The sequence below is a fragment of the Pezoporus flaviventris genome, unplaced genomic scaffold, assembly GCF_033815535.1.
Source record: "Pezoporus flaviventris isolate CSIRO_AGI_PZ_B2104156 unplaced genomic scaffold, CSIRO_AGI_Pfla_v1 ptg000083l, whole genome shotgun sequence".
Classification (NCBI taxonomy): domain Eukaryota; kingdom Metazoa; phylum Chordata; class Aves; order Psittaciformes; family Psittacidae; genus Pezoporus; species Pezoporus flaviventris.
In genome coordinates this window covers 10596789-10668877 of record NW_026892631.1, presented here as the reverse complement: position 1 = coordinate 10668877, position 72089 = coordinate 10596789, and the positions used below count along the sequence as shown (strand labels likewise).

Below are 72089 nucleotides of genomic sequence, written 5' to 3'. Positions count from 1 at the left end.
CCAGTCTAAGTTAGGACCTGATGAAAATTTGGGCAAATCATAATTTAGATTTTACCTAGTGATGTGAACAGATTTGACACCGCAGCCAAAAAGGAGAGATGGAGGCCTATCAAAAATGCAGTAACAATTAGTGGTAGTGGGATGAGATTTGGACTTCCAGGAGGATAGAAAGAATGTGAAAGAGACCAGATAGAGAAAACTTTGTGGGACCTCTTGGAAAATAAAAATAATGAAAATATGAAATTATCCTGGGTTCAGCAGTAGCAGTCATTTTTTCTCCTTCTTAGTAGCTGGTGCAGTGCTCTGATTTTGACTTTCAGCCTGCAAGCAGTGCTGATAACACCGATGTTTTTAGTTGCTGCTCAGTAATGTTTACTCTGACCAAGGACTTTGTGAGTCTCATGCTCTGCCAGGGAGGAGGGGAAGCTGGGAGGAAGCAGAGACAGGACACCTGACCCAAACTGACCAAAGAGGTATTCCATACCACAGCACGTCATGCCCACTATATAAACTGGGGGCAGTTACCCAAAAGGGCTAATTCACTGCTTGGTCGGGCTGGGTATCGGTCGGCAGGTGGTGAGCGGTTGTGTTCTCTTCCCTTGTTATTTCCCTTATCATCATTATTATTATTATTGGTGGTAGCAGCAGTGGTTTGTGTTACACCTTGGTTACTGGACTGTTCTTATCTCAAACCGTGGTAGTTAAGTTCTTTCAGTTCTCCTTCCCATCCTTCTAGGAGCAGGGGGGAGGAAGGGGGGGAATGAGCGAGGGGGCTGCGTGGCAGCTGGGCTTAAACCACAACAGAAATGAAAAGCAATAGGAAACCTTGGAAACCAAAGAGTGAGGCAGCAGAAAGTTGTGGATCTTGGATGGGAGAAGTCATTACTTCTGAGGGAAGGGGCAACAGTGATTCCAAGAGAGGTGGAAGGGAAGGAAATTAAACACATTCAGAGATGAGCCAGGGGACCCGAAGGGGTAGAATTGCAGCATTAAGACACTGTTCTGCCCCCTTTGAGGATAATGGGGTTAAGTTTGTCCTCATTAATCTGCGTGAAAGGTTTTCCACTAGTGGAAGCTCTGTGGGAACCTTGTGGTCTGAGAGCAAAAAGAGTCAAAGTTGTACAGAGGGAAGGAGGCTATTGGTAGCAGAAAGCAGCGACGCACCTAGCTAATCTCTCTTATAGACTAAGCCTATGCAGGGCCAAATTCTGCCCTCAACTTGCCTAGTAAAGCCAGAGAATTTACCAGTTTCCCTGATAAAATTCCCACAGGCTTGCATGGGCAACGTAACCATGTCACTGAGAACACAGTTTGGCTCCAGTTCCAGAAGCAAAGTGCTCAACGCAGAGAAATTAATTTAGCTGAGTTGCACACGGCTTCCAAAATGGGTATGAAAGAGAGTAAAAATTATAACAATTACTTGAAATATCTGGCTATGGATAGGAATGTGCTGATTTGTAAGAATATTTTCAGAATGTTTTTGCTAGCGTATGTGTGAATCCTGCCATTTATGTGAATTAATTTTTTTTATTCTTTCACAGAGTATTTCTGTTTAAAATGACATTTTTGTAAAACTGTTTTGTTACATTTCTAACCCACTGTCCACATCATTCACGTCAGTCTCAAAGAAGTCTGAACTGACGCTGTTGTGAGGTTAAACAGTGTGAGAACTTGAGGGAAGTAGAAAATGTTAAGCTTGGAAACATTAAACCACAAAAAAATGTTATTTTTAATAATGTAGTTATTAAAGTATTTGCAATGCAAATATTTAAACAACTTTGGTTGCTCTGATATTAACGTTAATAAATATTCTTCATTTTACAGTATAAGGCCGGATAGAATGAGACATTCATTTCTTGAAATAAGCATCTTTTTCTTCAGTGTAATTCAATGAAGTATATTCTACAAAACATTCACACACTACTTCACCTTTCAGCATTGCTGGAGAAGAGAATGGCTCTTTAACATCAAGTATAAGTCACACTGATCAGAAGATAAGTGTCTTGCATCAAATACGACTCTGCTATAATGAAAGCTTCCCAAGTTTACTAAGGTAGCTAAAGTCATTCCTGCAATAAGATGCTGGGATGAAGCCCAGAGCTCAATTCTGTCTGTGAAGGATGCTTCCCTAACTTCCTTCCTTTTGTTGTTTTAAAATTGTTTTGAATATAAAAGCTCAACCCTAAAAGGTGCAAAGTGTTTTCTAGACACGTGCAGAGCATCCTCAGCCCTCTGTGGGCTGAGCTGCTCGCAAGCTCAGTCTGGGTTCAGAAACTTGGTGCTGTGCGGTAACTGGCTATTTAAATGACAAAATCCTGTTGTGTGAAAAGCACACTGAGATATTCTTTAACCATAAGAATGCTTTAAAACGTCCTTTGCATGTCTGTAAACTAAAAGTGTGCTTCTCTTTGTAAAACTTAAAAGAAAATAACTCTATTACCGCTTGGATTTTAGTAATTGTTGTATGACTTTTAACACAATTAATGAAGAAAATTCCAGGCTGGTAGAAGAAAATATTGTGATTTTTTTTTTTAAGTGAAAAGGAAGTAAAATATTGCATAAAGATCTGTATCTGCTAATCAGATTGCTGTCTGCTTAAGGTCTAATTTAGTGTTGTTTTCACTGCAGTGTTTACTGGAACAGCATTGAGAAATCCACTCAATGTCTTTGATTAAGAGCAGCCAAGCAGACACCAGCAGCAAACTTTCTTCTTATTTCAGTGTGTATACATCAAGGCTTTTTTCATCTTAATAAAATCATGAGTGTATTGTGTTTTGGACTTGCTGATCTTAGAGGTCTTTTCCAACCTGCTTGATTCTATGATTTAAATGAAAATATAAAGGTTCACCAAACAGGGTGAAATTCCAGAGTCCAGGATTTTTGCCCTCTCTTTTCCCCTCTTTTCAACCAGGGATTGCGATCATACTTTCCATTTTCTGCGGTCATAGATTAAGGAATGATCTTGGCTCACCTAGGCCTATATGCCAGCTATTTCCTTCCCTGCTGACTGTGTCAACTGGTGTGTTTGTGCAGTCCTGCTGTGACTTGCTCACATGCTGCATAAACAAGCTTTTTTCTCCTTTTCTTTCTTCACTCTCATTTCCCGGCTCGCCTTGTCTTTGAATGGTCCCTTTAACTCTGCTAGAGCTCTATAATGGGTCTATACATACCAGTGTAAACCTGGGTATTGGATTATAATGTTGTGTCTTGCACTGATGATATTACCCTTCCCCACCCATATTCATAAGAAGTTCAGCAGGTAAGCAAACGGTTCATGACATTGGATCTTGTTCACGAGCATCTTCTCTCTGAGACTCTGTACTAGTTTGGTTATAAATTAGGAGAAATTAGCTCCTAAACACAAGAACAAACCAAACCCCAAAACTGTAGGAGTGGAAAACTCCTTGGACCATTGCCGTTTCTGAAAGGAAGAACATGGGTCAGTGTTCATGCTTCAGGATAGATTGGATAGATACTGTATGTTAGGAGGAAGTATGCTTATAAAGGCTTTTCCATAGTTTTAAGCTAAGCATAAAAAATAAAGTTAATCTACCCTACAGCAGCATAAATTCAGCTGCTTGAAGAAACTCTAAACCGGTGACACTGGTCATGCAATTTGCCTTGTCATGTTCTGCCTTTCTAAAAGATTAGAAAATGCCAAAGAAGGAGAGATTGTCAGGTTATTTCAAGTAAAGTCATTATCTTAGCATTTTTTCCCCTTTGCTCCCATGGCTCCTTCCTGTCTCTGAGTTAATAATGTTTTTAAATGCAAGAAACTGATTGTGACAGATGGCTCCCATGTACAGTTGCGTGCTTGCGTGCATGGATGTGTGTGCATAAATACACTTGAGGTCCTTCAGAGCATATAAGGAAATACGATTTTTGCATTGAGTGAAAGAAATACAAAACCAAGCCAGTGTCACTTCAGCATGAATTTTACAGCTATATCGTATCACCAGTGAATGTGATTAACAGGGAAGGTGTCAGTACAGGAAACTGAGGGCTATAAATTTTCTGTGCAGCAAAGAGGCAGTACAGGGACCAGAAAGCACAACTGTCCTGCTCTGAAGTCAAGGGAAGTTTAGCATTGACATGCAGACTGAAACCCTGTGTTCTGCAGCAGTAGCTCTTGTAAATATTTGCACATGTTAATTTGTTATTTATGTATGCATAATTAATATGCAATGCACCTTTATTGATTACAGTTTTGGGTGACAAAAATCTGTTCCCAAGATTCATATTACACTTTAAATCCATCTGTGTAAAGCAGGTGCCTGAGCTTAAGTCCAGAGAGGTCCCAGAAGACGTCTTTGATCTTACATCATCACAAGGTATAGAGATTTCAGTTTTCAGATTATTTACTCTGTTTTCTTTATTGAGTACTGTTCCTCATATTGCTCACTACATTAAGTCTTTGGCTGAGTTTGCAACTTCTTTTAAGACATGTTTATGTTTTGTTCATGTGATTTTCTTTGAATATCTTTATTCAATTCAATTCAAAAATTGCTCTAGCAGTTTTGGTAATGACATTATGAAAGACAGGTACAGAAACAGTCGCGGCAAGTTCTGTCAACGGGTCAGAATTGTCCCGGGTTCAGCAGCAGCAGTCATTTTTTCTCCTTCTTAGTAGCTGGTGCAGTGCTCTGATTTTGACTTTCAGCCTGCAAGCAGTGCTGATAACACCGATGTTTTTAGTTGCTGCTCAGTAATGTTTACTCTGACCAAGGACTTTGTGAGTCTCATGCTCCTCCAGGGAGGAGGGAAAGCCTGGGAGGAAGCAGAGACAGGACACCTGACCCAAACTAACCAAAGTGGTATTCCATACCACAGCACATCATGCCCACTATATAAACTGGGGGCAGTTACCCAAAAGGGCTAATTCACTGCTCGGTCAGGCTGGGTATCGGTTGGCGGGTGGTGAGCGGTTGTGTTCTCTTCCCTTGTTATTTCCTTTATCATTATTATTATTGGTGGTAGCAGCAGTGATTTGTGTTATACCTCAGTTACTGGACTGTTCTTATCTCAACCCATGGGAGTTACATGGGAGTGCGGCTGCGTGGTTCTGAGTTATGGCTGCGCTTAAACCACGACCACCATGCTCCTCAGTCCAGACCTACCAAACACATATGTTGGTAATCTCAGTCCAGAGCAGAAACCAGCACACCTATAGTGTATGACAGAATTCTTGTCACTGATGGGGAGTTATTTCTTCTCCTATTTACTGTTGTTGCATCAAAATATTTTTGCAGCATTCGGTAGGAATATTTTCTATGTGAGATGAGCAGATGCAATTATATTGATATAAAACTGTAAAAAAAAACCCTGTTCTTCATAAAATGAAAACAATTTAAAAATACACAAACCCAAATCAAACAAAGGCAAAAAGAGGGGGGGCAGAGGGGGAACAGTTAATAGGTTTTGGGTTTTTTTTCCAAACTACTTTCTTCACAAGTCTTGGAGAATCATTTTCTGCACGGGATTTTCATCTTTATAATAACTGTCCTACTTCATTCTGACAGAAACATCCTCTAACGTGAACCAGGTTCCTTCAGGAAGGAAAGGAATGTTTTGGGAAAAAAATGCTTCCTGGGAAAAGCTAATCAGTATAAAAGGGAAATGGTCAGCAGCATCTGTGTAAATTTGGGGGGAAAACTGAAGTAATCCAAGTGTGTGAGGTATTTTTCAGCAGCAGGAAAGCATGTTATTTTCCTCAGCCATGTATACTGTACTTCTTGCCTCTCCCGTGGGGAAGCTGCTTTGCCTTTTTTTACCTTGCAAGATTTAAGAAGGAAAAGAAAAAAATGGGAGAGAGTAAGTTATAAATTGAAAATGCATGTATATGACAACCTTCTTTGTCTCTCCTCTTCATTTAACTTTACTCAACCAGCAAAGTAAATAAGTCTGTACTGCAGATTCCCATCTTCTCTCGGAGTATGTGTAATCCTATAACTTTGTTTTCCCTTTTCCCCAGGACCTGTGAGATAGTTAGCTGCAGTGGGTATGGCAACTGCAGATTTCCTGTGAGCGCAGGCATCTCTGTCATCATGGCAGGGTCTCGCACTGAAGATGCAGCCATAGGAAGTCTCTCTTTGATCCTCACCTCCAGGGAGGAGGAGAGGATGGTGAGGCCTGATGGCAGCTGTGATTCCACCCAAGGGGAGGGAGCACCTTCACTGCACTGCGGCCTCCTTCACCTCATGTGAAATGCCTGTTGTACAGAACAGTGAGAAGCCAGGGGGTTGAGAAAGATAAAACAGGAGGCTCTGAGAGTCTCAACAGCACTGATGTTGGTTTGGCCATGACCGCTGGAAAACCCAGAGGTAAAGAACCCCACTATGGTGAAGTGATTCCCTTCTGGCTCTGACTTGATGTGCAATCCTGAGGAAGTCACTTTACCTCCAGATCTTGACTGCTTCTCCCCACTGCTCTCCTCTTCCACTGGCTCTTCTTTTATTGCATACCCCATAGGAGCAGGGCTGTCATTCCCACATACGGAAAACACATTGTAAAGGTGGTTGTGTTCTGCTGGTGCAAGCTTGCCCCTGAACCTGGAAACAAATCTGTGCTTAAAAACAGTGCTTCAAAAGATGCATTTTAGAAATCTGAAGGGTGTAGCCAGTGGTTTCTCTGAATGCTTCTGAGTTAGTGTCCAAAAGGGCTCGGTATTTAACTCTGCTGCTCTAATGTGGTTTATTTTTTATCTTCTAATCCTACTTTTTCATACAGGAACTGAAAATTACCCAAAGACATATTTTTCAAGAAACACCATAATCATGCAATTCTGGTTTCTGTCACACCCTTGAAGAAGGGACATTTTCTGATCTTACTCCCACCTGGCAGGCAGGAAGGGTTTATTCTGGCTTTGTAAACTGAAGCAGGCAGACCAGGAGAGAGATGGAAACTGCAACTGTTTGTTATATACAGTTGTTTTGGTATCCTGCCAGTGATGCTAGAGTACCAACAGATGTTGCACAGGTGATTAGAGCCTACGCAGGTAAACAGAAGGAAACTATGCAGGTTATGATATGGCTGGAGTTTCTAGCCTTAGATTAAATTGCTGGAACCCTAGATAAGATCCACCCACCTGGAAATACCTTGCATTTGCTGTTTTCTTGGGCTGAAAATAGTTTCCTGAGGGAGGTACTTGTAATGTTGGTAGAGGAAGACAGATTTTTATTATTTTTTTTAATAGTTCAAAGAAAATTTTTCAGGAAGAGCAGCAGTTACTGGTAGAAATACACTATTGCTGGCTTCCAGATTTGGAAAGCCAGACATATTCTACATCACTTCTGAGATGCAGTATGTTGTCTTTGACTATTGAAAAGCCTAGGTAGGGGCAATGACTGGCTTTGGAGGGCAGAGTTAAGCCTAGCATGATGGGACAAGCTAGGCTGTAAGGCTGGACTGCTTCCCCGGGCTTGTTTCCCTGATATGTTTCCTGCCTGGTTCTCTGCTGTGGGCCAGGCATGCTACATACCACAGTTGATCAGGCCACTTGACCAAGGCGGATGTGTTCACGTTTTCTTTTAGCTATTTATTTATGTTTATTAAGAATCAGTAAGTGGCAAACTCTTATCCCAGGTCAGAAGGTGCCGTAGCTAATGCTGCAGAGTGAGCATAAGGCAGGGGTCTTTGCTAGGGGAGCACAGAGTATGACAAAAGTTCCCGCTCATCCTGCTGCCTCTGCAGCTGTGCATCTGCTCCACAGTGCAAGCCTCAAATTCAGGAGATTTTCAGGGCTTCCATTAATTCCAGTGGGAAATGGCACAAATGTTATGTAGAAAATTGCATGGAAGGGAACTGCTGATTTTTACACGTTGACTTCAATGGGGTCTTTCATACTGCTGGAAGACCAGAATGTGATCCCATGGTTTACTTTCTTTCGGATGTAACTGAAGAGGAAAAGTGGGAGACTGAACGTTACTTTTTAGGAATCTGGCCCTTTGCCTTTGATTTTATTCCAGAGAGGAAGTAGCAATGTTTGCAGCTCCCATGTTACCGGTATGTGTATCATTCTAGACAACAACCTCTTTGTTTAAAGATGCCTTTAGAAGTAAGATTGAGTCTATTGAGTGCACTGATGTTTAGCCTTGGTTTTTTACCCATATACCTGCAGGTCTTTCATGGCTGTAATCTTCTGTTGATGCATATGTTTCTGGTCTACAGGCAGTCTTTCGCAGCATCGTTAACTGCAGTATGCTCTTTAACAGAGAGCCATGGGAAACACCTGCCTTTTACATTTGCCAAGGTTTTTTTATATGTAGTCTTCATTGCATTGTGCTTATCTTTTACATATACATACATGCATATATACATAATATACATATATACATAAATATATATTTTATATGTACGTAATATGTATATACATACATATATGCATACGTACGTACATAAATACATGCATATATATACACACACAAATATTTCTATCCCTTTTCTTGCAGCTGTCACGAAATAACAGTGCAACAGTGAATACTTTTAATTCATCAATTTCATATAAATTCATTGTTTTCAATGGCAGGTTTTTTTATAAATCATCACAAATTTTAACAAAGAAGAGATTAATGAATAAGTGCCTCCATTTCTCTGTGGCACATGTGTGTTCAGCTCTATTTTTAGGTATAATTTTAAGGAAATTGTAATTACTTTTTTTTTTTTTTTAACTAAAGGGCCAGAGATATTTCTCCCATGATGCAGAGTCTATCTCTACGTTTGTAAGAGTAAGAGAAAAGATTAGACAATGGCAAATGAATGGGTATTTCTGAAGAAGATAATTACTTTTGTCTTGGAACGGAGCTTTTTGTCTTGGAATACAGAGCTGCTATATTATGTCTAAGCAGTCTAGCTTATAGTTGTCATGACAGAATTGGAGATAAGGATGGGAAAACACAAAATTGGCCATGTTAAAGCCCAGGCAGGGGTAAATTTTGGTAAGTATCTCATAGACCAAGAGAAGATGGTTTTGTGAATTGATTTTTAAAGGGAGTACTCTGCCTGGAAGTGGAAAATAGATTATCTTGGAACGTATTCTTTTGCCACTGGCAAATAAGCTACCAGTTTTCTAGTCCTAGTGTGAGACATAGGAAAGCTGTACATCAGTGGGGGAAGAGCTGTAAAAGCACGAGCTCTCTCGTCTATCAAAGCAGCCGATGCCCAGCAGCTCTGCTGATGGATAACTGGGGTGTGAGTAAGAGGTACTGCTATGGGAGACCGTGCACATAGGGTGTCAAAAGATCAAAAGCCACACTGCAACTGGGAAGGAAGAGAAATACAGTATTTAGTTCTCTACGACGTCACTCCTTGCAGTTGGAAGGGAGAAGTCATCCCAAAGAGAGGGGGCAGTGAACACAACGGTGGGGAGTATCGCATGCCACAGAAAATTGCCAGAGTTTGTAGTAACAATAACAAAAAGGGGCTTCCTGTGTTTTATTATGGATTATGGCTTTCCAGCCAACACTGACGTTCTGCTAGGACAGGCTGGCAGCCCCCAGAGGGTCGCTCCTCCCGATCACTGTTTGCCTTTGCCTGTAACACGTTTCCCATCGAACTGTTCCAAGATGTTTAAATACAGCCCCACATCAGCCATTTACAAGGAGCTGTTGCTGAACAAATATGCTCTGAGAACAAGCATAAACCTGTAAAGTTCCTCTCCCTCTTGTGAAAGCATTTCAAATGCCTCTAAAGTAAGGGGAAGTAATAGCATAATCTGAGGCCTCAGAGGCGGGGTTATTTAGCTTTCCAAACACATCTCTTGCTGCTAAACCCTAGACAAATCAAGAGGTGGCATGGAAATAGCGTCTCTGAGTTAAAGCTGAGCAGCAGCATGGAAAAGCTAGCGTTAAGGGTAAAATATTAATAAAACAGGAGCTTGTCAACCAGTACACTGAGAGCCAGTACATTGTGTTTACGAGACTGTTAAAAGCCAGCCTTGAAGGTCCTGCAGAAGCACCCCCTTGGGTGAGGAGAGACAGCTCGCTGAAGAAGCTATGAGCTGTCAACAGGAATAGTTAATGGAAGGGCTTGCGAGGGCGAAGCTTCCCTCGCAGATCAGGTGGTGACATTTCAGAGCCATTTCATCAGGGGAGGGGAGTGAGATGTACAAGGCAATGATCTTAGAGTGTTGTGATAGCATTCCCTAAAGGGAGAAAATACAATAAATTAGATCAGTGATCTCCCTGAGCGGAGCTGCCAGTTGTTAGCATCTCTGAAGGGAGCGCACAAGCCAAGATGACATCACCGAAGGAAAAGGAGGAACTCATTTGTCTAGATGTACAGATGTATTATTTTTATCATGCCCACACTGTGGGACCCTGTTGCAGGAGGTCACAGCTTGACAAACGCTGGTTAAACAGCCTCTTTCTGAAGATAAGCTGTCGCAGAACAGAGCAGATAGGCGGGACTGAAAGTGCTATTTCCCTTGAGGAAATATATGTGAACGTGTCAGAGCCCTGTTGACCTCTGCTGCTGCTTCCCCAGAAGAGGGATTGGCAAGAAGAACCCTTGAAGTTTTCAAAGGTATCGTTAGGCCTTGAAAACATGTTGTAGTCTTGGCTAGGACTGGTGTCCCTCGTTACCCTGCACATGCAATGTCTTACAAATGTAATCTGAACTCCTGCTTTTTAATGGAGCGTATGCTACTAACCACTCAAAAATCAGCTTGCTTTTTTTTTCCCCCCCTTTATAATGAGACTGGGCTTTTTATTTGTATGGGGATGGAGTTTTGCCAGAAAGGCTTATGTCAAGTGGTTTCATTCAGCAACATGAAAACTCGTGTGCTTGTCTCTGCAGGTACAGAGAAGTGGAAATCAGGCAGTTGCAAAGAATGTAACTAATGACTCCAGTTCTGTATGTGATTTTTTTCTTTTTCTGGGGAGCAAACTGGTGCGTAAGTCTTTGAAAATGTGACTCACAAGGAGGCAAAGTTTTCCTAGCCCACATGTTTAAGTCTGTCTTAAAATGTAAGTATCGCTTTGAGGGACCCCCACGCGTTACTGTGTAAAATTTGATGTGCAGTAATCAGTAATTAATTGGGAAATTGGTGCTAGTAATTTTAGTAAACTGTGCCTGACTTCAGGCCGTCTTGATTAGAAAGTCAGAAAACAGTTTGCATTTAGCTTGCAGTCTTAGTAGCCTTAGGATCCAGCAAGCTATAGACCCGGCACAGTGACTGGACATTCATGTTGTGCTGACGTCAGGGTCTCGCCTGTAAAGCAATGTCCCTTAAGTTTCCTTACATCCACCACCTGCAAGTGTGACTTTGCCATGTCAAGTGACTCTTTAGGCTCTGGCAAGAGAAGATGATGCCCAGTTGAGCCTTTACAAAGGAGGTTTGCCTTGGCACAGGCACAGGTTGGGTCTGTGTCATCCTGCATCTTCTGCTGTGTGAGCAAAGTGTGCCGCTATTCACGACACCACTATTCCAAGCCACAGGAAAAACGTCTTGGTCATCCCATCCACCTGTGATGACAAGGAGGTAATGGTAAGGACTGATACCTCCCACGTGGTTTAAACATCTGGGTTTTCATGCTGCAGCTTGCAGTAGAGGTGCTCTGAAGTGTGTAATAGTGTAAGATGTAGCTTGGGGTCATTGCTAAAGGAGAGGGGTGGCATAGTTTTGGAAACCTTCTTCGTGACTTGGGTTATCTCACATCTGCCTTTTCCCTCAACAAGTTAATGTTTTGTTCCAGGAAGGCAGCAAGGTATGGCAGGGCTTTTCTTCGCTGCAACGCATTCAGTACTGTGCTGAGTTTCATCATGCCTAATAATTGAGCTGGTGCAGCCTTTCAGCAGGGTAGTGGTGGTCAGAAACAAAGAATTAGTTTAATATCTTATGACAGAACTAATGTTAAGGCTTTTCCCGCTGGCAACTGGGAGCCTTCACTTGGCCTTGCCACTGCCAGCAGTTTTTCCAGCTCATGGGTGACATCCTCCCTTCTCCATGAGCAAAAATGCAGAATATCTCCCTTCCTTACATAAGGAAATGAAAGGATTATTTCTTAGTGATACTATGGAACCAGCAAAGATCATCAACCAAGAGAGATGAGGACTGCTGTATTTTAGTTAAAGGTCTTTTTGAGGAGATGTTTCTAAAGGAGATTGATAGCGACAGGGGAGCTGTAAGAGAAGGGCTGTCCATTAAAGAAGATCTAGCACCAGCCCAAGTAGAAGCCCTTTTTTTCCAAAACTAGCTGCTTTTTAGTTTTGATTAATGACTTGGCACCAGAAATCAGGCATTCAACAGCACTGGGTCCATATAGAAATGAACTCACTGGGAATCACTGATGCAAAGGTTTAGAGTAATGACCAGACAAGCCAACTCCTTTAGCTTTTGGATCTTCTACGTGAGTGCAAAGAGTCAGCACAGTTGCTTATCTGATAGCCTCTGGGTCTGAGGCTTTTGTGCTAGGAACAGTACAGCAGCATAAGATCAAATCTAGACGTAAGCAGAAGTGTATTGCTTCCATTTGTGATCACGTATTTCAATGGGAAGCCTATTCTGCGCTCAGTAGGAGATGTTCAGGAAAATATTTGACACCAAGAGAAAGCAAATGAGATTAGCAGTGTTCTTCCTATTTTATAAGAAAACTACCCATCAGGTTATGAGTCCAGTTCAGTGCAGAAGCTCACCTACCTCATCTTATTCTTTGCAGATTACCTTTTTGCTAATTTTCCTGAAGAACTGATAGTCAGAAACCTTAGATCTGAATGCCAAAGAGGAAAGAAACAGTTTAGGATGTCCTAAAAGATGTTTCAGGTTTGCATTATGTGAAGAGCTTAGTGAGTCCTGAGTGCTGCGCTTTCCCTCTCCTGGCTCGGTCACTGTCAAGGTTGCATCCCTGTTCACAGCCATTTTGCCCTTTCCCCACATTTTGCTCTCATCTGCTCTCAAGCATTCCCGTACCTCAGCACCTGCGTGAGAGGTGTGTTAAAATCGTGTAGTGGCTGTCCAGGCCTTGTTGTGATTAAAGCTGCTGTAAGCTGTTCTCCAGAGGGCTGGGCTCTGGTGTAAAAGCTCCTCCAGGCAGATTGGGAACAGCTCAGGAGCTCACTTCCCCCTTCTCATCGAGTTTTGGATGGAAAAGCGAGTCTGAAAGCTGCTAATACTTATATTTTTGTATTCAGCTGTGCTATCTGAGGGCAGTATCAGTTATCAGCACTGAGACAGACACAAAAAGAGGGGGGGGGGGAGAAACCTGGGGAAACTTTGTGCTCACAGTAAAACATGGATATTCAAACTCATTCCTTAAGCGTGGGAGGAAAGGAGTTAGGGATTAGATGTGTGTGGGTGTGTTAATGCAGGTATTTCTCCACCAGCTTCAGCTAAGATCTCTCAAGGCTCATAAATCTGACTAGCAGGGCTGTTGTTTCTGTTGTTGCTGAATGGTATGAATCACTAGGTAGCTTTTTTCCTTTTCTTTTTTCAACTTTTGTTTTATTATTTGCAAACTCTCTTATCTCGGGTAAAAAGAAACTGCCAGAATAAAGAAACCCAAACAGCCAGGCTTATTTAGCTTCATTTCATACAGCTTAGCAAAATCCACATTGTTCTTCATGGGTGTTTTTCTTCCGGAGCTAGCAAGTTTTCTCCTTCATTATTGACAGTGTTCTTCTGGAGAATATTATTTCTGCCAGGTCATTTTATAAATTACAGTGAGATTTCAAGGCCCAGGAAAAGGCTGGTCCTTGCTGATTCTACACATCCCACAGCCAACTTTTCTCTCCACTGAATGGGCTATATAGCCCCTCCTGGCTGGGTCTGCTGATGAATTGAAACATCCAGTAACTACTACAGATTGTGAACTGATGAAGTTAAACAGCAGCAAAGAGGAGGATCTGCAGCTCCTTTTGTTTTTCAGTAGATAAATCTGTATTTCCCTCAAGAGCCTTTTTAAAGACCTTCAAAATAAAGCTCAGGAGGCTGAAGTGCCATCAATTAATCACAAACTGAATTCCTAGCGCAAGGCACACCGCCGCTTTCAGGACTGGTATGTTAAATCCCAGGCCTCTTTCACAGAAGCACCTGTCTGCTGGGTTTTGGGGTTTAATTCTGTCATCTTTTTCCTTTCCTTCCTGTGTTCTTCTGATGATGATTCGCCCATCATTTGGGTTATCTTTGTGGCATTATTATTCACTGAAAGGGATACCTGAAAGGAAGGTGAGGTTTACTGAGAAGAAAGAACTGATTTTTTTTTTCACAGTTTTAAGGATACATGTTAAAAACAGAATCTCCTTTTAAGTTAAAGCTGTGGCAGACTTAGTTACCTGGTTTGGGAAATTGCTTTTATGTGGAAGTTTTTTATATGCAGAAAACTATTTGCGTTTATTAAACAGAAGCACCCATTCAGTTCACAGCTCTTCCAAGACTGAGACATTGAGGGGCTTTTTCCTGGCTTTTTCTTTGATACTTTCCTAGAAGGCTTGCTCTTATTTAAAGCAAACATCAGACAGTTTTGTTATAGCTACATTTCCCTATGCTTCATGCTTTTGGTAGGTGTCTTTTAACAAGCAAATGACATAATCTCTCTTGTCTGCACCAATAACTGTTTTCTCCAGGACAGCTTCTCACTGTTTTGTGAATGTGCAAAACCACTCAGATTTAAAAAGATACCAAACAAAACAACTGTCAACACTGTATGTTTGGACTCAAATTAAACAACAACTGAAATGGAATATGATGTATTTTTAATCTCTTATATGTAAAAGGTAAGACGTGCACTATGAATTAACTCGCTATACAATCAGACACATGACACTAGGACAGGAAGGTCATAGCTTCAGGCAGAGAGACACAGGACAGCGGGAGATTTCCACAGCTCATTTAAAATAAGTTCATAGTTTTCTGGCATCTCTAGAATTTGGGGTCTTGTTGCTAAGGAAAAAAGAGAAACTTAAGGACAAGGGAGGTTTAAAATCTGTTGTAGCTTTCTGAGCTTCTTTCAGTAATTCCAGCTTTCCCACGTGAGCTTTAGGTTTATTAATGGTTTGCCTATCCAATAGTTATCTTTCACTCCATTGAAGAATTAATGTTCACATCGATGTGCAGCTTTATTCATTGTTGATTTATTTAAACACTTTGGGCATTACTTCAATGTTAGTATTACCTTCCTGTTCAATCTATGTATTTGGAGTACAATGCACAGCAACGTAATAGTACAATATAATAGCACAATAGTAAACATCTCACATCAGCCCTTTACATTTGAAGTTTTCCAGTGGTTCTTGTTCAGCCATGGTTTGATGTGGCATGGTTAATGCAAATCACCAGCCAGTGTTTGAGCTGTTGTGCAGTGTGGCCTTGACGCACACTTAGTTGCAATAACCATTTAATAAGGCAAAGAATGCCTACCTACCTGCAGGGTCTGTGTTGTCCCTCTTTTCCTCAATGGTAAGGAATTTTCAGAGAGAATTTAGGAATACCAGCTCTGGCAGCCAAGTCCCTTAAAGGAGGCAGAGGACCCTTTTAATTTGAGGACCCTCTCGATTATACATCGTATCAGTATGTGTGCCATAGAATCAGCAATGGTCCAGTGTTTAAAAAGAGCAATAATGATGCTTGGCATGGAGGTACCTGCTGGGGTGTGGGAGGAGGAGAGGAGAGTGAGAGCAGTCTCACAAAGTTACTGCTCCTGGAGGTTTCCATACCACATGTGTAGGAGCTGCCTTACATAAAAGCAAAGAAAGAAACACTGCTTTGTGGGCATCCTGCATGCAAATACATCTGGGTGCACATCTGTGCTGGGATACAGGCATAGATACAGATCGTTAACATCTATTTTCTGAAGGTGATCCAAAGTATCAATCACTCGAATTACTGCAGTAAAACCTGTCTTTTAATGAAACAAAAGTGAGACATGAAAATAAAAGGCAACCTACTTTTAAATGTTTATAGAAGATAAAGGTTTAACCACAAGTCTTTCATCAAATGGAAGACAGTAGGAAAAAAAAGTATAGAAAATGCCCTTTGGCTGCTCTTTACTGTGTGGTGAAACCTCACAGTATCTCACCTCATATACTATATGGGCCCTAAAGGCAGCTGGAAATGTTTAGAAATATGTCTATTTTGGTACATGGCTGCCTCTCTATCTGTTATATCCAGCAGTGTTTCAAGGAAGGGAGATATTTGCTTAAATGAAAAGCCCAGACCAAAGTGTGAGATGGTAAATGGTGCTCGAGGGTATACAGCAGTCTAAACGGTGCCCTCTGTTAAAAGAATCAGCCACCTGACTGCTCATTAGTTAGCAGTAAATAACGAGGAATAGCTTGAGGCAGGAGCTCAGAAGTGCAGATGTCCCAGAATATTCACCCAGCTTGTGGTGTCATGAGATCTGTAGTGTCGTGAGGTAAAATACACTTAATCCCTCTTCTGAGTGAAGTAAAGCATTTTACAGTCTTTGTGGAGTCTAGTAATTTCGTATAATCTTTTCAGTGAGGGTATCAGAGAAGAAGAAGCAAGGTCTGTGAGATCAGGCAGTGACTGCATACTTTCCCCCTTCTCCATTGCATCGCATGCCCAAAAGGCATTTAGCAATTAGTGGACACCCCTGGAAATTCCCCCGCTGGGATGCTGCCCCCTCCTCCCTTTCACAAGGTTGTAGGTGATGCATTCCGAATGAGACTGATAACAAATCTGAATTTCTCAGGCGGCTCCTATTCTTTTAATAGGAAGACCAGTATCTCAAACCAGAATCTCCCTGAAAAGGGGGAGTATGGGTGAAGAAGGTAGGCAGTGGCAAGACGTAGGCAAAGCCTGGCTCCTGTTTAACAGTGATGATTTCAATGCAAAGAACTGTGGAAATATATGTGGCTTGTAGAAGTATATATGGCTTGAGTAGAACTTCGTTTTAAAATCCATGGACAGTTTTAAAAAAGGCTGCATCTTGTATCTTTTTCTGTTAAGGCATTTTGATACCTTATGATACTCCTTCTCTTAGAGAGTTCTATAGCAAGGCTGGGTTTCTTTGCTAAATTTTAGGTCGCTTTAGATACTGGGTGCTTTCTAAGATCAGAAGGTATTTGTTGTAGAGTTCTTATAAGCATTTAAGTGACAAAGAAGCTTCAGCCCCATTAAATTTTCGCAAAACCTGGGCTCCTAAGGGCCTGCATTTCCCTTTCCTGAGCATTCCTCCTCCCTTTTTCTGTTTTTGCCACAGTTTGGGTACAGCTCCCCAGCTGTCTGTGGCTGTGTGAAGCAACACTCTTGAGAGGAAGATCAGAATAAAGATGAAAGTCAAGGTCTGTTCTCCGTGCCTAGCCTGATGCAACACCCCATGCACTGGTGAGTAGGAGTGGGTCTTGTCTGGGTCTGTTCTGGCTTCTCTCCACCTCCTTGACCTTTGGGCAGTGCATCAGAGCCTAAGCTCCAGTTGGTCTCACCCCCTCTTGTATCAGGTGTCCTCTTATGTCACCCTCTCCCTACAGCTCACAGCAGTACCTGCCTTGATGTTTCTTTGATGTGCCCAGCTTAGCCTCATACCAGACAGCCCCTGTGAAGGTGTCTGCGCAGGAAGGTACTCCAGGCAGACTCCAATGCCACGGCTGTTACATGCTTTTCAGTCATTGGCAGCTATAATCATTGCCTGGGGGGGTACTGGTTGAGGTCCCTGCCCCATTCACAGTAGGTTTCTTACCTCCTCCTTGCAGCAATCTGCCTCTACTTGTGGCCTATTTACCATGCTTTGTGTGTTCGTTATCTGAACTAAGATGCTGACCTGAACCCTGCTTATCCCTGCCTTCTTACCTTCCAGCGCTGTGTCAAATCCTTTTTGCTGAGAACATAAAACATTTTTTCTGTGGTCTGAAAAATCAAACAAACACTGCCTGGGAGCTACCTAAAACCCGTAACCAAGGGGTTTAAATTAGGAAGTGTTCAGTAGAGGAAGAGCTTAAAAACGTAGGCCTAGGCTGCAAGACCAGGTTCTTTCTTTTGTTCCTGTAGACTTCTCATGGATCTCAACATATATGCCAAAGGCAGGGGGGACATTTGCAAACAGATGGGAAGCTGGGCAGTAGTGTGAAAGCATGTGGAGAAGAGGATGGATGCCACTGCTGAGGGTACTCTGCCAGGGAGGGATAAATCTGGCTGTGTCCTCCCTGTCTATGCTGGTCTGTAGCCATCCTCGTTCTTGGCATCTTTTCCCCTGCTGATGCCAGGGTCCTGCATGTGCTCAGAAGCTTTTGTCTGCCCTGGGGGTCCAAACTCAAAGGTAGAGGGGTTCTCCACCAGATGACCTCTGAATGGCAACAGCCTGGGAAAGGCTGCTGTGCAGCTGCTCTGGGGATATTAAACTGTGAGAGAACTGATCTAGCACTTTTTATGCCCATTAAACTTTCATATTCTCTGTCTCTTTCTCTGTCATGCATTTACAGGTATAGAGATTTAAAAAGAAAGTGCAAGTGGAAAGAGAAGTGGGAAATCCAGCCTCAATAAACTCTCCATAAAATCCACAAATTAAGAGCAAGTACATCATGAAAGCATATTAGTCAGAGAGCTATAAATTCCGGCAAATTGATTGTCATATATAATCAAAACCATACTATAATATATAATAAGTTGGAATAAATACCGCAAACCAACCTCAGGCTGTAAATGTTTAAGATTAGCCCTTCATACCACATATACCTGAGGTATAAATAAAGAAAGCAGGAGTGTTTAAAGAAAATAGAAAAAGAAAAGGGAAAAAAGGTGAGTGTCCTAAAAATGGGGGTTGAAATGAAAATGTGATCCTTTGAGGTTACACTTAGAAAAGGACTGCAAATCACTGGATGGCTTGAAAGGTTTTCAGAGCATAGATGTGTTTTCATGCACCGCTTAACAGTGACTGGTCTCCTGTTCTTGAGCTGAACCCATAAAGAAGCTTCTAATGATGGTCCTCAAAGAGTGTGTGTGGAGGTGACAAATGCCATGGGTGGCTGTGACACAAGGTGTGCCTTGAGCAGTGAGCACAGCAGTGCCTTGACTTGGTCAGGAATGGTTGGAGACCATCAGCTGGGACTGCAGGAGTCCAGCTGGCTGCAGTACCGCTTCGGCCATGTCCCAGACCTGCCCATGCTCCCTGGGTGCTCCTTTACACCCACAGTAAGCTGCAGTGCCTGGGACACCTCAGTTAAGGACGGCCTCATTCACAATGATGGGATATCTCCAGGAGCTACCTCATGGTTTGCGATGCTCACCAGGACCTGCTAAATGCTGATGAGTTGATGGGTTTCAGATCATTTGTTAAATTATTGTGTAGGCTTTTTTGAAGCTAAATATTTCTTCTAACCTTCATAGTTAGCATACGGTCCTAGTAGCCCAAAGCTAGCAAGGGCCTGTATTTAATGTGCAATTCTTTCTATGTGCAATCTGAAATTACCTGACAAGGATTCCCAGTGCCCAGCCTAGAAGCTAGTTTCTTCTTTATTTAGTATATATTCAGTACTAGTTGCCCAAGGTGCCCTCCTGTCTGTGTTATTAACATGATATAGGCGTCTGGTTTCCCATATCATATGTGTGAAATTTCTTTTCTCAGGACCTGAGCAATCTGAGTCTAACCCTTCAGTGGGAAAGATGTTTAAACATCGTGGCACTGGGCCTTCCCCTAGCTTAAAAGCATAACCTACAGTGCTGCCTCCCAGCCAGAGGAGCATCTGCATTAAGGACACTTCTGGATTAACCAGTGATTAATTATGTCAAATGGGAGGGGCAACGAGTGAAATCATACGGAGAAACCGATGGGAATGGCTGGCAGCAGGACAAGGCAACCCGCAGGATGGCTGGGCTGAAGATGCCAGCCCTGGTCCCATGTGGAGGTCTCCCAGCCTGTCTGCCTGAATCCATGCCAGGGCCAATGCTGACTGGGAAGCAGAAATCTGTTGGGGCTACGGTCCGGCTGGTGCAATGCAAATGAAATCAGGAGGCTGGTAAAAGGGAATGCGACCTCACCTGAGCTGCGGGCACCAACTGCATCACCTTCCCAAACGCTTACCTGAAGCGTTAGGCAGTTTTCATTCACATGGAGCCCGAATTGCACGGTGTTTCCTTCTGTCAGTAACTACTGCCAAAGCCCTTCAGGTGAAGATAGACTTGAGAAGCGTCCCGAAGCTGCCCGAAACCTGATACTTCCTTCCTGGCGGGATTCGAGTCCCGCTGTCAATAGCGTGTCAGTGCCGAACGGAAGCAGCGATGTTTACAGAATTAACAAATGGACTTCAAGTTAAACACTGGGCGTTTGTGAGGCAGCTTTTTGTTCCCCAAGCAGTGACCAGTCTGCCCAGATTACTCGCAGGTGAACGTTCTGCTATGCTTTCTGGACTGACTTATTCTAACGTCGTGTCATTTTTAATTGCTTTTCTTGAGAAAGCATGCTTGCCACTCCATCCTGTTAGCCTCCTTCGGGTGCTCTCCATGTTAACCTCTTCCCAAGGCCGCATTCACCATTCCTAAGTCACACACATTCCTTTACTGACTTCAGTTCCTGCAGTTGGGAATGCGAAGTTGTATTCTGCATGTGGCATGTGCTCTGCAGTATTAAACTCCAAGCTTGCATAGAGTACAAGACTAAATTGTACAGACTTTTTCATACTGGGCCCTGATCCTGTGAAGAAGTACATTCTGCACGTATTTCAAGCAGTCTTTCTCTCTTCCTGCAGACAGGAAGCTGTTCAACAGGTGCCTAAAGCCTCACAGAACTGGGACTTGCAACGTGTAAATCCTGCAGCAAGAAGGTGAAGCTTCTATTGCAAGACGCCCTTGGGACGGTGCAAAGCAGAAGGCATCTCCCTATCTGCCAGCGTGGTGTGTGCCTGCCCCGCTTTGTTAGACCCCCATGCTCCCTCCAGCCACTGCAAAATTGGATGCTCCCAGTGCTCACACCCAGGTACGTCTCAGGGGATCCCTGAGTGGGTACAAAGCCTTGGCAGGAGTGGGCCCCCTCTGCTCGTCATCACTGCTAACCATTTGGGATGAAGCATGCTGAAAATGATGTTGCTGGCAAACCCAGCTATAGCTGGTGGACTGGATGTACATCCCTTGTTTCAACAACTAGCAAATATGAAGTTGGAGGAGAGGGCAGGAAAGGATCCAGAACTGAAATGAATGTTATTGCTTTTCAGTAAGCTAACAGGACTCCTTGCAACAGGATCAAAATAGATGTTTATCTGCTCTTATGAAAAAAAAAAAGAGAGGAAAAAAAGAAAAGGGGGTGCTGCTGCCAAGGCTTATGATGAAGAATCTATATTATTGCATTATTTTGGTTAAACACTGTTTGTCACGTTTTTCCTTTTAGTCTGCACCATTAAATGTAAAAAGCAGATCTATCAGCATCTAATGTTTCTTCAAAACGCCATGTAGTGTCTAGAAAACTGAGCTATCAGACATGCTTGTCATGTACACATATTTTGTTATTAGATGTGTTCGGGCATGAATTTTGGCAGGGTTTATTCACAACTATCCTGAACTTTTCTTGACACCTTTTATGGCACGTAATACATCTGCAACTCAGGGCTTGGTAAGCCCTTAACTCTTTAATTATGAGCCTAGAAACTCCCTTCCTAATTATTGTCCTATAAGCATCATGATCTAATTCTCATGCCAAAGCCCAGAAATTCACGCTGCAGGTGCTTCGCTTTGTTTGGCTGCCTTTTGCTTTTTATGGTGTCAGGAGAGTAGTGTACGCTCTGCATTCTTGTGTCAGTGTAATCCTGGAGCAGTTTGCATTTGCTTGCTAGCTGACCTGACTGATACCTTGCATTTGTCACTTTCTCCTGCATCTTTTCCTCCACCTAAGGACAGTGCTCAGCTCTCACACAGTGCATGCCATTCAGACCAAGTTTAACCAGAGGACTGATTTCCTCCTGTAAAGTGTTAGGGTTTAGTACTGGGATTCATACAGTGCAAAGAGATGCCAGAAACCTTTTTAAAGTGAGTTGGGTTCATATAAGTGCTATAGAAAACAAAAGAGTAAGACTTACATAGCTGACGTGTCTAACGCTATGTAAATCCCATTTTACCCTACAGGGAAACTGAACTGGAAGCTGGCTCAGTGTCTTGCTAAAGGCCACAGAGGTTATCGGTACCGGAGAGTGAACAGACCCACCAATCCCAAGTCTGTAGCCTCTGTGTGATCACTTTGAAAGCTTCATTTCCTTTTATTGGACTGATTTTAATGAGAATAATGAAACAGGGAATTCTTCTCTCTTTCTTAGGGCCTGAGGGAGGAAGTCAGGAAAAAGCTTGTCTGATGATTTAATTACTTTAATAAAAGAGGAATTACCTACCAAGATATTTCTGTGAAATTTCTATAGAGATGCATATGTTTTATTAAATATTAAGTTAGAAAGCAAAGATGCAGCAACCTACAAAAACCTAACAGACAATTCTGTCTTTCCAAAGTATGCGCAAGTCCTACCTACTCATGCCATGCTTATTTATGAAATCATTCACATAGAATTTTATGTAAACCTAAATATCTTTAAGCAAGGATATTTTGCTTTCTTAGGCTCTAGGCAAAAGTTATGCACTTCAGTGCTAAATATATTTCTGTTCCTTTTCATATTCATTCAGCACATATATGAAGTTGATCATCTTACCAAAAAAAAAAAAGGTTTCTGTTCTTCCTTAAATCTGGAGTTGCTAGCATAGCCCCAACAGGGTCTTTCTGTAGCCTTTCAGAACACGTACAAATGGTGCAAGGTGTTAAGAGATGCAGGCCGCGAGGCCAAGAAGTTTAATGATGGATTTATTATTGAAAAGGGTATGCCGTTTTCTGAAATACCAGTTGAACTTCAGGCTCCTCTTAAAGTTGTTGTTTAAAGAACAGAGTTCAGTATTGAAATAGTCTGTGCTATCTCCAGAGAGGAACTCGAAGGACCCTTCATGGGTGACAAATTACATAAGACTTCCAAATCAAGTTGTAAACTTTCTCTCCTGGTAAATAACAATCATCAAAACCATGTAGCTGTTCCCCAGGTTTATACACTGAAAGTGAGAGGCCTTAAACTCCATCAAAATTCCAGACCGAAACAAACCCAAACTTTCGGATTAGTTCATACTTGGATTTGAATTTAATAATTTGGACTGATTTCTAAAGCCATACTGGTTTTGCAATAGAAGCTTTGCTTATGGCTGTATTTCTCCAGGCTGACAATTCCTGATAAAGCATTCGGAGGTTCAAGATCAGCACCACCTGGAAACTTGTTTAAAAGAAGCAAAGTATTTCCCTACCTCTTCCCATGCAGCTGAGTAATTACTTCAAGCCTGATGTCTTTGTGTTAAATGGCATTGCTTCAAACTCTGTGCATGTCAAGCAGCAGAAAGCTCGGGGAGTTTGAAAGGTTATCGCTGTTTCTCTTTGAATTCCTGTGTACTGAAACCCTTCCGAGATGGCTGCCTACTGCAAATCATTGTTTGACAGCTTCACTCAACTTCAAGACTTGTCAACTCAGGGAGCAATCTGACAGCTCTCAGGCAATAAAGTAAACAAGGGATTTGGAGCGTCAGAGAAGGAATGCTTAAAATCATTCCTAATATTTCTCCTATTCATAACATGTCACCAAGCCAGTGAAGTTATGAAGGCAGCAAGTCTCAGCTTCTTACACATCCCAGGTGGCATTTGCAGGGTGAGGAAAAGCTTGGGGGAACCCTGGCAACCGGCTTCCACCAGGTATCATCTAGATTTGTTCCACTGATGGTATTCCTGGTAACAATGAAAACTCAAGGCATTCTTCTTCAGATGGATGTTTTCTCAGACATTCTCAGACCGTATGTACCAGCCTGAATTAAAAGGTGATTCAATACTGGTGGAAGCAAAGCCTCGTTTAACAGCAGCTCTTTAAAACCAAAGATGACCACGTTGTAAGTTTTCTGTGTAGTAATATAGTTAAGGGATACTTCTTTCATAGCAGCCACGAAACCTGCAGACACTTTGGTTGTACAAACGCTCGGATGCAGAATCTTGTCTGTAATGGTGCTGGAAGCTGCTGGGGGTTGATCACTCCATGGATTTGACCACTTACGTTTACAGACTTACAACTTGCACATGAAGTAGCAGGTAACTTTTCTGAAGCAATCACTTTTATAGGGTCTTGCCTTTGTGGAAATTACCTGAGACACCTTAAACAGCCTGCTTTTTTGCAGGATGCTGAGCCCAAATTCTGATAACATGGCTATGTTGATGCATCACCAATGGAATGCTCAACATTATTAGCAGCTTTTAAGAATGTAACCTGGTTCTTTGGCTATTTTCCTGTGTATGTTTCTGTATTCCTATTGGGGAATAATTTGATACAAAACAAAGTATGGAAAATCTGACCTAATTTTCACACTAGTGTGACTGTTCCCTGCACATCTATTTTGAGAACTCCTGCTGGTAACACACCTAGAGCTGACCCCTTTGTTAACTGTGTGGCATGTGCGTGACAATAAATTACCCGTTGTCATTATTGAAAATGACTAATGGCCTCTTAGCCTTTTAGGACATTATTTAAAAGTCATTTTTCTAAAAGAAGAACTATATTCCCTCTTGAGGTAATGCTTTTCTTTTCTTTCCACCCCTTTAAATAACTGCATTAACTGTTGCTGCTCTGTGCTATTATATGTGGTTTTCCAGTTACAGTAGCTGCTGTGCAGCAGGCTTGCAATCACAGCTAAATTGTGTTCTGATTCTTTTCCTAATAAGGACACCTAACTGAACACCCAGCTCAGGTAAATCTCTGTAGCTGTGTTTCCAATGGATCTAAGCTGCTATCGACTAGCGATAACGTTTAGGGGTAATGTTAAAGATCTTCATTTACTGCAGTATTACAACTCCATTAATTCACATTTTAAACTGAGCCCTGAACAAATGCACTTCAGCAGCCACTTGTGCTTGCTAAAAGATTAAAGGCTCTGAATCATGTGAAGAAAGGAAATCTTTATAGGTTGCTAGCTAATGGTTGTTTTCTTTACTGTTAGAGTCAGTGAATTGAATTGTAATGGACTGGGTTGACTCCACATAAGGAAATTACAAAGAACAGGATCATTTTTTTGCAGGTGAAAATGTCACTCATTCTGGAAGTCAGCTTTACGCTTCAAAAAGGCTGGACTGCAAAATCAGATTTGAAACTCTGATGGGTCTTTTTAGCATGATATTGTTTGCTTGTTAATCTGTCCTGTACGTTGCATTAGCAGCTCAAATAGCTGTAAATGTAGTTAGTTTGAGATCAGACATGGAGGTGCAGGTAGTACTTCACATTATGCTGCGACAATGTGGGATACGTGGGATCTCCAGCTCGCAATGCACATGAATCAAGGTCAAGGGCACACACAGTGCTACCAATGTGCAAGTAAAAATTGATCAGAGGAGTAAAACTGTGTTCTTTTGCAGTGTTCCTAAGGCTTATTTAGCCTAAGCTGTATTCATGGATTTATGTCTTGCTGCTACTGTCATGACAAACTCAGGCACATCATAGCAGCTCAGACTAAGTGGCAGAAGGGCAGAGAATGTTTCCATGGCTAAAACTGCCCTGTCTGCGTAAAGCTAGACAGAGAGTGATGGGAGTTAATCACTGAAACATGAACAGACAGGACTAGCTTGTCATAATAAGAAGCTATCAAATCACAGCTCTGTTAAACTCCTCAATGTTTTATCATAAGCAGCTGTCAAACTCTTATAATTTCATGATTAATACATTACAGAGTGATTTCCTCCCTCATACTGTTGCCTGTAGGGTTTTTTTTTAACTGGAGGTGGGTTTGGTAATTTATTTAAAGTGAGCTGCAACTCTGCATGTGTATGTACGCAAATGTGTGAAAAAGCACATATTTTCCTCCTTTAAAGAGGAAATAATTCTCAGGCCTGGCTCCATGCATAGGAGGGGACCGCTCCGCACATCCTGCCTTTCATCGTGCCCCTTGGAAGGCAAAGAAGTAGGGTTGCAAGCACTGTTGAAACCTAGTGTTAAGCTAGACAAACCTAATTCACTGTATCTCCCCATAGTAACGTCTGTGAGTAGTGTCACTGAAATAGCTTCAGTGTCACCTATTCCTGTGGAAAAAGAGAATGGAAAGGAGTTATCACTGATTTGTGCATAGACAAAACTGAGGGTGAAAGAGAGAGTTTAATTATTGCTAAGTCTTTCTCATCATGTTTTCAAGTGAAGGAAAACATGCAGGACAGCTGCTTTTCCAAGGGATGTCTGGGGCTGCTGGTGCACTGTTATAAAAGTTGTGAACCAAACGAGGAGAAACAAGATGGCCATTAAATAACTCAAAGCTCTGGACACCAAAAAGCTTCTGGGCTGTCCCTGAGAGCCCCCTGCTATGCCCCCTTGGGCGCTAGGAGCCAGTGACTTGAGGTATTTGCATGTTTCACTTGAACTGCAAGTAGTGCCCTTGGAAATCACTGCTAAACAACAGGTATTACAGGCTGTAATAACGACTGAGCTGCTCTTTGCTATCGTGGACTCCAGCCAGCACAGGATTGCCATCTTTTGGGAGACATTTCAAATCAGCCTGCAGTCTGAGGCTTTTTTGGACTTGCGGCTTTATGGATTTGCTTGTTTAAGACTGTTGGTGTTTGCTTTAAGTTTTTAAGCAATAAAATAATAATAATAATTTTTAAAAAGCTTTGAAGAAAACTGCTGCCAATGTCTGTTTCATTTGGAATTTCTAAAGAGGTTTCTGAGGAGGGCTCCTTCGTGACAATATAATTAAGCAATGAGACATGACAGCTAGTCATTTCAGGGTTATTATTGTATGCCTAAGGTGGCATTGCAGGCATGAGGCTGAAGGGCGAGTGGCTTTAATCACCCATTAAGTGCAATAATCCCTTTGATACGCACTGTCTGGAAAGACTTATAAAAAAGGTATTTAGGAACAATATTAAGATGAACAGACAAACTGGTGAAGGCACCAGGCGTGAATATTGATGTGGTTATAACATCACTGACAGACACACTAAAAGGTCTATTTGTGTCATGTTTTCATCATTAAAAGCACCCTGAAGGAATGACATTTAATAAGAAGTAAAATATTGCAAGGACTTCTTTGATATTTTTGGTGTTTTTCATCCTTAAATATTTGTTTTATATACTTTAGGCATAGATCACATGGACTTTAAAGTGAATCAGCTCATCTCTGCAGTACGGCTGGATAAAAATGCAGATGGTAGACAATGATACGGTGCCTGTCTATAGCAGTGCAGTCCTATCCTAAAATCAGTTAATCTGTGACCCACAATTCTAGCTCACTTCAGTACCTTTGCCTGGCACTTTGCTCCCAAGGGAAGCAGCTCTTCCGAAGGAGAGAGTTCCTTCATCCAGCATGTGAAGATGTGTGGTTTCCACATCTGTTTGAGCTTGTAGAGCTGGGAATTGAGCTATAGTCTTCAATGGTGATACAGAGATAGATGCCAAACTGCCAAGCTACTTCATTGACTTAGTAAAATATTTTGACTGGTTCTAAAGGAAGGGCATAAAACGTGGTTGTTTTCATACGAAATGGGTTATGGAAAGACAGTTTTTCAAAGAAATGTAATTGTGTGAATTTTTGAAATGTGAAGTTTTATGCTATTATGCCACTAAGTGGAGAAATCCAGTGCCAACAGAAATGTTGGTAACACGTTCGTTGTATTTGCAGTTCTGAAAAGGTTTGCTTTTCCTTGCCCCCCTTTATGTGTATTAATGCATTAAAATAATCATCCAAATGTAAATATGAGGGATTAAAATATTTGCTATGACTCGATATAATTGCCCTGCGCTGTGGAAAAGAGTATTTTGCTGAATTGGCTTTTGTGTGAACTTAGGTGATGTTTGCCTATTTTCTGCTGTGTACAAAAAGCTTTGCCCTTTATTTGAAGCCTGCTTTGACCGTGTAATTACCATGCTCCAATTTCCATTTGGACAATCAAGGTTTCTCCTGTCAGGCCATTTGAGTACACATGGGCTGAACAATTAAAATCTTCCTGTTGTGGGTGCATGGGGGATGTTGTGGGGATTTTGTTTCAGGAAAGAAGAGGGATAAAAAATGTAAAACTGAAAATGAAAATTGATGAGAATTGGACCTATGTTTTGCCTTTCAAGGAAATTTATGGAAATGCAGCATAGCAGGGCTGTTGTCACTGGTTGCCTTCAAAGGAGAAACCCAAAATGAATTCTTTGAACAATATTTAAAGATTTAGACTTAAAAAAAAAGACAAAAGTCAACAAAATTCGCTCCAAAGAAAGGGTTAAAAGAAATCTGCAGAAATTTCCCTAGGGACAGGATAGTCTAGTTTTGAAAAAAGTCATTGTTATGCTAGTAATAGGATACGCCTTAAGCTTGTTCTTAAGTCTTATTTTCTTTACTGCAGGTTGAGAAAGTTTCTCTCCATCCAGTTCCATGCAGTTGTTCTGGAAAGGAATGGCAAAGCTGTGCAAGGCTTCACAATGAAAAAAAACCCTCTTCCTGTAAAGGCAAGACCCTGCCAAAATAAATAGAGGCTGCAGCAAACGGTACAGATGGTCATTTCTTTTAAGCACGTGTGTATGTATTGTATATAATATGAGCATATATGCGTAGTGTATATATGGGTGTGTATTAACATGAATTTGCATACATATCAGTATATTTTTTAAAATATACATTCTGGAGCCTATATAATCAGTGCAAGCGTTCCTGGAAACTGGGCTCTTAGCATTGAAGTTCATCCTGTAGAATGCTGAGATGAAGATTAACATGCTGCGATACAAAAGCTAATTTCTTAATAACGATAAAGTTACCGAAAGCAACGCAAGCTCCTGATGCCTGAAAGAGCCAGATGAAAATGGCATGGTCTAGTGATTAGAAGGTTTTAGGAGGAAATAATGCTTTTCTTGTCGCTGGGCTGCGTTGGCAGAATGAGTGCAGCAGCTGGAACGCATATGCAGAGTGTTTACTGGAGCGACTCTTACACTTTCAGACAGAAGGAAATCCTGTGCAGGATTGGAAAGCGCAGAGAGCTGTCACCAGGGAATAGGCTGTCTGTGTGTCTCCATGAAATAAAAGCTGTGCGGACGACAGAGCCTGCAGTGGGCACTTCCTGCCCCCTTTGCTGCAGCAGTTCATGATTCCTTTTTCTTTCGGCCCCTGTTTTATTTATTTATTTATTTTGCTGGAAGATATTTAATCTACTGGTATTATCAACAGAAATGCCGATGAATCAGGATTTGCTTTGTATCAGACTTTAAAAGTATGATTAAGTAGGGGATGTTTTTTTGGTTTTGTGTTGGGTTGGTTCGTATGTTTGTTTGGCAAAAGGAGAACCTGGAAACCTTGTCCCTCAGCTTGCATAGGCTGATCTGTCTAGATTAATAAGAGGTTTGATATGACTTGGGATGGGTTTTGTTGCTTGTTTGGGTTTTTTTTTCCCCCAAAGCTGTGTAGCTTTCTAACTACTATGAATGCATTTAAAGCAGTGGCAAACCCCAGCAACTAAAAAGCTGCAAACACAAGGTGTGGTTTATTGTTTGCTGATGAGCAGTACCTGCTAATGAGTAAGAAAACATGTTAATTATCCAAATAAGTTTTAAAAGCTGAAATTAATGATGTGTTTATGTGACAGATTTGTGGGAGGGATTTCAAATATAATCATCATCAATCTGGCTACAGCCAAAATAAATTTTATGAAAAGTAAAACAAACTGTTGCACAGACAAAGTAGGCCTTCGGGGGCTCATGTAATAATCTGTTTTCTTATTGAGCTGTGTATAATATTTCTGTTCATTTCTTGTCCAGATAGGATCTCAGTATATATAACATTGCTGTTAAAGCTAAGAAGAGTCAACAGATGCCACTACCCAAAGGAGAGGGGAGAAAGAAATGAAGAAAACAAGAAATGCAGACATACAGTTTTTGTGTCAAATGAAGAAGCTGTGCCCCGATAAACGTGTCAGGCATGGTGCAATTGTAAAGGTAAGCATTAAACGGATGAGCTTTAATGTCGGGATGGTAACTTCTCACAGGAATATGTGACTATGTTGGGGTGTACGTTCCAGAAACCACAGATGCTGCTGTCACTACTAATAAAATTATTACGAGGTTCCAACTTTTTGGTGAAGTTCCTGTGTATGTTCTCTCTTTTACTGAATGGAAATGTCACATTTAATCAGATGAAGGGGAGAGGTGAGGCCCCCATTTCAGAAGCATGGAAGCAAAGTGGCCAGTAGTCCCAGTCAGCCCTAATTGCTCTGGCCTGAGCTCAGTGCCATGCAATGGATGGGGGAAGATGTGCTGGTGTTCAGGTGATGGTGAATGTTTTTTGGTGCTGAGGTTCTGAAGGCTACTGCGCACAGCAACTGACTCCCAATGGACCTGCTCCATTAATTGGTATTGCTGATGAGGAAAGGCTTAAATTCCTACTTGCACCAGTTCCAGTAAAAATGCATCAGTCACTTTTGATTCTTTTCTTGATGCTTTTCTGCAAATATGTTTTAAGGACATTTTTGCCAGAGAAAGGGCTTTTGGGTTGAGCTAAAGCCATGTCACAATCTTTCATTCACAAGTTCAAATGCATTACATCCAGCTGCCAAAAAATATCTGCTTTGGCATCACTGTCCAGCTTCTCTGTTCCCATTATTGCTTTCCAGCCAGTGTAATGGGAGTATGTGGCTGTCATTCAAACAGATGAAAACCTTTGCCATTGAAAATATGTCAAGGGGTGCCTGTTTTTTAAAGGAAATACATCCCTTCCTACTATTGCATGGTTTCTTGATCAGATAAAACCCATCTTGTGTTAAATTAAATGCGCTGCATTCTGACCCAACAATAACAAAATCAAACCCACTCATTGCCAAGTATCATAAGCTCTTAAAATACATTCAGACACTGCGATGATATTAATAGGGAAGCAGATATCAGGTTTCAGCCGACAAAGCAAACCACACGGTGGAACACGAGAAGTACTGTGCTTACTGACTTCAGAACAATATGGAAGACAGAAGCCCTATCAAAAATTATACTAATAATCTAATGCTGTACATCTATATGGAAACTTAGTCTGGAATATCTCAAAGGTGCTTCACAAAGGGAGACGTTTTTATCTTATCTCTCCATCTAGGTGTCTGAGGGAAAGAGTTTAAGCAGTTTGGATTCATATTTCAGAAAAAGCATTTTCCAAGGTGTGTCTTGGCAAATGCTCTTTAAGAAACTAGGTCATATTGCAGCAAAAAGACACAACAGTCAGTGGGGAAATTGCTAAATCCCACCAGAATTTGGTGAGACACCAGACAAAGCTTCAGTGTCTGCTTGCCCGCTTCTTAAGCTTTCCTGTTGAACATCTCTACTAACATATTTAAGAGTATGAAGGGATACCGGGATGGACTTTTGGTCTTATCTGCTGTGGCTGCTAGTGACAGACCTGGGAATAAAGCTTGGCCTGCGCTTTCCAAGTCTGTAGTTATCATAGGTAAACATGCATCCACAATACATAATCTGCTGACATATTGGTAATCAGTTTTTTAAAAGCTAGTGAGAAATCTTGTTCAGACGTTTTTATATGATTAACAGGAAGGCTGATATCTAGATCATACCTGCTCTGAGAAGGAATATAACTGAGCTCTATAATGTTTTAATCAAAAGAGTGGACTATGGAAATAAGCTTATTCCAGTTCTGGCAGCTGCATGGTGATTTCTGACAACACGGTTGCAGTTGCGTCAACAGTTTCCCTGGCCATACCTATAACCTTGGAGGGTGTTCTGCTCCTCAGAGGGGGTATACCTTTCTTTCTGGATCTCGGTAAGAAAGGCATTGCTACAAATAAAGTAATGTCATTGCTTTAATAATAATAAGATAGAAATAGGAAGAGGAATATAGATAGTGTGTAGATCTTATCTCCCTTTGGATGCCAGGAACCCTGCATCTGTGCTGCCTCGGACAGACCCCAGGTAGACAGCCAAAACATGCTGTGCACAGTTCCCTCTATGGAGAGGCTCAATCTCCCTCCCATGCCATGGTGCCTTTATTCAGCATAACAGACAAAACCATCTTGCTTGTCTTGACAGGTAGGAGTGTTATCTCTTTCCCTCTGTCCACCAGAGCATATCTAGCTGCATGTATCCAGGAATGATACAGTACATGTTCAGGTTGCACCAAACAAAGCATAGCTTTCCATTTCAGTTGTCTGTGAGATGAATATTATCATCTTTGTGTAGTTATGTCATTTTTGTATCCGGGACAGAACTGTTCTCCTTTCCTTTTTACTTAACCTGTTGTAACACCAGACCTCAGCACACGGCCAGAGAACTTGCTAACAGAAGGCAAACCAGTCTTGACTTCCGTATTAAATCTGCAAGGTTATGCAATAGTATACATTATGGACATCCAGAATTGTCTGCTTCCTGCAATCTATGTTGTAGGCTTATTGATAATAATGATTTTATATTCTGACTTATAAAATCTTGAGTGTTGCATTACTGTAATTGCATGCTCATGATAGGTCTTGGACCAAACTCATGGAAATAATGGAAGAATTACAGATAGGTTAAGTACTAAGGAATTGTTGGTTCAGCGGACATTGGTAACCAGACTAAGCTAATCTGTAGACCAGTTAAGGCCATCCAGCACAGGAGGTTCACTCATTACTGGAAAGTTAAGGAATTGTGTAAATTGAATTTAAGCTCATTTATGTGATGTCTTCTGTGGGTTATCAAAATGTTGTCTTCAATTGTTTTGATGAACAGCTACCAAAAGGATGTTCCTGGGAGTGTCTAGGGTCCAGGCAAGACTACATAACCTGGGTGCCCAGATATTTATCATGGAAATGGACTCTCTAGGTATCACTGTGCACCTGTGACCCCAGAAAGGAAATAGAAAACTTTGTAGGAAATCTGTCCTTGTGCTTTGTTTGAGTTCTTTCTGTTAATGGGCTTAAGTGCTGCTGCTATTATGTAAACAGGAATTAAAACACAGGTTGTATAAATATCATGCATTTGAAACATTGAGTGAATTTGGTTCACTGTCAGTGATTGAATGGCCTCACTGCTTGATATCAACCAACTGTGCACAGAACCAGACACAGACAATGGTTTTCTCCTGAGCTATAACATGTTGATGTGTGCAGAAAATCTGTATTTGTGTACATATTCTTTTTACAACAGGGTAGAATACAGTGGGTACTGCTGATGGGATGTGACCCCATGTCACATCATCTCTGCCTCCAACCAGAGCTTATTTCCATTACAGGGTACTGTACCGCAGAGGCAAAGTGGTGAGTCTGACCTGGTGGGCTGATGTTCTGGACAAGGGAGTTTTGTGCACACAGATTGTATAGGTTCCATCTGATTGACAGCCTTTGCACACCCTGGCAAGTAATTTGCAGCTTTCCTGAGTGTCACCCTCAGGATTGCCAGTCTTTAGCTGGTTTAAAGCAGTGTCCTTGTCATTTGCTTCCTGTCACTGGTTAAAGTTTCCTAAGTGTTAACATGCTTGTATTTCAATGTCTGCCTAAGAGAGATGTAAACAGAAGTGCCAAGTTCTATGGCAAATCCCTAATTCTTCTGTGCATCCTTCGTTAGTGAAAGGTTGCTCTTAAGAACAAAAGAGAACTGTTTCTAACATGTTTACTTTTGCAAGCAATGCCTCTTCAGCATCCTTTTTTTATTACTCTTATTGATTTATATTTAAATGGGGCAGGGGGGAGTGTTCTTTTCCTGTAGGTTTTCCCTGTGGCTCAGTTAACTTTGGCAGCACCTATGCATCACTGCCAACAACACTTTGGGGATATTGGGTTATGCCAACACATCCAGATTCTGCCATAGTACTGATGATGTCTCCAAAAAGAGGCCTGGATACCTTTAGTTCTTTCAGCACATTTCAGCTCACCTCATTGCCTGTGGAGTTTATTCAGACACTATCTTAGACTTGCACAAGATGAGGGTTCTTTTCATTAGCTCCTCCATGCCTTGTCCAATCTGGCTAATCCTTAGTTTATGTCTAGGTATTTGTTGAATATATCATTGTTTCTTTTTCTGATATGCAAAGTGGTGAGGTTTACAAGCTTTTTCTCATAACCTGACCAAGGCTTTGATGCTGGTTGTGTAGTCTTTAAGGCAGCGTTAACGGCTTGTGTGAAGGGACTCAGTTCTTCATAGATTATTATGGCTGGCTATAGCCCAGGGCAATAAAATTCAAGACAGGTCAGCCTAAGGTCTTCAGAAAAATAGTTTGCAAGTAGATCAACAACTAAGGAACCTGCCTGAATGTGAAAACAAGAACTATAAGTAAATGAAGTAGGTGGTTGAAGTCCAAGTTCCAGGAAAACAAAGCAAAAATAACCCACTCCCCAAATGCTTGCTGATGGGAGAGAAGACACTGGGGACTCAACAAAGGCACAAATTCATGGGTTTTTTTTTTAAATTCATAAAAATAATGCTGTATGCATCATAATTAAATTGTATTTGAAAAAGTCCTGAGGTATACAAATTCACTGCTTATGTATGTGGTGACCATAACAATTGGTGAATTCACCTTCGAATCACTGTATAAACTTCAGCTAACATCCCTCATTCCTATGCCTTTTCACAGCTATCCTGCAAGTTAAAAGAAAGCATGTGTGCTCTCAAAGGTGTGTTTGTGTTGATACATACTTTTATTGAGAAGAATCTACCTTGGGAGGATCCATCACAGTGGAAGACTCCATGGAAAGGAAATCAAGTCTTTTCTCTGGATCATAATCAATGGTCTGCTTCCTCAAGCACTCACAAGGTTAATAAAAGAAAATAGGAATACATGGCACTAATCAGCTGGTGAGGGAGGCACATGTTGGATATTTCACCTTGTTGAGCTGAGATGCAGGTTAAGAAGTAGTGAACTTATGCTTATTTTGCAATAATCAGATATATTTATATCATGCTTATTTTGTACTAATCAGATATTTGTAATCATGCCTAATAAACGAGGAGAAAAATGTGTAAGGGAAGCTATAAATCAGGATCTAAATAGAAGATAATTTTATGCAGTGGATGATACATTAATCAGTATGAAGTTACTATTTTCCTACTACAATTACTGAGCTCAGCCTTTCATTATTGATTGATTTTAAGGCCTGCCAAAGAGATAAATAGCAAAATTAATTCATTTTTTATCAGTTCAGTTAGTTCTTTTTTAGCCATTTACAAGATCCAGCTTATTTTGGTGGCAATATTAGTGGACCTTTCATTAATTTTGTAAGAAAAAAAATGCATAACATTTGTTCATAGGCATGATTTTTGATGTATGGTTCCAGATGTGCGTAAGGAAGCTGTATTGTATGCTCTGAGGTTTTCCTATTGAGCATTTCTGAAATTTCAGAAATGAACACTGAGTAGGTCTAAAAGATACAGTATGGGGTGCATGAGAGATGTTTTTGACACAATAGGGTCAGAGAAGTTAAAGACACGTTCTTTGTTGGCAATTTTGGCAGAAATACTAAAACACAATGTGGGAACTGCAAACCTTATGACATTCAGTAAAATGTGAAAGGCTTCATGTCTGTAATATATGACTTGATGTCATGTATATGAGTTGGTAGCTTTTGCACAATATATAATGAATCTCACTTTTTTTGTCTGAAGCTTGAAAAGATTTTCCCAGTGTAAATAACTCATGCTTAAAGTGCAGTGTGAATTTAAAACCCCCTGCTGTCCACAGGTAAGGAAGTTCATTTCATGATGTTGCAAATAATTCATTCAGTATTCTTAGCTTAATGGCTCCTCGTAAAAATGCAAACCATTTTGAGAAACCTTTGGTATCCAAATGAAGTATGTATAAAGAGAGGTATGTATAAAAAGCAGGGTACCAATTACCCTGCTGCGTCACTGGAACCTGAAGTTCAGTTACAGTTCCCCGTTGCTTTGCTGGGTCTTTTATTTGCTACTCTAGTGTGGGCTTCAATAAATACAGCATAACTACATTTTTCTGCTTTCGTTAGATGAGCTGCCCTGGCTTCCACTGTTGGAATGTAGCCTTGTGTCTTGGGAGGCAGCACTGATGTTTCAGAACCATTTTGGGAAAAGGTCTGTAAACCTTTTCTCTGTGGTTGTGTTCATATTGTATTCAACTATATATCCCTATATTTATATTATATATATATAAAAATATATTTTAGATAATATATATAAATATAAATAAATTTTTTTTTCCCCTATATATTTAGAGAAGTGTGCAGCTCTGATAAATAGAGTCCATTTACCTGAGATGCCCATTTGACTGGGAGAGACAGCAGGGAAAGGACCTAAACAGACAGGACAATGAAGGCACCTAAAAGCAACTGTACCGGATCTGACCAAAGCTTTATGTTCTGAGTGAGGTAAATCCAGAGATAATTCACCTCTGATATATACTGTAGCACAGTTTTAGGAATGGGTACAGCAAAGCTTAACCTGAAACTTTGTTGGAGGAGTGGCAATTAGTGCCACAAAGATGATTGGGGCACTTGGCACATGAGGAAAGGCTAAGGGAGCTGGGACTGTTCAGCCTTTATAAGGCTCAAAGGGTCTTATCCATGTGTGTGCATGGGATAAAGAAGTTGGAGCCAGGCTCTTCTCAGTAGTGCCAGGAGGGGATAGGAAGCAATGGGCGCAAGTTGAAACAGAGGAAAATCAATTTAAACACAAGAAACCACTCTTTTACTGCGAAAACCCTCTAGACAAGGCCCTTAGTGACATGGTTTAGTGGTAGACTCAGCAGTGCTGGGGTAAGAGGATCTTAAAGGTCTTTTCCAACATAAAGATTCTATGATTCTATGGTGATCGAACACTGGAATATGTCACAGAGAAGTTCTGGAGTCTTCATCCTTGGAGACATTCAAAACCCAGCTGGCAATAAACCTGGGCAACCTGGTTTATCTGACCGTGTTTGAGGAGGGGGTTGGACTAGATGATTTCCCAAAGTGCCTTCCCACCTCAACAGTGCTGTGATTGTGCAAGTTTGTTTTAAAATAAAGCTGACTGCATTCATCCCAATCTCATACTCACACACTCAGATGCACCACTTCCTATGTGTCCAAACACTCTTGCCAGCATGCAGGCATCAAGAGCTGTGTGTTGTCAGAGTTCCTTGAGGTTAAAGAGGACAAAGAAAACTGGGTATTGAGTTCTTATGACCTCTTGTGCAACCCTTAAGCTAGCAACTTTGCTCTGGATTTCCTGTTGTACTTTCAGGAGCTGACCATGATTGTGATCTGTCTATCTCAGCTTTCTGAGCATTTATCCAAGCTCTGCCTTACTTGGTGTCTTAAAGGTCCAGTCCTTTATTCCCCTGCCGTTATCTCTCAGCCAAGTGAGCTTTTGTCAAGTCTGGATGGAGTTTGTCCCTTGTTCTCAATTCTTCCTTGATTTCTCATTCTGAGTGTCCTGGAAAGCTGCACGTACATGTGCTGGGAACTTGAGCATCTGCTAATCTGGATGCCAAGGGCCTGCAGTTCTTATGTGCCTTTCTCTGCTCTTCTTTCTGGTGTGTCAGCACCCAGATACACCTCTTCATTTTCTGTTCTTCCAATCTCAGCATTTCTATTACAAATGTCTACACCCCAGCAGCCTTTAGTTTAGTCCCAGACTTCCTTTCTGAAGTCTGTACCCATAGGTTTAATAACCCTTGGTGAACTGTTATTTTCCCTTCTTAATTTGTCAAATTTCTTTTTTGCATATTTATAGTTGGGGCTTTTTCCTTCCACAACATTGGATGGCAATTAATTTACTATAAATCCTATGGAGAAAAATCCTTCCTTTTACTCGCTTTATGGCTGCTGCCTGAGTTTGCTTTGGCATCCCCTAGGTCTTGGGTCAGGAGAAATAACAAATAATTGGCCCATATTACCCTTTCTATTCCAGTCATGATTTGAAGACTCTAGTGTATCTTCCATCAGTCATTTCTTTTCTGAGCTGAAGAATCCTAGTCCATTTCCTCTCATCTAGAAATCACTCCATACTGCTGATCATCCTTCTTGCTTTCCTCTTTGTTTCCTGCTCTGCCACATGATTTTTGAGATGTAGGAACTAAAGGTGTGCACAATACAGATCAGCTGAGCCACTGAACCACAGCATAATGGCGTGTTGCTGCTTTCTTTGTTACTTTCCTATTAACACCTAAAGTTCCATTTTCTTCATTTGCCTTTCCTCAGCAGCACTGCCTGATAGACCTATCCACACAAGTTCCAGAATCTCTTTCCTGTGTTGGGGTGAGTACTTAGCAGCCCATAAATTTAAATGTTTTTCCCTCTGCATGGATTTATTTAGACTTATTAATATTGAATGTTAGGTGTAATTTTATCAGGCAGTTTTTGCTACCTGAATACTTTGGTACCATCACCAAACTCTATAATTTTACTATTTGCTTCCTTTTCCAAATCACTGTTATAGGTCAGTCAGATACCATAGGTCCAGCTCATTTATTCTGTCAAAGAATCTGAAAAGATCTGTGCTGTGTTTCTTCCCTCTGCCAAAGGGACCTCGATTGACTTCCCAGCTAATGCAACTGGTTGCCAGCACCCAGAAGTATTTCCCACCAAGTTGCCAATAAAGAAGTCAGACTTGCTGATCTGTGTTTTCCCAAGCTACCCATCTGCCTGCTCTGAAAAGCAGTGTCATGTTTGCCGTCTTCCCTCACTATGGTACTGATAGAGATTCAGGCAGTAAGTTGGTTGAGAATAAGCTAGTAGTTTGAGGATTTCATATGTGAATTTCTTTAGGACTCCTGAGTAAATGTCACATTCTCTGGCCAATTTGTTTCCATTTCAGTGATTCATTCCAAGACCTTTTCTCCTGGCTTTTCAGCTGAGACAGTTCTTCCACCTCATTCCCCTGAAAAGAAAGGATCCTCTATAATTTCTCAGTAATAAATCGGAGAGAAGTAGCTCTTTTGCTGTAACTGTAGCTTCTGCAAGTGCTCCTATTAGGCTGTGATGATCTCTTAGCCCCAGAGGCTCTCTGGCAGGCTTTCTAATGTGATGGTTCTGAAAAAGATTTTTATTCTTAGCTTTTATGCTGTTAGAATGTTCTTTCTCAAAGTTACTTTTGTCTTTTCTCACTCTGGTTTTACTTTTGACACGCTTTGATTTAACTCTTTTCTGGTTTTCTCCATTGTACATGTTCTCCACACTTCGAAGCATGCTTCCTTATTTCTAATATTCCTCTTTACCTCTGGCTCTACCATTTTTTATCTCACTTCCTTCAAAATCTCCAACCAGCCATATGTTTTTTACAATGTTGTCTGTAAACAACTCTGTATCACTTGTAACTTTCGTTGATTCTTTTTTGCTTCTTTTTTGTCTAACCTACCAACTCATTGTTCCCGGGTGAGGGTTTTGGTTTTGCCTTTTCAAGTCCTCCAAGGAGGTGGATTGTGAGTACATTGTGTTCAGAGTTTTCAAAAGTAACTTTTCAAGCAGCACCTTGGCTGGGTTCAGGAATTAATCACTCAACAGTTTGTTTCTTTGGAAGTTCTTTGACCAGTTGTGTCAAGAACGTAGTTTCTGCAGGAAATGGCAATAGTCCATATATCTGAGACCATCAGATCGCCTCACCTCGTCGTGTTTTCTGTCCCTCCAGTGACTCTGGTCTCACTCAGCATGTCACCACTGACAGGTTGATATTGCTGTCATACTGTTTTTCACGATGTACCAAGAGACCCTAAAAATATTGCTGTCAGTGTTTAAATCCAGACATTCTAGGTCAGTCTTTGCACACTGTTAGATTTCCGGCATTTGTATGGAAAGAAGTAATTACCTGTGGTCTTCCTGTCTATTTTGGAGTGCAATATGTAAATGGGACTTTATTATTTATTCATTTATGTAAATGAAACTTTACTATTGAAATGTCATTGTTTCCTACCAGAATCCTATTGATTTCTGACCCAACTTGTGGGGTTTTTTCTAAAGATAGAGAGTTTTTATGACTTCCCCAGGAGAGGATGAGTCATTCCAATCTTTGTGCTCTTTCCACAGCCTTTCGTTTTAAAACTCCCCTGACACCTTTCTAACTCTAAGTGCCTAAAATGTGATGTATTTTTTTGTGTAGACACTGTCTTTCCTCTGTAGGCCTATTTCAAAGTGTCTTTAATTACTAATTAATCCTCTATCCTAATTAGTCCCTCTTCCCTGATATGAAAGAGAGAGAGAGAGCGCACAGTTAACCAAAGTGCTAATTTATAGGGCATTTGAATAATTATGTACTGGCTGCCTAGGTTAATGCACATCCTCTGTTAAATAAACATCTGTTGCAACTAGCAGGGTGGAATCTGGTCTCCCCTGGAGTGGAAAGGGCTGCACCAGAGCTTGAGTGAGGGCTATCAGCCTGAAGCAGTCAGTTCCTTTCAGCACAACTATCTTGTTTAGAGATACCACTGTTATCTCCACTGAACAATCACTGGTTTATGTAATCACACCATGAAGTCCTTATAGAGTGCATGAATAAAGGCAGATATCCAAAATGGGTTTCACAGCCACCAGTACTGCAAGTACTCTCCAAGCAGGAAGTAATTTAAGCCAAACAATAGGAAATGCTGAGAAAAATAATGAGATTGGGAAATATGTTTCTCAGTCAGACATACACATTTAACTCAAAGCTAAAGCTGGTGCCTCTGTGGGACCAGGATTTACAATTCAGAAAATTTCTCTGGGGTTTGTGACCCAAGACCATCTTTTGGATGTCTGAGGTGTAGCTAAAGCACTTAGAATGAGATTAAGGGCATAGAAATGAAATGGTCGTTTTCATTATGAATATACTTGCAGGATATCCCCAAAGCCTGCATAATAACTTATTATTACACACCATAACAACAACTTCATACATGCAAAGACTTCTTTCGAATATTGAAGAGCATCCGATGTGATAAGAAATTTGACTGACATTGCGAGTGAATCTGGAAGTAGGAATTTTCAGAGAAAGCATCCTGAGCCCATGAAAGAAGACAAAACTGTGGACTTTTTTTCCTTTCATGTAAGGTCCTTTCCAACCCTAACTATTCTACGATTCTATGATTCTAAGTATCAATTCATATTGCAGTCACTGTGGATGTGAAGATTTGGCCCATTCTTTCAAACTCTGAAACACCTAACTCAATTTTGCATTAATAGACAAGATTGATAATTGTATATGAAACTTGTCTGCAAAATTCCAAACCCTTTGAAACTGCTGATGTTGACAAAAGAGACTTCCCTGGCTGAAAACAAAACTGCACGTCTTCACCATAGGTACTCTTCTTGGAGGGGGATACAATTCCCTAAACTCAGTATCTCACTGACTCTTCCAGTAAGTAATGAAGGCTGAACAAGATGAAGAGATCTGAGGGTATATGCCATTATTTTAGGGCCTGTATGTTCGGTAAATGGCCAAAACCATCTGCAAAATATTTTTGGAGGTAATAAGCAACATGTCACTGAATGTTGCAGCGAAGGAGAAAATGAGAATTCATTTCCAGGCTCAACCTGGCTTGCTGCTTCCTTGTAATAAGAGACCATTTCAACACAGGCAGCTTATAAATAAAGTCTTCTCATTGAATGTGGAAAATATTGCACACGTTGTGTAATGTATATGTTAAATAAAAAAGTCTCCCTTGTTGGACTGGCAGCTTGAGGCCGCTACATTAGTTCAACAGCAGAGTTGTGGGCCTCTTGGCCCCATCCCATCATCCCTAGCTTGGCTTGGGAAGTTAATTTTGAATTTGGCATGGGCACAAATTTATTTAAGGCAATGTTTGTTAGGTTCTAGCCGGTGGATGGAAAATACCGTATTTGATGTCCAAATTGTGACCTCCTGTGTGGAACTCCAGCAATGACTTAAAACTAAGAATAGGAGAAAATATAAAGTGTAGGCATAGATATACTCAAGCAGTTTCAACTACCATGGCTTCAGTCAACTAAATCACTCAGCAGCAGAGCCCTAGATGAAATCCTAGTCCTACAGGATCCTGTGTGACTTGGCCCTAAATTCCTTATCAGCAAAAGCACTTTGATCTGAATTACCAAACAAAAGGGGTTAACGAATAAGATTTTGCTAGACCTAAATTGCTCAAATTAATCCTTCTTTCCCCTTCAGTCAGAGCTGGCTGTCAGGTACTTTCAAGGACTTTTCTTTGAGCATGTACAATTTTCTTTTCCCTTTTACTAAAAAGAAATTGGCTGTGTTTCTGCACTACTAGCTCTATCTACCCTTCAGCAATTTTGCCCTCTTGCCTAGCTCTTCCTTTTGTAGATGACTAATATTGTCTCTCCTCATCTTTCTCACCCTCTTCCTGCTTCCAGCTCTCATAAACACTGTCATTGCCTCGGTTTCTGTGGCCCACATAAGCTTTGACCAGTCTAACAGTGTTACAGAGCCACAATATCATTCCTGAGGAAGCAAAGGAACTTTAATAACAAGCTCCTTTTATGAGAGAAGGTAATCTTTCTGGGAAAGAAGAAATAAACTTGTTCTTTGTTTTGAAATTTCTTCTGTTTATTTTCAGCTAAACTCCATATTTTTCCCATGTTGTTAATGTTTTCAGGTGCCTTTTTGGTTTTTATGGTTGCTGTGACCTTAACGTTCATCAAAGCTGAATAGCTGAAATTGATTTGTTTTAGACATAGCAATAGAATGAGTCATGTCAGTAAACTTGTTCAACCATTTACTGAAGTCTGGAGCCTCATATGCATTTTCAATACATACGTGCTTGAGAGGAGCCTTGCTTAATGGTTGCCCTAACAATGATATTCCTTCGGGTCCCTCTCCACTTATGATGTACTCTTGCTACCGCAGTGTACTTGCGACTTTCCTCTGGTTTTTGGCATCCAGGATGACTTTGTGAAAGAGCCCAAAGGTAAAAAACCCTGTCTGGGGAGGAGTAGATAATAAGCAACACCCAAGTTACCCTTTTCCCTCTTGAGGCAGGGGCCAAGTTGGAGAAAAGTACAGGTAGCATTCTGGATAGCAGGTCAGACAAATGAATATATCAAAATTCCCTTGAAAGAAATGCGAGTCATTCAGGCTTTATTGGTTTCCCATGAGAAGCCACATTTGTTTGTTATAAGGTAAGAGATATAGATGCCAAACTTGCGCTGTGTCATGCGTTAACCCAGCATGTAAGCCCTGTTTTTGAAGATTAAGAAAAAGACATGCTTAGATATCATCTTATATTTAACTAGCTAAAATCACTAGTAACGTGTTTCAAGGTGAAATCAGCTATAGTTCCTTGCCTTCAAGCAAACAGAAGGTAACCTGAATGCATTGAATGTTACATGACTGAAGCTTTTACAGGTTGGTATTGTCTATGTTATCGTTTGCTACAAATGACGGTTGCTCAGATATACTGTCAAAAGATTTCAGAACATAAGAGTATTTTTTGAGTACTGCAGAGCACAGATGGGATAGTTAGAGTTGTTCTGCAAAGCATATCTCTGCATTTCATGGATCTTGTTCAGTCAACCGTACTTTTCTAGGGAAAAGACACACTGTCCCTGTGAGTGCCCAGGTTTTCGAGCTCAGTGTTCATAGCTATATGTACAAAACAATTGCAAATAGACTACAAGTCAGTTTTAACAATATTGTATAATAACCTTTTAATGTGGTGGTCAGAAAATCATAGGAAGTGCTCTTCCCCTAATCTTGCCAGTACATCCCCCTAAACTTCCTCCCAGTAACTGCATTATATTTGCTGCCCAAATCACTGTAATTTCTGGGACTACTCATCCAAGTGGCTGGCTGATAGCTGTTGCAGAATGTCGAGAAATGTAGAGTAACTGGACTGATGAATGAGCATCAACAGTGTGGCTAATCCTTGATGGCACAAAGTCCATGCGAAGTGCTGGAACTTGAAGACATATGCACGAGAAAGCAAGGGTAAACTGCATTATGTTGGCTTTTTCTAGAGAGACTGCTATAATAAAAGCATGTAGAAGGTGTGGTTTGCATCTTCCTGCTGAATAACAATAGTTATTTTATTGCTTTTAAGCGAAAGTGTGCCTATAACCTCGTATTCGTGTGCCTATAAACTTGTAGTCACTGGTGCTTCCATGGCACATGAGTTTTGAGTAGTTTGAATATCTGAGTTGGAATTTACAAGTACACTGATATCATGAAAGGAGAAGCCTTATGAATATTACATGTGAATCTAGTAAGTAATCTCGAATTCCTGCAGCTCTCTTAGCTCAACCAGAATGCAACAATATACATTATCTGAAGCAAATTATTTAATGTAATGTGTCTGCCACAAAGACAGCATAGCTGAGCTTCTGAATACAAATCATAAATATTAATAGCTGGACCTCAGGAGAATCCTGCTGATTTGTTAGGCTACTAACTCAGGAACTGAAGTTTGAAGGAAGTGCCAATGCAATCTGATGCGAAGTGAAACAGCTGAATTTTGCACACTGCTTCTGAAGCAATAAAGCAATGATAGATGTAGTAAAACGCTTCTAAATGCAGCCTTGAGCTAGTCTAGCTACTTTTCAGTGTGTGGTACATGTGAAAAACCATCTTTAGGCAGGTTCCGTAGTATTCTTTGGCACACTGACATTGTTATAAATTGTGCCTTGTGCCTTTTATATTTATGCGGAAGCTGTTTGTATGTTAGTGTTTGTGATGGACCAGCTTCAAAAGGTTTGGCATTCCAGCTTCAGCTAAGCATTTAAAAGGTCAGAGGCTTGTCCAAGGCTTATCCAACCTCTCAAGTATGAAAACCAAAGAGGAAACAGTCTGATGGGAATAACATAATGCCCTCAAATGGAGCCAGTCTTGTAACCCCTTTTGTTTCTTTTTTTCTCACCTCTATCTCCTCCTTTCTGTGCTGTTCCTGAGGTAGGGTCATCCCTAAGGCCAGGCCTTAATGTCCTCTTCAGCCAAAGGTTTTTTTAGGACTGATCGCTTGAACAACTTGCAGAGACACTAAATCAGGTCTGCTGTTTTCAAGTTTCTATCCATCTCCCCAGGGCTGTTTTATATCTGCTGCATTACGTGATTTTTGTGCTCTTTTATTATTTTTTACATAAACTTCTGATTGTAGGAATACATCTTACTCCTGGAGTGGAAAGCCAATAAGGCTGGTGGTTCCTGCATCCAGCAGAGCTTTTTTGTAGTTCTGCAGAGGCTGCAAAGGAAATTGTGTCTCCTGTCCAAGAAAGTTTGCCCTTACCGTAGGCAACTCTATTGTTCCTCTGGGAACACACTGGGAAAGCACTCTCCACTCGCCAGTGTTATTTTGTTGTGGAAAAGAGAAAGAGGGAAAGAAAAAAAATAATTAAAAAGAAAAAAGTTTTTTTTTTTTTTCTCAGCCTTTATGATTAGTTTTTTTTTGGTATTTTTTTCTTATAGCTAAGGTGGAAATAATGCCGCAAGAATTTCCTTGGTGACATTTTGGTGCTCTCACCTGGAGCCACTTCTAATAGAGGAAAAAATTAACACAACTCTTTAAAGGCTCAGTTAGGCTCAATTCAGGGTTCATACAAGTTTTGGATGAATCTGAAATCCAGACCTGAACACCCTCAGCCTTTGGTGAATTTGAAGTCTCTCTCTGAAAACCAAATTATTGGCAATCTTTTCTCCTCACAAAAAAAAAGGCTTACACAAAGTACCTAAGAACAGCAAGGTATTTAAAACTTGATTCAGCACTTTTCTAGCTGAAATTGAGTCTAGGGAGGTCAAGGTCCAAGTCTATGGTGGTGCCATGTGGGATAGGGGTGCTCTTCTGCATCCTCCTGATGTAGACAAAACACCCTGTTACCTGCTCTCCTGTTGCTAGCTCTGCCTTGTCTCTCCTTAATTCTCCTGGCAGGGCTATGATGGTGATGATGATTTTTAATGCCAATTATTTTCTATTTGCTTTCTCTTCTAGCTGTTCTTTCTGTCACCCCAACACTCATGTGAATCCAGATTGCTGAAGGCTTGAGCCCCTTTGCCTTCTGTGCAGGGTTAGCAAAGAAAGCAAAAGCACTTTGACTGTGAAACCATGGGCAGTGTGAGAAAGCAGCACCCAAGTGGAAACAACCACCATGTCTAGGAAATGTTTTATTCTATGAAAGGAGGTTAGAATATCGAGAGCCACAAGTTTCATGCATAAGTTCACTCGGAAAGTGTAAACAGTTAGGAAAATTGTTCCTTCACTGATATTTGCTTTTCTCTTTCTGTCCGAGTGGAAGCCTTAAGCCTATGTGAATTACCGTGGCGGGGAAGGCCTGCCAAGATCTCTTTCTGAATAGTACTAAAACGTCTCTGGAATCCGTTCTGTATGAGCAAAGCACAGACAGTACCTTTCCTCCAGCTCTCGCAAGCTAGTTTGGTAAATAAAATATGTGACCGCAACAGAGCTAGAGGGAGGGAAGAAAAAGGGATACAGCCATCAGGCAGCCTAATGTAAGGAATAGACACTCACCAACAAGTCCATGGCCATCCACAAATGATATCATATTTTAAAAAGGCTACTTCACTAAAATATTTGTGACAGAAATGTGGGCACCCGTAATAAGTGTGTTGGGCTGTCAGAAGAATGCATCGTCTTAAAAAAATATGCCAAGTAATAGGGAATTTGTGGCCATTTATCTTATAAACCTGCTTCCTGTTCTAGAACTCAGTGGGTCAGAAATTCACTGCTGTAAACTGCACAGATCTATTGGCTTCTAATTTGTAACTGGAAACAGGGTCTAAAAGGAGTCTAAGCAAGGTCTGAAAAACTTCTATCTGTAATGCTTTTCATCTTTCTATACAGGACAAATAACAAAACTGTATCTGAAATAGGGAATTAACTGTGCTAGAGAGTATGGGACTGACCTAAGCTAATTTTCTCCCTTACACATGTACGCTATGGAAGGGTGTTTTGAAAGAGCTGTTTTGGAGTTGGGTTTTTTTTTTTGAGGCAGAGGTGAGAAATCATTTAGGAGATTATATGACTGTGTTTCCAGATACAGCAGTCCCAGCTTTAGCCTCAGGTGGGGGAGTTTTCCATTTCCCTCTCAGCTTATATTAAATTACATTGCTTTCTTGTCATAGGAGTAATCCTTTGATGAGAAAACCTTGACGGTGTTTCAGAAGAGGAAGAAAATCCGCCTCTGCAGAGCCACTAGAGACTTTGCCTATTACTAATTGATTCTACACGGAGAGCACGCAGTGGTGACAGCATCAGTCTGAAACGGTGAGACAAAGCGTTTCTGACCTGCTTTAAAGTGCTGCATGCAGGAGCTCTTGGACATGTAAAAAGTTTCTCTTTGCCTGCTGAGGTCTTCTGTGCCACAGGCAGTGTCAGGGTGGTTTGTTCTGTGTGTGTTGGGAGGGATAAGGATGGGGACCTTGGGGGATGCCCTTCAGGTGTAGCACTGAAGTCCCTGCTTAGGTGGAGGGGAGGTGGAGAGGCCACTCAACCCCAAGGTTTTTCTCAGTTTTAGACTGATCCATGCAATGATTTGCAATGCCCCTACCTAAGGGGCATTTCACTCAGAAATTTATCTAGTGGAACAATCAGCTACAAGTGCAAAATCACCATTTGTTTTGCCTGGTTCTGGTAGGGGAGATGCCCAGTGGGAATGGAGCTATGCTTTCAGTTAATTCAGCCTGTGTCCCAGGCATGGGCAACATGGACATGGTGGGAGAAGCCCTTGTGGCAGCAGCACACAGCACAGATACTGAAGCAGAGGAGGCAGCACACCAGCAAGGCTCTTGGGGCAGAGAATCCCAGTGCAAACAGTCTCAGCTGCAGGGGATGCCCCAGGCCGCCCAGTCCACTGCAGAGATTGCCCAGGCAAGTCTCAGTAGATGCAACCCAGACTTCACATCCAGCTCTGACAAACCAGCTACAACTGTCTCCACTGGCACTTGCAAATGGTTTGTCAGCTGTCCTCTTCTGCGGCTGTGACTGGAAAGGTTTTCCCAGCCTTATACAGAGTTTGCAGGGTTTGTTTGGTCTGCTTCAGTCCTTTTTGTAGCATGAAGCGGAGGAAGAATATTTCAGTTTTTGTTACAAGGCAATGAAGTCATCCTTCTTTGGGAAAAATGTTGCTAAGCTACCTCCTGTCTGCTGCAGCCTGGTGCAGTGCAACAGCAAATTGTTTGCCCTTGGGCAGTATTTTATCAATCCCTGAAGGATGGGCACCATCCCTGGCAGCAGTGGATTGCCAAAGAGGAGAGATAAAACCTGTACATGCCATGGCAAGTTGTAGCCTATCTTCCTTCCCCTTCTGTAGGTGAGACAGCCTACAGTGCACCTCCAGCTACACCTCCATGAGGATATGGGAGGCTGGGGACAGGTGAGCAGTCCTGCTGCTCCAGTTGGCCGGTTTGCTGCTATAATCCAATGTGCTGTGACAGCCCTTTGCTAGGTTAGCAAAGAAAATAAACACTTTTAAGAAACTGCTGCTGATCCAGGAGATGAAACCGAGAAGCTGATAATAGTGAGCGGTTATGAAAGGCCTATGATGGTAACGCAGTACCTTGGCAGGCTCCCCTCAAAAGAAAACAGGACATTCCTGGCACACCAGGTAACACTTCACTTTAGAGTTACTGCCACAAAAGGCTGATTAACTTCTAAAACACAAACAAATCCCCCTGCGCCCCGTTGTGAGGACCAGATAGCAAAAACTTCAGAGGTCCCATACCTTCCAAAGGGGGCTCCTGGAAGTATGAGCAGTGATACGTTTAGCAGGGTCTGACCTTTAGCTTTGGGGTTTGCATTTGTTCGTTGTACCTGTGTTATTCCATATAGTTAAATGAAACTCTAAATTCCGTGCTTGTGTTCATATAACCTGAATGCATAATTTGAGTGAAAGGTCACTGAATGTTGGAAGGTCTATAAAATAGGCTTTTGCTTGAAAATGGAGTTTCTGAGGAAGTAATAACTGATTGCACTCAACAGTCTTGCATGATTTCAAAATCTAGATTTGAGCCTGTATATAAAAAACATTTGCTTGGACTCATTCCATGTAGATTTTTATTTCTTATGAATGCCATGATTTAAGAAGTTCCTTCCCAATCAGTAGGCTTGAAATTAGCCATAGAGGTCACGTCTCAGGAATTTCAGAGTTCAACTGAAAGACGTTTTCAACAGTAGTATTTTAAATTACCCTTGTTTTGTGGTCATCTCTTCTGAGCTCTGCTGCCATTATGGAAAGCAGCACAGGCTGTGGAAGCTGTGTCACGGATAGAGTATGCCAATAACCAAAGTTTACAATGAACAGGAAATTTTGCCGTTTTGTAGTTTTATCTTCCAAAAATAAGTGCAACAAACAAATAAGTAGATAAACTTCAGCAAAACTGAAAATTAGTGATTATTTTTATCCCTACTAAAATTTTCATTTGCCTACCAAAAATCCAATCATTCACACAGCTCTAATTCTGACCATGTGAGATTTCTTTCACAAAGTGTTTGCGTTCTATAGTATTTATTTATGTTCATAAAGACATTAAAATACCTTGCTTGAAAGGGAAAATACTTGGTTTGGAATTGAAGTCCTCTGCTACTCTATAGGCATGAGAGTTGCCTCTATGGGTAGGCTCTCCAGTCAGGTGATATTCAATGTGCTGTTTGGCCAAGAGCTTTTCCATAAAGCCCATCTGCAAAAGGGGAAACTATTGTACCAGAACTTGTCAGGTGAAGCTCCACATGTACTAAGGAAGTGTATTTTTACAGTGTGTTGGACATTGCCGTGTGATGCCCTTGGGAGAAAATGTGTTGGAGGGAAAGATCTTCCCATGCATGCCGCCTGCCTCATCTTGGCAACCTGCTTTTCTATGGTGCTGGAAAAGAAATACCTTTTGGAAATGTCTTGTCACTGTTAGAAGCAGTTCTGCCCTCTTGGAGATATCGGTTTCTTTATATCCTGTGTGGAAACAACAGAGAAATTCTATCAATTTATATACTATAAATTGAGTTTGATTATGAGATATAGTTTGTCAGAAAACTGAATCTGGCTTTATAACACAGAATTTTTCACTAAGCAATTATCAAAACCCACAGTTGTAGATAATTTCACAGTAAGTAAACGTCCCTGAACAAGTCATAATTGAGATAATGACATAATAATATGTAAATAATACTGGCTGGGCTCTAACATATGTTTCCCCTCTGAAAATCTTAATCACCAACTTTTCATAGGAAAAAAAACTTGCATATTTTTTCCTTTGTCAGTTAATTTGAACTGACTTTCTGAACACTGTAATTAATGATTTCCAAATGATCAGGAGCTGCCTCTTCGTTCTCTGCAGACATTTTGGAAACAAAACCCGAAGGTGTGAGCCCAAAGCTCCATTTGTCTGTGTGATTGATGGGGAAATAACCCAGAATGGCAAGTTTCACTCTAGATTTTTTGGCAAAGCAAGAGAAGTACAAAAACCAGGCTAATTTGCAGATCTGAGCACTTGTACCACCTACGAGTCTTACTTTACCCAAATCCCAACTGACAAGCTTTTGATTTCTACCTGTAGGCTACCAACAGTTTCTTAGGGTAAAAACTAGCAAGTCAGTTCTGCTCTAGTCACTTCCAGAAAGCCAGAGGCATTTGTACCTGTGAACAGAGGGGAAAGACTGAACTAGAGTTAAAAATCTGGGAATGGAGGCAACTGCACTGACAAATGCACTTATAAGTTCTGAGTCCAGTAGTCACACAAGCTCGTTGTTCCCTTATGAGCATCTCAAAGAGCAGAATTCCCGATCTCTGTCACTCTCACTCCCACATCTCTTCTGCATAAAGCAATAATCCTTTTAAGTAAATTATTGTAGGAGGATGGCCTCGCTCCTCCTCTGCTTGCCAGCTGAATTACACATCTGGGATCTCTATCTATAATAAGCAGTGGGAAACTGATCCTGTTTGACCTTAGTTGACCTCTTTTGGAGCTGGGTTTCTATCCCACCCTGTCTTTCCTCCACATTTGTTTTATCTGGGGATCACCAATAGCCTCAATGGTGTCTAAGAGGGGTTCACCTCCTCTGCCTCTTTTAGTCTCAGATGTCCAACTGCTCCTCAGCTTTCTTTCAGATTCAGGCCTGTGCCCCTCGTGTGCTGCCCTATGCAGGGAGATGCTTTGGTGATAGCAGCCACCATGAACCAGCACAGCTCGGAGCAGTGACCCAGCCACATGCCTTCTCTGCCTGAGGGGCTGGTATTCCTTCCCCTGATCTAAACTACAGCAAGTTTTCATTCTATTTTAGCAGCAACAAAAATGCAGAAAACATCCCCCAAATTACCCATCCCTTGCCTATTAACATGCCTGTGTCTTAGCAAAGTGCAAAGCCAAACCAAGGCTGCTGAAACTACTCATTAGAGCTGCATTGCATGACAGCTGCAGCATTCGTGGTGAAGTGACCAAGTGGCTTTTGGAACTTGCCAATGGGATGCAGATACTTGGATCTATAAGTTATTTGTTCAAGTAGTCTTAGTCAACAGTAACCAGAGGTCAGTGATTTGTTACAGCCATTCTTGTCGTCTTAAGAAGATTAGGCAGTCACATCTCCCTTCCTGATAGTTCAGCTGTCTCATCTGAAAAGCACAATTAGTCAGGTAAATGGTAGTCTTGTTGCCTCTCTCAGTAGAGCCTGAAGATGTACTGAGGGCTCTTTAGTATTTATCATTCATTCATTCATTCATTATATCAGTTGTGTCACAGAGCTGACTTCCTCAGAAGTGTGTATGAACTTAAAAAGGCTGCAAAGAATGGACTGGAGATGTTTTTCAAATGAATGTTAACAAATCTCATCCCAAATTTCCACTGTTTGGCTTTAGGGCCCCTTTATTCTTAGAGCTTTCACCAATGGGCATCCTCAAGCAGTCTTAGGCAGCTAAACGGGGGAGGTTTTGGCACTAGCAGATAGACAGCTCGTCTGCCCTTCCAAGTCTGGCTCACAGAAAAGTCTCAGGATGTGATTTCTTCCTGAAACCAGGAAAAGGGATTTTGCGGGACTGGTACCACAAAACACTTCCAGTGTTTCAATGTACTATACTAAAGGGAAAAGAGAGGATACGGGAGTACAGATGCCAGGCTTCTTGGGCTTATGCATGCTTAATGCTGGGAGTTACTCTAAGAGGCTCGCTGTAGAAAAGGGTCCTGGATATGTGATTTTGGGTTGACATTCAGGTCAGCCCTTGTTCTAGGTGTGCCCTATGTCTTTGAGTCCCTAAGTATTTCTGAAAATTCTGAGCAGTATTCATTTCCCCACTGAGTTTGCAATGCAAAGGATTGGTAGATGTGTTGAGAGGTCTATGACTAGGCTGACTTTACTCAAATACAACTCTTTCAGTCAGCTACAGATATGGTCTTGCGTAGTCAGGGCTGATCTAGACTGGCACAGCAAAGCTGAGCTTTACCTTTCTGCGGATAAAGAGAGACTGGCAGGCTTAAAGCTGTCAGTGCAGCTGTTTTAGTCAATACAAAATTAATTCAAACACTTCAGAATGGGGAAAATAATCAAAGGAAGATAAACATTAATGGTTTGATCCTAGGTGGTTCTCTTTTAATCAGCTACATCTGGGGTATTGTGTTCAATTGTAGGACCCACTTCACTTGAAATGTATTGAAATGCTAGCCAGAGCTCAGAAGTGTTAAAATTAGCCTTGGAAAGGAGAGGTAAGATATCTATGGACAGAGAACGGTCTGCAAATAATAAAAAGATGCACCCTTCATGGACAGAGGAAAAGGATTTAATCTGTGAGAAGCAAAATAAAAGTAAATTAAGAAAAAAGGATTTTAGCCTGAGCAGTGGAATATCAAAGCAAGGACTTCCAAGAGGAAAAACGTTGTAAAGAGCAAACTTGGACTCAAACAAAACTGCACATTTTAATAGCTCTTTTTTCTTTCTATTCCCTCCAATTTATATCAACCATCCAACACAGTAATAGTAATATATCCTCACCCTGAAATTCAACGGTGAAATATGGATGGATTTTGAAACAGCAAAATGTGAAGCCTATTAAAAAGAGTAGCTCAATGTACCCTTACATACCCTGAATAGAACTTCACAGACCCCTAATAAACTAACAGGAGCATAGGCACAAATCTAGGACTTGGTAAATCTTGCACTGAAAAATCACACATCAGTGCGTGTGTTTCAATAGCTGATGAATAAAAAGCGTGTAAGAATCTGGGATCCAGGTGTTAGGGGTGAGCACATAGAGATGAGTGATTGACTCTGCTGTGTTTGGTCATTTGGGGATCTCAGTCTATATTCACCAGAGATGGTCTTAAGGCTGAGATCACCAATCTAATTTCACTTTTCTAGGCATCAGTCTGGAAGGAAGTATGGTCCCTAACGTAAAGACCACTGCTTTATTTAGTAAGCCATGTAATCCTCTTGTGTAACATGAGCAATAATATCACATTACATACACTGTAACTAACAAATTACCAAGATTGATCTTGTAAATCCGTAGAGAGAATGACCATTTACTACCCCCCTGTAAAGCATTTGTATAATCCAAGCTATAGTTCTTAGCACAGGAGTAGAAAAAAACATCATTAGGCAATTACTACAAACATCGTTTTGATTTCAGCAGAGGTTGCTCTTTTTTAACCTAGTCTTTCAGTCTCAACTTAGCCAAAGACCACTAATAAGTGCAGACAACCTCTTGTAAAAACTGAAGTGTTAACTTGCTATACAGCTGCTAGGAAGAAAAATTCTTTGAGATTTCCAATACACGTTTTAATTTTTTAGGTACTTTAAATGGACAATAATGCCTCGCAGCCTGAAAAGAAGAGTGATGAACAGTGCAATCTATATTCTCCATTCTATACTTAGAAAGAGTGTGCTTCTGACTCATACGTTGGGAAGATGATTCAGGTTTTATATTTTTCATGTTCATAGGGTAGAAACTGATGTTAGTACAACAGTGTTTGGGAAGATATGCTCTAATAGTACTTTGTATTCTCAGCTGGCCCCAAAATCAAGATCATAGAATCATAGAATCATAGAATAGTTAGGGTTGGAAAGGACCTTAAGATCATCTGGTTCCAACCCCCCTGCCATGGGCAGGGACACCTCACACTAAACCATGGCACCCAAGGCTTCGTCCAACCTGGCCTTGAACACTGCCAGGGATGGAGCATTCACAAACCTCCCTGGGCAACCCCTTCCAGTGCCTCACCACCCTAACAGGAAAGAATTTCCTCCTTATATCCAATCTAAACTTCCCCTGTTTAAGTTTTAACCCATTACCCCTTGTCCTATCACTACAGTCCCTAATGAAGAGTCCCTCCCCAGCATCCCTATAGGCCCCCTTCAGATACTGGAAGGCTGCTATGAGGTCTCCACGCAGCCTTCACTTCTCCAGGCAGAACAGCCCCAACTTTCTCAGCCTATCTTCATACAGGAGGTGCTCCAGTCCCTGATCATCCTTGTGGCCTCCTCTGGACTTGTTCCAACAGTTCCATTCCTTTTTATGTTGAGGACACCAGAACTGCACACAATACTCCAGGTGAGGTCAGTAAAAGAAGAAACATCAGCAACAAAAATACATCTTTCAGACAGAGATGTGTGCAAGTATCTGTGCAGTTTCACAGCCCTTTGGCTGCCACAGCCCAACCATTAACTCTGTCACCTACCAGCGGTGTTTGCAGCAAGGAAATGTGGGCTGCTGAGTAAGAATCAACCCAACATACCATGCCACTTCCTCAGACTCTTCAATTCCCTCTTTCTCCTCCTTCACAGGGGCATCAAAGTGGGTCTCTGCACGTTTGGAGACAAAACATCCCAGAGTTGAGCACTGCAGAAACAGGTTCATGTATTTAGACACTGTAAGATTTTCCTGGGTTGTCAGAACCATGGGGTGTCCTGCCTGGATTGTCCCATCTGTGTCAAACAAACCTATGCTGAGAAGTTATTGCATCTGTCCTGGACTTGTCCAGCAGCTTTATGGGCTGTCAGCCAGGGCAGGTGATTGGAATAACAATTCTCCCTACGTTTCTGAGGGAGACTATAAGTGCAGGACCGCCTTTTACTGCTGTTTCCCTCTGAGAAAGCCTCAGGAAAGGCCAAGATGGTAGGATATCACACCATTTTACACCCCTTGATAATATGCTTTCACCAGCAGAAGCCTCTAGCGCGCATTTGCCCAAGTTCTCTTGTTTGAGCTGATATAATGCTGCTGATAGGGCAGAATGGGTCTTTGGGATAAAAATGTGCAACTTTAGGTTAGTAGTTTCTTACAAAACCCAGTGACTGATCTTTATGATTTTGCAGGTAGGTAGGCAAGGATAAACTCAGATGCTTTTTGAATTAATATAAAAGTTGCCATTTGTTTAATTTTTGATAGTAGACTAAAACAACTCAAAACCAGTAATTTTTGTCCATGGTTAAATTCTAATTTTTTTCCTTATCTCTGGCTAAGGGACAGCTCCTCTCCACAGTTCAGTTACAGCTCCCAAATGGGCCCATACAGGAGAGCAGCCTATTTCAGATGAATGAATGCTGGGGAAGAGAAATGTGGGGTTTGTTTCTGACTCTGCCACTGAACTCAGGCCAGTTAATTTGACCTCTCTGGGTGTTCATTCTTTCCCCATCCTTTCTCTTTTAATCTTTGCATTCTTCAGGATATGGATTCTGGCTTGCTATGCATTAATATGGCCCCCAGTGCAATAGTTTCTCACATCTAATAGTAATATGCAAGTAGGAGTAAATACTGATTCTATTGCAGCCAAATTCCCAGTGGCACGAAGAGATTACTTTCTTTAGCCCCACCATCACAACCCCCCTCCAACTCTGGACTTTTAGCTGCTATAAACATCTCTCCTGTACCTACATCTCAGCGTGGAGGTGGCAAGTGGTTACCGTTTTTCTTGCAAGACACAGTATATTTTCTAACCCTGTACTTGCTAATTTGGAATTACCAAAATGGGTAAAGGTTTGCAAACCTCGAGTGCAATGTGTTTAGTATTAAAAAAAAAAAATACATAAAAATAATTAAAAAAATTGCTCTTAAGAGAATTGTGGAAAGGTTCAGGCAGAGAGTGCTGATCTGACGAGGCAGATCTCTGTGCGAATTTGCTGTCTCACACCAACCTAGCAACACTGTCACTCCTGTCAATGATAATATAGCTAAGGACAAGGTTTGGAGAGGGAAGGTGCACATTTCCTAGGTCTTTAGGCTTAGGTAGCTGGTTGGCAGTTGTGAGATCCTGTTAAACTCTGAGATGCAAAATACAGTTGCTTTCAAAATCCATTGCCAGTGGCGGTGACAGATGCTTTTGGGAATGACACCCAGTGAGCTGTGAAACTCACTTGTCCACTTGTCCCTACTTCATGTGTTATGGGAATATGTTTACACTCACACTGTCTTGAACTGTTTGGGGTTTTTTTTTCAGCTGGATGAAGTGTTTTACAGATGCAGCATTGCACACACTGCAGAAAGGCGGTATGTTGAAGTTTATGCCCACACAGTAGGCAGCTCTTCCTTGTTTTATCTGGGGATTCTTCTCCAACGTTAACGATTTGTGGGGCACAGGTACGGAACTTCTGTTGTCAGACTCTAGTAAGGTGAACATTATGGAGCTGACATCCCCAGCCTTGATCCTAAGAGAGGTCTGAGTGATCATTTTAACCACACACAGGCAGTTACTTCACCACCATTTGGTGGGTCTTCCACATCCCCTGTTGGTGGGGCATCCATCTCTTCCGGTTGAGGCCTGTGCCCTAACATGATCTGCTGTGGCAGGGCTCACGTTTCATATGTAAGCTAAGCAACTGGTCTTAACTATACCTGGGGTTTGTGTGAACCCCAGCTGCACATGGTGTCTGCAACGGATCAGCATCCCAACGCTTCCTCTTCCTGGTAGCTTTTTACTGGCAGAGAACGTATTTTTCCTACCATGGTAATTCCTCCTATTTTTCTACTCTAACAATTGTTATGATTATCTTGGGGTTTTGTCTTATTCTTTATTGCATTAAGAGAAAACATGTAGACAGGGGTTTATTTGGAATGGTTCAGAAAAAATTTAAAGGGAGATGTTCTATGAAGTTGGTGAATGGACTAAATTGCCCATTCCAGAGAAATTATTTTGTGTTAATGAAACACAGTCCAGCTATTCTATAGCTGTCTTTTATCTCACATTTCCAGCAGGCCATTTTGTTTGAAAACCTCAAATAGTGTGCCAAGATGAAACCTCTGCAGGTGATGGGTCTCCTCAGGAGAGGCATTTGTTTTGTTTCTTTGTCTGTATTTTGCAGGTTTCTTTTGCAGCATCCTGTGCTTCAGTCTCCTTTTCAGCAGCCTTTCAAGGTAGTATTTAAAGAGCTCTTGGGAGCTTTTGGTATCAAAGTAAACCCCAAAACTCAAGACAACTGTGGGATGTATTGGGGAGCTACCAAATGAGGGAGCTGAGACCACCAGCTTCCCCTTGGAGCAAGGAAGACCTGAGGGAAGGAGGAGGATTGTGCTGGTAGGTGGTTTTATGAGTGAGGCGGTATGCTCTAGAAGGGCTCCAACACACAGCATGTTTCCTCACCTCCAAGGAAGATCCCTGGGGTAACCTGGCACTAACTATCCCTCGAGCCTCATCCCTCATATATCTTTTAACAGAATTTGTTTCCCCTATTGGCTCCCTTGTAACTAGAGTTCCACTTGGAAACTAAATTCAGGGGCTGGATGGTTCCTACATTTTTATGGGGTCTTTTTCTTTCACCCTGATATTTATCATAAGAGAAATGCAAGTCTATTTCCTAGGTTTTGAGACTATTTTGTGTGCCAGTTCTCTTAGAGAACCGGAGAGAGAAAACTTATCTGATTAACAAATGTAAAATCCACGGATAAATAATAGCCTAATTCAGATGTGAAATGTCCCTCTTGGAGTGTGCTGCACTCTTATCTGCTCTGTACTTTGTGCCCAGTTGTGTGTGTGAATGGGTGCAGTGTCTGCTTCATTACAGAGGATTCCTAAGTGCAAGATAGACTCAGATGTAGAGGTGAGACGTTACCTCCGCTTGGAGCATCAGTGACTCCAGTGCCTTCCCTCTGCCATGCCATGGGGCAGGGTGGGTTGTAGATCTCCCTGGTAGAGGGCGACTGGCCCCTGTCCAGGCAGGGCTGATGGTGTTCTTGCCGTGCCATCTTCTCCTGGATGATCCATGGTGCCAGTGTGGAGGGCAGGTGAAGAGGTTCATGTGCCCCTTACATTGCTGAGGAATGTGTCCCACTGGCTGGCAGTTCTGTTGGCAGAGAGAAGGGATGCACAGGTAAAGCTAAATAAAGACTAAAAATCATCAGAAGAAACTAAGGTAGTATTCCTCTTTATGATAAACTTGGGAAAAGTGAAAACAGGTCTTGTTAGGGAAATGATCTATAACAAAGGTGTGCACTTAATTGTTAATTCTGTTAGCAAAAGGCAATGCTACTGAACATGACATAATAATCTTGGCTAGCACAGGAAGGCGTTACGTGAAGTATTGTGGCTGCATGAAATACCTTTATATTCATTAATAGCATCTGTTTCCATACTAGCTTAAGGCAGGGGATGATCAAACTCACATGTAAGGCACTGGCTGTCTGGGACGTAGGGAGGACCCCACCGCCTCTTCCTACCCCTGCACACACTCACACACAAACACACACACGTTGTGGCACAGGACAGCAGTGAGGAGGAAGCACTGCATTAGACAGAGCAACCCTCCTTGTAACAAATGTTTTGTCCACCAGTAAGCTTTCTCTCTGCAGTATGGTTTTCCCTGTAGCAGCAGTGGTCTCTCTGACTACCATCCATTCCAGGGTGCTGCTGAACACGCACATCTCCAGGCTCTTCAGTTGGGTGGACTACATGAGTGTATGTCTGCAAGAAATTTTGGGTATATATCGCAGACAAGACAAAAAAAAGGGTTTTGAATTGACAAATCAGTCCAAACCACTGAGGTTATAACTCCTTTTTTTCTTCTTCAAGCAGAACAGTAAAACAGACCTGTTATTGGCAGCTCATTAGTAGTGAGACAGAGGCAATATGTACCATGACATCAGAGTGCTGTTTGACCCACATCTATCATTTTGTTAGAGATCCTTATTCTGGGCCTTTCCAAATGCCTATAAGACATGCAGAGCGTAGAACTCTGTGGCATAAATAAGATACAGATTTTCTACTTTTTGATGTGTTTAGCACATTTTTGTTACTTCCTTTAATACCACAGACCTTACATTCTTCAAGCATTAGGAGAACAAAAGGCTGACATGGGGGGGGGGGGAAAGTATTCAATAAAAAGTATCATTCTGTTCACCTACTTAGCATTTAAAATATAATCTGTTTCTTAAAGGAAGATCGAATGAATACCACAGCTGAGTAACTTCAGATATAAAAAGTTCCTTCATTAAATCAGTTGTTCTTTAATTCATAATAGAACTTAAATAAAGAATGACTTATAGGCAGCTGTTTCTAATATTGAGTCCCCACCACACATGAAAGGAACATTATTCTTACAGCAGCCTCTCTACCCTTGGGTGTTATCAGCCGAACATGTTTTGAACCCACCTAATGCATTTGAGGTAGCTTGGGTTTATTTTTCTTTCAATAAAATAAATGGTTTTGTAATTAAATTTCTGCACTGACTGTGCTTAATGGCTACATTGACAAGTGCTAATGTATGGGAAGAGAATGAGTTTGAAATGAAACATGCTGTTTTCCAATCTGCAAGCAATTTTGCGCTGGGGCAATCAAAATCTTGTGCCAGTGAAACATTTTCATTAATCTGCTAGCGTAGCGCACACTGCCCACTCAGCAGCACAAGGACACTTCTTTTTTTATTTTTTTTTTTTAACAACAAAAATATCATGAAGTGAGCCGTTGTTTGAAACCATTTTGTGGTCTCTGGCAGCAGGGCCTGTGTGGAAATTCGCTGACTTTACACCATGAAATGTTGCAGCTGTCTCAAAAGGGACTGGCTGCTTCAATGTTTGAGTTCTTGGCAATAACTCAGCTTTCAAATCTGTCTCTTTCTTTTTTTCTTTTTTTTTTTTTCCCCTTAGCTAAATTTATTTTTGAATAAATCTTCTCATAGAAAATTGAGAGCAGCTATTACATATTTGGACTTCATTTATGAAAACCACTTCAAGTCATCAAGAAGTGCATCAATCCAGCTCTAATGTTTACAATACTTTCATGACGGGGAAACTAAACAATACTGTATTTCCCCCATTATCTTCATTTAGGTAGCACTGCGTTTAAACACGAATGTGACTTTTCTTTGTTTCATTACTTACTGCCAGACAAACAAAAAAAGAAACAAACCCTGCAGAGATTTGCTCCTGCGTAGCTGGCTGGGAGCTCCATACAGGACCTGGCCACTAGAGGGTTGACTTCCCAGCAGCTGCTCTTCGCAGCCAGAATCGCAGGGCTCTTTTGTCAGGTTAAAAGGCTGAGGAAAAAGCAAGATGAAGCTGTAACACCTTAAATAGGCAAATAGGATTCAAGCTATAAAGAGGGTAAAAATGCCCAGAAGCCCAAACTACCCGGCATTTTTATTCTTTTGGGGTTTCTTTTTCCTTTTATCTTGTCACAATATGACATGGGCACAGTTATTTTCTCTCCCTGAGGAAAATGTCCTAGAAATAACCCAGAACAAATTAACCCCCAGACAGCCTTTAACAGCAAGTACTTTAAGTCAGTTGGTATCTGGGATCACAGAGTTAGAGGATCCCACTCTTTTCTTCGCCATGTACTACTTCACTGGGGACAAATCACTGCTTGGTATTTCAGCTCTTTCGCTGTGTGCAGTACTTGGAGTAAGAGAACTAAAACAAACTAAAATGTTCCTCTTTTGAACAGAATAATGGAGAATGAAATATTGTCCCAGTGCAGACTTCTCCCATCCAGCAGGAAATTGTACCTCAGGGGATGGCTCACTGCGAGACGAGACATCGCCAACAAAACGCCATGCGGTGAGAGCTGTGTGATGAAATGACAAGGATCAACCAATATCGGTGATGTTATAGCTTGTAATAATTATTCTCATGAGGCTGCTTCACCCATGCTAAATAAACAGAAGAGAGTTGCAGTTTGTGTCAGAATCCATTAGCCGAGCCCTAAAGCCAGGAGAACGTACAGTATGGGAACTTGCTGCATCTTTTCTGTGTAAAGGGTGATTATGTTTAAATAGGCTCAGATTAGCCGGCTCTTTTTTCATTCCTGGGTCTCCAACTTGGCATCTGTACTGCAGGATTGGGAAGTGGCATGGCAAACAGGTTATTGCAGCCAGGTTCTCCGCACAAGGCACTAAGCAGAATCACAGTCAGATATCTCTTTCCTTCTGAAGTTTGTAGCAGAGGTGGAAAGGACAGTTCACTAGACTGTGCACCTTAAATCCAGAGCTACGCAAGATAGGCATTGAGGTAAACTAAGACATCAACTTTTACTACTGCAACTCGGCTACCTGATGAATTCTAAGGGAATTCAAAATGAATGCTAGCTACTGAAGGATGGATTGATACACAGGTACAAGAAAGAGGAAGCGCTGATTAAATGTAGCAACATTCTAGGGTGGAACAAACCGTAGGAGGGGGCATTTAGAGGGTTGTGGCAGCAGCTTAGCAATTGGACTGCAGACTCCAGCAAGGATGTTGGTACTTATCCAACAGCAAGAGAATGCCCTCAGTCATTTACAGCAATGCCTGCTGCAAGCACTAAGGCTATTAGGGGCTGAGCAAGAGCCCTGGAGAAACACCTCTCTGAAGTGTTTGCTGAGACCAAAGGGGATGGACATTCTCCTCAGGAGCTGGCAGAAGAAATCAGTATGCAGTAATGCAGCAGATGATATATTTATCCAACAGCAAACTGCACAGGCAAAATACGTGAGGTGTGAAGGACAAGGAGGTCTGCAGGGCTGACTGGGGAGAGCAGGGAAAGTGGGAGAGGTACCTCTGTGTGAGCAGAGCAACATGAAGGGAGTTAAGGATTCTCTTCAGGGCAGACTGTTTCCAGACAGAACGGTTCCTGTGCCTATCACAAAGGAGGACTTGGTCTCTCCTTTCCTATGGCTGAAGAAGAGGAGTTGGGCATACCCGTCTTGGTGGTAGAACTACAGCAACTTTCAAGCATTAGGTTTACTTTAACCCCAAATGACACAGAACATATGTGCTGGTTGGGATATAAAACCAAACACAACACACCCAAACACCATTAGGAAGGAGTATATTCTTGGCAACACAGAACACATCTCAACAGGCACTTTGAACTTCTTTGTATACACATTTCAGACATTTCATACAACCAATTGTTTCAATATAATCTCTCTATGCATTACCAATTAGGACGAAAGCACAGGAAGCCTACGGCAGCATTTTAAGGCGCTACACATTGAGATTTGTTGACAATGATATTGCCATTAAGAGACGATGAATTCTGAAATATAATACAACTGCAGTGGCTTAGACAGAAGCAGAGGTTTTCTTTTTAATGGCAAAACTTTGATTTTATTGTTCTTAATATTAATGTGTTGTTTTTTTCAGACTTTGTTTCACGCATCTGAGCATTGCATCCAAGCCACAGTGTGAAACATCTACAGTTACAAAGGGGATTGTGCAAAAGAAGTGCTAATTTCTAACAGTCCAGCTCTTGAACTAGTTGAAAACCAGCCTTGGAAACAGTTGTCCAAGAAAACTAAAGTTATCATGTAATAATGCCTGCAGGGGTTCCACAACTGTTGCATAGTTTAGAACAAATTTGGCACTTCTTGAGGTAAGTCCAGTAAAGAATATAAAGCGATCACATCTGCCAATCTACATGCCTGAGTGAGTGCTGCAGCGTGCTCTGGATTGGGTTTATGCCTCCCTTTAAGATCACAGCTCCCCCAAAAGAGAATTCTGTCCACCCAGTATAGCCCTTGGCAAAATTTAGTTTCATATCATATACTTCTATATACCCTTGTACCACAGCAGACGTCTGAAGTAATCCTTATACTGGGTTGGTGTCTCTCTCATGGGTGTATAATATACCACAATTATTGATGAATTTTGGACTGACTTTCCAGATTGTTACATCATCTTCTGTCACAAAATAGAAGTCCATAACATGAAAAATGTGCTGCCATTGATGGCAAGAAGTTTAATGCTCCAGAGATATTTACACAGGATCTGAAGAATCTGTGGTTATGAACAGTCATGTCCGGCATGCTTTTTCTCTCCATGTAATAATGGTATATTTTCATAATTAGGCTCTTGGAAATCCACACATGTACAAGCAGTGTGTCCTCCACCTTTGTATTTGTATAATAACTGTTCGAAGAGAACTATTCCTTTTAGAGATTCATTCTTCAGTAACTCTTGATCCCTTCCAGGTGAAGGAAATTGTTCTCCATGCTGCAGAGAGAGACTACAGTCTTTTTTACTTTCCTCCATTCACATAACTGGTGAGTCAGTTTGGTGCACTGATGTCAATCCAATGAAGGAGTCAATTAAAGGATTAAGCCATAGTTTTTTGTCACACTAGGAGAGACCTGTGAGATGCAATGATGTACAAGTCACTGGGCTTTCTCTGTATAAGTTAACAGAAGTAAACTAGATTTACACTTTTATATATATATAAAAAGTAGATACCGGCTAGTTTTTTCAGCCTACCAACATGCCATTATTTTGTAAAAATGCAGTATATGGACTGGCAGAATCATAGCATCAGTATCCCAGATAATGCCTTTGTTGTTTAGATTTCAGCTCTGTTACATATAATTACATACAGTATCAATTAATTTTCTTCTTTATGATTTTCATAACTCATTATTGGGCTGAGCAGAAATCTATGTCATATATTTTGTTAGCTGTATGGATTTTCTCATTGACAAAAAGGGGTAACTTCTGTAGAAACTTATGGACAGACTCCTCCAAGTTGTAGGGACAGCTTGGGAAAAAGCAGATGCTTATTCAAAATCTAAAGAACGGAAGACTGAAATTGGCATCGCGGGCTGGAGGCAAGAACTGACCTCTAAAATATTGAATGAAGGAGGTATGGGAGAAGATTGTAAACAGCCTTGAAAATGATTACAGCTGGATAAAGTCAGAGAGGAATGTGAAGACAAAAACAATATAGCTAATGAGACCCTTAAAAAAGCTTCATGAAGTAAGCTTGTCTTTGGCAAAATTGTTGGAAAGGATTTTACAGCGTTCCAAATAGAGAACTGGGGGATAAGGAGGAGAATAGCTGTGTGGGTGCGCTGTATAAGGTTGCACCCCAGAGAATATTAGACCAACGCTGATATTAAAATATGCAAGTAATTGCTGTCATTTTACTGGAGTTTTCTCTGCTCATTTTGAGATCAGATTTTCTTCTTGTCAAGTTACTTTCTTTGAGAAATTTCCTGCTCTGTCATGGCATGTGCCATAGTGGGCACACCACTTCCTAAGAGTCCTCAGAGCACTGCTCAGCAGCTGGCTCAAAGTCAGGGAGTGAGAGAGGGCTCCAGGGTAGCCACTGGGACCTAAATATGCCATAGCTACAAGGTCAATAAGCGTCTCGTTTCCAAAACACTGTTACCCGAATATTGTGGCTCAATAGTCCAAGCAGCTGTGCTTCCCTTCGGCAGCAGGAAGCTGGCAGCTGAACTTATTTCCGCCTCCATCTCCCACTCAGGCATATTCTTAATGCAAAACCACTCCATTCGTTTTGGGGTATATCCCACAGAACTGTAATTCCAACCTCCTTAAAATTCAGTTTAGTTCTGGTGTATGGGAACAGTGCATATGCTATTTTGGGGAGTAGAAAGTGAATTATTTTGCAGGCCTGCAGAAGGATTCCTCCTGAATATCGTTTTCCATGCAGTTAGATCTGTATTCAGCAGTAATCATTCATGTAGGCTATGCTATAACTATTTGCTGCACATGTTGAATTTGAATGATGACTTACTGTTATTATACACTCATGTATATTCCTCTAGTTCCCAGAGGCCCTAGTCAGGACAAAGTTTAGCAAATGCCATACTAATGCATACAAAGGCAATCCCTTTCTCTGGGTCACAGAAGTCACAAAGAGGGGAAGTGAGAGACAGCCAGCACAGGTAGTACCATCACATACAGATGTTATACACATTCTCATCTTTTCCCTGGCCATGACAGATACATGAAATTAATGACAACTATTCTAATCAGTCCCTTAAGACGTCATTACAGGCTCTTACAGGGCACAGTAAAGCTTTAGCTAATAGATTTACTGTCTCTGAACTGGGGAAATCTGTTCCTTTCTACTATGGGAGAGGTTTGGATTGTAGAGAGAACATTGAACTTTTAGGTAGCACTGTGATAAAATTCACTGCTAGTCCTTAAAAAGGAAAAAAAAAAAAAACCAGAACTTTTGGACACTCATTATTGCCTTCTAATATGCATACAGCACCACAGAGCCTGAAGTGCTATTCTGTCTACACTCAGGTTTACTTTAGGTGTGGAAAAATGACACAGAGCCAGAACTTGTGGAGTGTGTTGGTTATTTAGAGGTGCATAAAAGCCATAGAAACCATCAGCATAAAAGCCATGGAAACCATCAACACCAAAGCAGTGGGCTTGTAATATCTGGTTAGTCGATTTCTTTCCTCTGTAGCAAACATCAGCTCACAAACAAGGGAACTCAGGGTGAAGGACTAAAGGAGAACTTATGAATGTCCTTCCTTACAAATCCAGTGCTATAATTAGTACAGAGCAACAGCACCATCAAGCTCCAGCTGAACAATTACATCCCAGGAAAGTCAACCAGCAAGTATCATATTCTAAACAGTCGCATCTGTGTGGTAACACATAAGTATGCACCAGTGCCATCTAGCCAATCCCCAGTGTATGTCACTTCTCGTGCTAGGCAAACCATGAAACCCTTGTTTAACAAATAATGTGTTTTACACGCTTGGAGAAATTTGTAGAACAAATTCTTTTAAAAAAATACGTATTTATGACAGTGTTATTGTAATCAATATACTGAGAAAAAATTGCAGTGAAATCTATCAATTAAATGTTATTACTTCGGCCATATAAACTGTCCAGAGCTGGCTGTCTACCCAATGGCCCTGTCATCGTCAAAGCTGTCCTGATATGATGTCCAGAGAAAGTTAGAGAATCCAGCTGTCTGTGGAATAACTTTCAGAGACAATAAACATAGAAATTCAAGGAATTTCCATTGAACTAAGCCAACTATTAAGTACTAAAAAAGCTAGTATCTCTAACTAGGGGCGTTACGCGTCCTGAGAAAGCTGCAGTCTCAAAGCTACAAATACGCAGACCTCCATCCAAGCAAGAGTATTTTGCATGTGTCTGTTTGACAGTAAAGAAAGTTCAATAAAAGAAACAGGTTTCCCAGTTTAAAACTTATATCACATCTAATATAATAACCAGAGTAAAATGAACTATAGTTAATGATCCTTGGAGTCTTCCAAAGCAAAACCTAGGATCTGAGCAACCAGAATTTTAGGAACGTTTGCCTTTCCATCAGGACTTTGTGCTTCAGCCTCGTTTCTGCCAGAAGGTCATGGATGGTCAGAAAGTATCACTGGAATTAGAATTTTTTTCTTCCTCCAGTGTAACTGGAAGTGTTTTAGGAGCACTAATGACATCCCCAGCCCATTGAAGATAACAGGAAACCTCCTGTGGCTTCAAAGGAACTGGGATTTCACTCTGTAACTAATGAGAGAGAAGGCTGGTGGAAAGGGGTAGTACTTTAGTTAGATCAGCTGTCTGAAGTGCCGTTCTCATTGTCACTAGATGGTGCAGCAGAGTAGCTTTACTTTGGATCAGTTGAACTAGAACTTTGGAAAATGCCATGCTGAGGTGGGGTTTTTGCAGACAGAGCCCTTCATAATATAGTTTTTTCTCTAAGAACTATTTCTGTTTGCAGTTTGAGCATTATGATCTTCTCTAACACTATTTGGAGCTGACAGAAAATGAGTGCTACCTGTGAGGACTAGCCTAATATCACTTAGGTTTAGCTAGCTATGCCATAACATGCCACATCCTATTTATTTAGGAAAGCTGAGTGATACAGTTGAGAACAAGACCCTGAAATGTTACATTCATCACTGGAAAGGTTAAAGATAACTTGTGCAGATGGCTTGTTGGGTTCACCAAATTTCATACTTGAGCTGGCTAGAGGGAAGAAAACCAAGGATTATTTTAAGTAGTTTCTGTGATTTGGAATTCAAAGTTTACATGACACTAGAAATTGATGTCTTTTCGCTCCTGTTCTCTTGTTTCTTCCTCTCCTCTTCATCACCATAGGTGGAATAAGAAGCGAAAGGGATGATTCAATCCAGTGCTGTGGTGGATCATCTAGAAGTCTTACTCAAACCACCCCTTATTCCTAATATCAAATGATAAACCTGCTTTGAAGTTCTCCCAGCAGCAGTTCAATGCCTATCAGCACTCTATTATTTGTCTAAAATCTATGGCTGACAATTCCTAGCCTGTACTTCATGTAGTTACTGGTATAGCCACTTCCACACAATAACAGGATATTTCTTCTGCTGCTTTATACCTAGCAGTTTTACAGCTTAACAATAAAAATGTCTTCCTTCTTTCGGGAAAAGGCCAATTCTAATATTAAAACATTAGATGTGCTTTTGATATGCGAAGCTCATCGAAACATGCAATATTGGAGTTCAGGTCTCAATCAAAATTATCAGCTTGTCTTATTGACTTGCACTAACTACATCGTGTGTTGGGAATACAGATAACTTGGGAATTTACAATACGCTTTATAGTTTGAGCCTATCTCAACAATAGAAAGAGACTATGCTTTGAAAGGATAACGGCACATGTTCATCTCAACTATGATTTTGAGAAGAACTTCACAAGATAATTGTATTTTCACTTTGTAAATAATAAGAAAACTGCAATTTGAAGACTAGTATGAGAATAGTATGAGAATAGTATGAGAACAGTGTACTGAATTGCACTGGGCTAAGATTAAAAATGCATACTTCATTTTTTTCCTCTAGAAGGTTTCCTGCCAACTCTAAGACAGGATATGATTTTGGAGAGAGAGAGAAGTCAGATTCTTCTGCAGTCCGTGCAGACATTATTTAAAACCCTTGAGACAGAATTGCAAGAAACAGAAGTAACCAAAATAAGTCTAAGTGCTAGTTCTCAAATTGCTAAGTCTTCATATAGTAGAACTGATTATATACCACATTTTCATTACCTCGGTATATTCTGTAATTTGTTCTGTGAGTTGAGCACGTTGAAAGAAGGATATGGAAATTCACTGATGATGAAATGACTGGCAGCAAACATGAAGCATGACTCTCTCAGAGACTTGCCATATCTGTTGAAGGGGTGAAACTTCTGAACTGTGACGGCATGAGTCACAGTTTGTGTCTTATTGATTATTGACAGAAAAACAAATTAATACCAGAAGACAGCTGCTCTGGAGCTCATATATGGGTTAAATATTCTTGTCAACTGTGTACATGTGACTGTACAAGCAAACGTTGATGCATATTTGGGCATGCAAGAACACATTCTTCAAGCAAAATTATGCCTTGTTCAGAAAATGCAATGCAGTTAGGTATAAATGAAGATGTTAGCAGAGTGCCTACATTTTTCCTGTTTGTTTTCTAGAAGAAAAGATTTACATTTTGAGCAACTCTTTGGAGTTCTGCAAAACTACAGCAAGCCAGTTTGTGTTTCTAATAAAACAAGAGAAATATTCTCTAATGACAATACTAAATTCGTACCACTAAATCTACGCTTATGCAATTAGGTACTTTTCAACATTTTTTCTCTCTGTCTTTGCATGTCTGTAAGTGTATATTTATTATACACACACATATTTATATTAAAATATATATTCCAGTTGGAAGAAAAATTAAGGAGGACATGTGAGGGCAACTCCATTCAATTGGGCATACTGAGCTGAGAGCTGAATGATGGTGTATATTTAGCTTTTAGAATGCAAGCTGGAGAGGGAGTGCATTTGGGATAGGAAATACAGTCTTGGCAAACCAAAGAGAATCTGATATATTTTTTAAGGCTTTTGAAAACTTGTTTTATAGACTGTTTTGTCATTATTTGGGTCCAGTTCTGCAGTGGTGAAGTGAGAAGAGGCTGAAAAGCTCTGAGGATGATTGTAGGTGGGTATTTTGGTCCATGTCATTCTCATGTGTCATCTTGAAATGTGAAGAAGAGCTTTGGGAAGGCAGCATGAGGAGGAAGGGAGATGTTAATCTGTGCACCTGGGCTAGGAGGTGATAGCAAATGATATAACTGGCTTAGGATGGGTGGCACTGGATGAAGGTGGTGTCCTGGACATTTTGGCTGCGTTTCAAGGCTTAACCATGTGAAAGATTATGTGCTTGAAGTGACCAATTTGAATTTGTGCTTGGGGGCCCCTTCAGATGTCACTGTGCTCCAGATAATATTATTGAAGGTTTCAGTCATCAGAGAACAGAGGGACTATGAAAATCAAAATGGAAAATTAATATAGGCATTCACATAATAAAGTCCACTAATCCAATCATGACTGTGTAAGTGCTACATTCTGTTACTGTCTGGAAATAAAGATGTGTGTCCCATGAGGCTGTTGCAGAGGGCAATATTTTGAAATAAATTCCATCACTTTGTATGTTAGAATGCTTAATTATGAGAAACCTTATATTCTAAATGTCACATTTTATCTCAGGAAATTAGAGGAGACACATTTAAAGAAAGCAAAGGAAGGAAAAGGTTTTGAGCAATTAGTTCCATTTTACCTACGATCTTTTAAAATGCAGAATCTCTGCTAATAAATATTATACGTGATCAGTTTTAAAGTGTTTCATTACATTTGTTTATCATTTAAGACACATTCCTCTGCAGTTTAGCCCCAAATAAATTCTTTCAGCATAGCAGAGGCTGCTAGAAATGGTACTAACCCAGTACCACATCCACTATAACATCTTGACATGGGCTACGTGCTTCCAGATTTAAATTTCCAAAGTGAATTTATGTTGTGCAGGATTTCTATTGTGAGGCTTTTCCATAGCCTAATAAGTTATCTCAGCCACAAAAAGTTTCGCTCATGTTCGGCCCTTTCTTAGTGCTGTCTCACTGCTCCCAGGTCCATCCAACATAAACATCATCCTTCCTTTCTGCCTGGGAGGCTCTTCAGAAGTGTGTGGAGAGCTCTGGTTGCTGGCCCACTTCATCACTGACACTGCCATCTCCAAGGATAAAATCCTGTTAAAGCCATGGGTGTATGACCTGTGTTAGGAGCTGGTGAGGGCTCCTATAGGTTTGGTTGTGTTTTAAAGCTCAAGGTCACATGCAAGCTCCATGAGTGGCTGCTTTCTCCCCTGGGTCATGCTCATGTTTTCCCATCCCTGCCTGTTATGAACCACAATTAATCAGACGAAGGACAACCTCCAAAATCCTGACACACCTGAGAGTAATTCTATTGCTTCTTCTCCAGCTCTGCCCTGCACACCTCTAATTTTCATTCACTTTGGGAGTCAGAACAATGGCAGTCAATGGCTTCTACCATTACCTGTCACATTCGGAATATTAACAATAATCAGTGTTAATTTTCATCTTTAGCAAAGATGAAAAATGATACATAATGGAGATAACCATTAATAGGATAATTATTATGATGATTATTATTGTTGTCTTTATTACTATTATTACTACTACTACTATTTTTAGGTGTGACTCTTTGAGTTAAGACATGTTATCCTAATATCAATAACTTCTCTGTCCTTGGGACAAAAAAGTAATGCTTTTGCTTTTTAACTAGTCACTATAATATGTGTACCCCATATTACAATCATGTATTTTTTTCAGCATTTTATGAAGTGTGCTTATTACATGAAATGGTAAGTCTGGCACTGGCAAGTCTCTAGTGCACTTTTTTTTCACATTTCCTTGCTTTTGGCAGGTCCCTGAAAAGGGAGTAAGTTTCTGTGGGCTGTGCATGCTTTTCCACCCTTTTTCAGGATTTGTCACATCTCCTGGAAGGCCTTATAACTCACAAAACATGATTTTATATCCCAGCGATTTGCCAAGTCTTGTCAAATCCTAACATTTTTGTTGGCAACTCTTTCCATCTCTCGGCTGAAAGGGAGTAGCTTAGATCATCCAGTCACAATGCTGTTCTTTGGATACCTTTTGATGGTCAAAGTGTTAGTTTTGATACATGGTTTAATCTCTGCTTGCGAGGGGCCGCCCACTGTCTTTCACATCCTCACTCAGTGAATCTTTTGCAAAGTGGACATTCTGCTTCATCAGCTGAATTCCCAGTTTTACACGTCTGCGCTTGCAGTCCCACTTCTTTCTGAAGAAAAATTATCTGAGATACAAAAAAACCACCACCCTTAAAACTTAAACAGGGGTGATGCTTCTTGCTTCTTTCAGGTACAGGTCCTTTGTTAAGTGTATGTTTTTTCATCCTCTTTATTTTTAACTCATGCCTGTCGCTTTAGTGTGACAAGCACAAAACTTCAGCTGCTGGGGTGTGGAATAGGAGTCACTTAAACCTTTAGGACACAAGAAGTTTAAAGACAAGTTATTGTTCCTTATAGCTTGTTCAAAAAGCTCTGAGTAAGAGAATTTTTAATAGTTTTAAATGCCTGAAGAATCAAATAATTCTCATCTTTTCACTGGGTAGAATTAATGGTAACAAAGCCAAGAGGATATGGGGTTTCCTCAGGTAGGATCTGTGAAGACAATATTTATTGGTTTTGGTTACCAGCTCCAATAGAAGTGAGAAATTTTAATAATAAGCAGCACAGCAGATGTTAGATCACTACGTCTAGTCCTGCCATATGCTCTTTGTTATGAGTCATTCTGGATGCCATCCATCCCCGTACCAGCACTCGCTGGAAGCATCAATCTGTAACAGGAAGAGTGAACCGAGGCATGTGTACAGGAACAGCTGGGGAGGGTCTGCCTATCTCCTCAGCTAGTTCAGAAGAGGGGGATGAGAGAGCCAGGTTGAGTTTATGTTCACCGCCATCTATACATGACCTAAGCCATGCTGGGTCCCTCTTAATTGGTACGTGGCAAATGAGGAATCCACTTCTGGCAGTTATTTTTAGTTGTTCCTTGTGACACCTCAGGATAGCAGTAGACTCTGACCTCTCTCCAAAATGAAGCACCCTTTGCCCTTTAGCACAGCGTTGCTTAAATTCATTTCAAGCATGAATGTATTCACCAGCCTCTGTCCGTGTCACATTTTCAAGGGAAAACGAGGATGGTACATAGTCACACTTAGTCATACAAGGAACCTGTGGTTAAATTTATACCCCAGATGGACTCTGTCCTTTTTCCTTCCTGTTTGAAAGCAAACACCCT

The 72089-nt window shown here is 41.1% G+C and overlaps 2 long non-coding RNA genes across 2 annotated transcripts; both read left to right on the top strand.

Moving 5' to 3' along the window:
- The first annotated feature begins 17160 nt into the window (after positions 1–17160).
- LOC133280620 (uncharacterized) lies at positions 17161–29961 on the top strand. The gene is made up of 3 exons (XR_009747250.1): positions 17161–17278; positions 28308–28480; positions 29710–29961. It is a non-coding gene; the product is annotated as an uncharacterized LOC133280620 (long non-coding RNA).
- Positions 29962–45977: 16016 nt separating this feature from the next.
- On the top strand, positions 45978–61045 carry LOC133280616 (uncharacterized). The gene is made up of 4 exons (XR_009747246.1): positions 45978–46195; positions 46903–47044; positions 58536–58663; positions 60628–61045. It is a non-coding gene; the product is annotated as an uncharacterized LOC133280616 (long non-coding RNA).
- Positions 61046–72089: the final 11044 nt, after the last annotated feature.